General features: G+C 37.7%; 1 protein-coding gene across 1 annotated transcript; it reads right to left on the reverse strand.

Moving 5' to 3' along the window:
• Window positions 1-25,969: 25,969 nt before the first annotated feature.
• LOC103809604 (neurexin-1-beta) lies at window positions 25,970-55,041 on the reverse strand (the record flags this gene model as incomplete). Its single annotated transcript, XM_009082456.1, has 3 exons — window positions 54,864-55,041; window positions 27,713-27,802; window positions 25,970-26,289 (listed from the first exon to the last, which is right to left on the reverse strand). Coding segments are annotated over exons 1-3 (588 nt in total), but the record flags the coding sequence as incomplete, so codon positions are not given.
• Between the last annotated feature and the right edge of the window lie 17,048 nt (window positions 55,042-72,089).

Consider the following 72,089-nt stretch of genomic DNA (forward strand, 5'->3'; position numbering starts at 1 on the left):
AAAGATGCAGCTTAACTTAGTGTCTGGTTCAACAGGGAAAACTGCAAGCTAAGGTACCCAGAGAACTCTGTCAATCCAGATTTCAAAGGAAAATTAATTTAGGTGCACAGAATTTTTCATCAAGGACAAGAGCTCTGGATTACTATATAAAAATAATATTTTAATTGCCTACATTCTGTTTAATGTCTTTGTCAGCAACATGGACAGTGGGATCAAGTGCACTCTCAGCCTCAGCAAGTTTGGTGATGACACCAAGCTGTGTGGTGTGGTTAATAGGCTGGAGGGAAGGGATGCCATCCAGAGGGACCTGGACAGGCCTGAGTGGTGGGCCCATGCAAACCTCATGAAGGTCAACAAAGCCAAGTGTAAGGTCCTGCACATGGGCCGGGGCAATCCCCAGCATAAAGACAGGCTGGGCAGAGAACGGATTGAGAGCAGCTCTGAGGAGAAGAATGGGGGTGTTGGTTGATGAGAAACTCATCATGACCCAGCAACATGCATGTACAGCCCAGAAAGCCAACCAAATCCTGGGCTGCATCAAAAGAAGCCTGCCCAACAGGTCAAGGGAGGTGCCTGTCTGCTCTGCTCTGATGAGATCCCACCTGGAGTACTTTGTCCAGCTCTGGGGCTGTCATCATAAGGATATCAACCTGTTGAAGCAAGTCCAGAGAAGGGCCATGAAGATGGCCAGAGAGCTAGAGCATCTCTCCTATGAGAGAAAGCTGAAAGAATTCAGCCTGGAGAAGAGAAGGCTCCAGGAAGACCTTATTTTGCATTTCCAGTACCTAAATGGGGCCTATAAGAAAGCTTGAGAGGGACTTTTTACAAGAGCATGTAGTGCTAGGGCAAGGGGAAATGGCTTCAAATTGGAAAAGGGCAGGTTTAGATTAGCTACTAGGAAGAAATTTTTTACTATGAGGGTGGTAGGCACTGGAACAGGCTGCCCAGAAAACCTGTGGATTCCCCATCCCTGAAATGTTCAAGGCTTTGAGCAACCTGGTCTCGTGAGAGACGTCCCTGATCATGGCAATGGGTTGAAACTAGAGGATCTTTAAGGCCCTTTCCAGCTCAAACTGTTCTGTGTTTCTCTGACATTCTGTCTAAAACCCATTTTTTTGCTGCTGGAGTCCTCTATGGCTTTTGCCCTATATTCCTTAAAGTATGCTATGAGCTTGCATGGTTTTTTAAGTTTTAAGATGATCTGCATTGATTTGTCATATTTTACTGTATATGAAAGTAAATGAAATATTTTTAAAGACTCTACTTAAAAGTTTAAGCAAATACAAATAAAAATACGTAATGATGTTTCATGTAATAATAAAGCCTCTGCATTGAGGGTAGAGAGGAAGGAAGAGATTAAGAAAAGACAAACTTCTGCATAAATAACTTCTACAAATAAATCCCACCTAATACACTAGTGATATCCAAAGATTATATAAATATATTCTACCAAATTTAATTTGCAAATATTTTTGTTTTGTTTCAGTTGTGCCCCAGAAAACCCCAAGCCAGAATGCTGTATTTGTATTACATTTTACAGGATGGTTCAAAATGTATTGGAAGGTTATCTTTTTCTAGTAAATTATATAGTGACCTTTTCCTGATGTGTAAGGCTGCAATACTCAGGCTATGTATTTTTCAAATAGTGCAGTATATTTTTAATTTAGGAAAATGTATGCATAGGATTTGCAGAACAATCTAAATTATTCTGCACTTGTCAAGATTTCAGGAGTATCTATTATTGTAATATTTTTCCCACAGAGCGCTTGCTTCATGTCTACACAGAAATAGTCCCTGAAATGTCAAAGAATACAGAAGTTAGGTGGTTGCTTGTTGACTTGTAAGATTACAGGTTGCCAGACTCTCATGGCAAGAACAACTGCAAGGCCAGATGACAATCAAACTCCACTCTTAATTACTTCTGCCGCGGAGTCTAAATATATGCCCAGCTTGTGCCGAAATCATGTCGTGCTGCATCTAGCTGATATGTGTCAGGGGACTGTGTCCTTTGTTCTCTACCAATATTCAAAGGTATCAACAAGGATAAATTCAGTATGGGCATTGTAGCAGGCGCTGAGACCTCGCTTGATATATGTACATATGCATGTCAACCTAGATAATATACTTGGGGCATGGCAGGCAAAAAAGAACATAGATCACTGTCAAGACAGGCTGATGTACTCCCTGGAAGAGTCATGGTGTTTTACTGCTTTACTGAATCCAGGTGCCATTTTTTCCAAATCAGACTTTGATTAAGGATTATTATTGCGTCTCAAAGTCTTTTAACCCCAAGCCCTCACCCTTGTGACTGCCACTTCAAAACATGTGTTCTGAGTAATAAAGTAATCTCACAGAGATTACAACCACACAGGCATTAGCTAAATCCAACTTGAAATGAACACAAGAAGCCAATGGTATTTGTCAATCTAACTTTCTTAGGATGTCAGGCTACATTTTGTCTGTAAATGTAACTTTTTAATCTGTTGGTCATTTACATATTTGCTATAAAGAACAAGCATACTTTTTCTTGCATTAGGCTAAAGATTGAAAATCATCTTGAAGTAAAAATAGCATCAGACAGTAAAAACACTAAATGCTATGAGAGACCCAGTAAGTGTAACTTAGGCTGATATTATTTTTCAAACATAGAATAATAAATTTTGCCTAAGTGCCTAGTGCTGGAAGCTTAGCTTTTAAAATAGACCATTAGAAAAATAAAATGACAACTACTTCTGTGAGCTGCAGTCTTTTTCAGCATTAGTGTTCTGCCTGGTTTTGCCACCCATACACATCAATACATAACTTGCAAACAAATCAGAATCTGATGACAAAATGAGCTCTACAGTTCCAACATTTAAAATTTTACAGAACCATTACTTAACATGTCTCTCAAAACTGAAAAATGCACTGCACAACATAGACAAATCATTGAATCACTCAAAAAATGTAAGCAGGGAGAGGCTGATATGGTGGAAATCCTATACAACCATTCAAGAAAGGCAATCATATCTTCACTGTGCCTTATTTTCTGAGACCAAATGAAGCATAGCTTCTCTTCGCATCACTCAAATTGGCCATTTTCTTTCACACCTTCATGTTCTATTATTTGTGTCACTGCAGCTAGAACTGCAAGATTTATTTAGGAACAATACTTTATCAATCATGAAACACAAAGCATAGTCCAATCTCACAGCACATATGTTTTAAATACTGTTTGACACCTCAACTTACTTACAGAAATATAAGAACTGGTAGCCTGAATTAGGGTCTTTAGTGGTAGCTGTTAAACCTTACAAGCCTTTTCCTTATACAGTCTCAAAGTTTCATTTTCTGTTTCATTTTCTGTGTTATTTTATTGCATTATTTTATAATGGGAAGACAATCACAAGACATCTGTCTATGATAGATACAGTGCTCCTTCTCATCTAAACAGAAAAAAACAGGTTGAAGTGCTCCCGGACAATTTTCCCAGACTTTTACCACCTTTTCCTCTCAGACAAAAATGTGGAAAATACTGTTTTCTTTAAGCTTACTTAAAAAAACTTCCTGTTCAAATAATCCTGCTTCCACCCCATTTACTTCATATTGAGACTAAAACTGAACCTATATGGTTACAATTGAAGGGATCACAGAGAATACTAGCCCCAGGATATTTGAAAAAAAACCAAACAAACAACAATCAAACCTCAAAATTCTGAATGGATTTATTTTACACGTTCCCAAAACCTTTTAACCATCACTGACACAGAAGCATAAAAATGACATCTCTTTCCCAATTGAGGGACAGGACACTCCAAAATGAGGTCTGTGCCTTGTGGATAATTGGTAATGGAGAAGATGTGCCCTCCTGCACTGCTTGAGAGACTGCAGATCTTGTGGCCAGTGGTTCATGTGGATGGGCTACAGGGCAGCTTTGATCACCTGCTGACCCAGTCATGGCATCAACACACTGACAGCTTTATTCCCAAGAGCTCTCTTTGGTATCTCCAGAAATCACAATCTCATTACTGGTTGTAAACAAAAAAAGAAATACTCTAATTCTTGTGTTCTGTAAAGGTAACTCTTCTTATACTTGTGGGACAAAAAGAAGCTATTAGAGAAGCAGACTAAAAGACAGAGACAAGATCATTCACTAGTTAGGTTTATGCATTGGGATAAGAACTAGGACCTGGGAGAAAGACACCCCACTGTTATGAATCCAGTGGCAAGTAACCATGAAGAGCTAAAGATGCAGAGAAACGGAAAGGTGTAGCAACTGGGCACAGGAGAAAGATGGTGAGGTGAGTTGCAAGGTTCATGTTTCAGCTTTCTGCACAATTAGAACATCTCTCTGTGCACCAATTTTAATACACTTGGAGAATGTTTCTATTTTAACATTGGTTGGCAGCAATGCTCGAAAAAATTAAGGAACATGGCTTTGACCCTACACTTGAATTTCATGAGTTTAACTAGCAAAGGATATAAATTAAATGTCTGTCAAACCTCTATAACACAAGACAGGTGTTTCTAAAAGCATCTCTGAAGTCTGACACAGCTGGTTAGAAGAATAGACTTGTCAAAGAAAGGCCAGAGACAGGAGAAATGCTTGATCCTGAAGGCAGAAATATATAGTCAAAGTCAAAGAAGGGAAATACATAAAAAAATCTTCACAAGTGTCTTGTGAAGTGACTAAAATACATAAAAAGACTTTCCATGGCAAGTCTTTCTCTGTACATAACTAAGGAGACTACTTGTATTTTCCCCCTGTAGTTTTATTCCAGATGCCTACGTACACAGCTACCCAAATCTACAGCACTGTGACTCAAGAGGCAGAATCTGGCCCATGTGATCCTGAGAGTCCCTACTTTCCAGGAAACAGGAGTAGGAGGCACTGGAAATCAGGCCTGAATCACAATCTCACTTATAACTACAGACAGGACGGCTCTTTGCAACTTCTTGTATCAAAGCACTTTCAGTGTCTGCAATCATTGATATCAATATACATTAGTATACATCAAACTGAGCTAGCCACATCAAAAAAAGATGTGGATTTCCCATCTGCATTTTGTGTTGTAAACAATCTGCTCTTCAGACAAAAATGGATGACAATCCAAAACCTGTCCAAGAAAAAAAAAAAGGGAAGAAAACATGGAAACTTACTGCAATCTTGGTATGTAAACTCACTGGACTTTACTGCCATCTGCAAAAAATGTAAGGCACTACTGAAAGGGTAAAGACTAGTAGATGAAGCTGTTTAAATGCCTGGGGTTGCTAAATTCAGGTTTTACTCATTTCTCAATCTGATTATTATTCAAATGCACACTTCTTCTTTGAAAAAATAAAGGGGCTTTTTAGTCTTGTCCAAAAATGATAGCTCTGAAAAATGAAATGACATCAAATATCATCTCTTGAGTGATATGTATACTACACTGTTAGGCTTATGTAAAAAATGGAGCATCAGCAAGGTATAAACACTTGAATCCAGTACAATACAACCATAAAATATGTTGGGCAAACCTCAAGACACCAACTGGCATGCAAAGTAATTGATAGCTAATCAGATACATGAATAGAAAAATGAGAAGTATAATTTAAAGCACAGTACATGCAGAAAAACAGTTGCAAATTTTTTGCACTAAATTAGGCAACTTAAATAAATGCTGGAAATGCAATGTCAAACTGATACCAAAGTTGATGCTATGGGACTAGTTTGAAGTTCAGCCATTCAGCATGAGGTATTAGAAAGAATAAATTTAGTTCTCAACTTCAATTTACAGCTTGCAGGAGAAGCTTTCCTGCAAGGGAGTAATAGCTCTGCCATCAACAGTGGGCCATAACGAATAGAGCTGATTCCCTGGAACACCCATGACAGGAGAAAGATTACATCCAATAAAACAGAAGTCACCAGAACTCCCCAACTCACAGCAATTGATTCATAATCTATTAAATGAGGCAAATGATTTAGAAAGGTCTCTGTTCAGACAATGAAGGGAGTTAATATCTATAGACTGAACTGGCATGCACAGTTTTTCTAGATTAGCAAGGATGACATATATTATTTACCAGCTTGGGCATTATTATTCTTTTGAAGCTTACATTTATGTCCAAAGACAAGCTATAAAACAGGGGCTAGCAAAGCTGCTCAGAGTCACCGTTTGTCATTAACAAGTGACCTTCTCATAGGTCTTAAAGTGTCTTGAATATGCAAACTCCATTATACCAGAACACCTTCAGCCCCACAGGAGAGCAATAAAAAAGACCGTGAAGTCTTCTATTACAACAATTATTCTAGAGGAAAGTACCAGCCATTTCCAAAGTTTAGGTTTATTAGTGCATTAATAAAACATTATAGTGACATTCCTGTGAAACCATTGATCTCATCTTTTCTGGTACATGCAAATGTGGTCAGTTTTCATTCTAAGACCTTCAGGTCCTGTGGTACCTGGCACTATTCTCTACACTCCAATCTTTGCAAATGCATATATCATAATCTCATTTCAATTTTTACAAAGATGATTTTCTAGCTCTCCGGTCTGTAGAGTAAAATCTGAGAGCATGAACTCTGGGTTGCAAAATAAAGAAGTTATAATTATGACAATGCTAAAAGGGCTGTGCCTAGTTTTCAGTAACGTTTATCTTGAAGTACTATTATTCACGTCTTGGTTACCTCACTTAAAAACATAGGGACTTGCTGCAGAAGAATCAGAAACAAATCAATGCCTGGACTACCGATACGTGGTGAAGAGCTGACATTTGGTCATTTTCTGGAAACAACAGGAAACATCCTCACTGCTGCAACTGTGTGAGTCAGCACCAAGCTGAAGGATAACTTGTGTCTAGGCCACTGCAGAACAACAGGGAACAAGAGTTATTTTCAGCACTCAAACAGAATTTTAATCTCCACACACATCCTGCCTGCTTTTCATCTGCAGAACTCTCCTTCTGTTAGCAAAAGGATCAGGAAGAGCTACAGGGTCTGTAGCATTCTTCCCTCCCACACCCTAACTCCTCATCTCACGTGGTTTCCAAAGGTTTCCAAAGCCAAGAGCTTCAGACCTGTGCAGATGAGGACAGAAATACACAGGGAAATTATTATGCTGTGGTTCAGTGTGAACATAGCAATCATGATAGGCCATTTTTGATGCATCATAACAGCAGCTGTTGAGTACAATAAATTATGCTTAATATGAATTATAGTTTCCATTTACAGAATAAGTAAAACTAAATTCAAACCATGAGTCTGGACCTGCATAAAACATAGAAACCTATCCAAAAGGCTACTAAGACAAGGGAAAAGCACCCTCCAAAGCACACTGTGACCTTTCAGTGAGATGATATCAAGTCAATTATATGGCTGCCTCACTCTCCAGCGAGGTTGATGGCACATGACCTTAACAGCAAGGAGCCATCTGACATTAAAAACAACCTCAAACAACAAAAAAAAAACAAACCCAAACAGCTGGAGGATAGTAAAGGAAAATCATCACAGTGCATAACAGTGAAGTAAAAAAATAATTTCAAAAGTGTAATTCTTACATCAACAATGCTGACTCATAGAGGAGGATAAAGGATATAGAGGGGAAAAAAAACGTTGAAATAGTGAAAGAGACTGAAAGTCAAAGGCCATGCCAGTGTCAAAACAAAGCATAGCTTTGACATGGTTGCAATATATATAGGGAGTATAGCAATGTAAGGACCATAGTTTGAGCCTTATTTCTGGACTTGCAGCCCTTTCATGGGTTTATTTTCCCTGTTATCACACAACATCTCATCTGTGTTATCCTTAGATGTTATTCAGGAAGCTGAAGCTATGCTAGGAGGAGCTAAGGGCTGTGCTGAGCTGGATGGGAAAAGGATGTCACAGGCAATTCCAGAAGCTGCTGAGCAACCTGCATGGAGTAGGACACAAGCTGTTGTGGGGTGGCTCTTGAGGACTTAGGGGCTACACACATGCCTGAAAACCTTATTTTGGTGAACTCCACCATACTCTTTTCATAATGCCCTTTGAAAACATGCCCAAGCCAGTCACAGTATTGTAGCCACTAAACCACTTATGTGCCAGATGTTCACCATTTAACCAGTGTTCTCGTTAAGTGGTGTTCTAACAAATGAAGCTACACATCAACTCAGATGCTTACAGTGTACTTTATGTAGAAAGACCTTTAAAAGCAGCTTGTTTTCAAAATCTGTAGTCAAATGTGAACAGGCAATAATTAGAAATGTGTTTTTACAGTCCGTGGAGATCTAGATCAGGCCCTCATCTGGGAGCTGTGAATAACAGATAACGCCAGAGGGGGAAAAACAAAACTACGGGTGGATTTACTGTATGTAGCTTGATACAGTGAAAGCAGGTGCAGTGACATATCTTCATTATTACTTAATCTTTCAATCTCATAGATATGGGGATTGGGACAATGATGGGGATTGGAACTGTGGTGCAGAATACTGAACTGAGATAATCTAATTTACTTTAGAGTCTGCATCTGTATTCAAACTCAGTTGTTCATGAAACAAAACAAGAAAATACATTTTGCCCTTCTTTTAAGCCATATTTTTGGCTGTTTCAATTATTTAACTAAGCTTCTCAGTGAAAATAAATGCCAAAACAGCTTTGCGGAAACTTCCCACTGAAAAAAACAAAACCTCCACTGAGCACAAAAACATGAAGAAAGGCAGAAAGATGAAAAACTTATTTCATTCCAAGCATGGACTGACTGCATATAAATTAATCATACAACATAGGGAAGGGAAGAGCAAATCTCCCTGAGATATAATTGTGTCATGTATCACAAAAGAGATTCAGGGCACACCATGGTGGAACTGAGCATGAATGACAGCAAATGTGCAGGGCCGTGGCAAATGCTTTTATGATCTTTAAAAAAATAAATCAAGATTTGTTACTAATTACCTATGAAAAGAGAATGAAAAATAACTGCAGGATTTAGCAGCACCTGCTCTCAGCCAGTCTATGATGGAGCACTGCTACTGTCCCCCTATGAGGAGGGAGGGGATGCTCTGCTTCCTGCAGAGATCGAAGAAAAGTTGTACCATGGTACAACATGAGAAGCAATGCAAGAAGATGATCTGATAATCAGGAAGTCATAGAACAAGACAAAGATTTAAAGAAAAGTCTTCAGGTGGTTTACAGAAACCAAAATCTCTTTATTTTATAATGCCAGATTTCTATTTCTGACCATTTAAATCAGAAGATGGTGCTTTAGATTTTAGGAGTCGAACAGAACCCTTGTAATGGCACTGTAATGAATATCAAACAAAGGAGTGTCAAGACCAATAAACATTTGCCACAGAGACAGAATTGTAGACAAAGCAAGATCTCAGGGCATCTTCAGACTGTAGGACTACTTTGCCCTAAGTTACCTGGCCCACACAGGAGCCAGACAGGATTTTGCTCTCAAATGAAGGCATTATTCTCTTCCCACAGAAAAAAACCCCAAACCAACAACAAAATCCAACAAACCAAACTAAAAGCAAAAATAAAAAAATCCAAATCATCTCGTGGTAGGCAAAGCTGTTCAGCCCCAAGAGCACAAGTGCAGAGTGGCTACAATGAGTGTTAGTAAAATACGTAGTCTCTTCTCATGTTCAATGACTTTTAGGGGAGGTAGGGATCCTGAAAAAATATTACTAGATTGCAGCCTGAGGTTATCTTTTTTCCACCTACAGGTTAATGCATATGTTTGTTTCACTTTGGAGGAAACTTCATCAATACTTAATACCCAATGACTTGACATCAAGAGATTGACTTAGGGATTGCCGTTTTAAATCTTCTGAAGGTTTTGGATAGAGGAAGGATCCTCCATTAGCTTTTTGAAGTTCAATGTTTGAAAACTGAAGCTTTTGATTAATGTGTAAAGGCAATTCTAGATTTACAGCTGTGCAACTGAGGGGAAAAAACCCCACACTTCACTGAGTTTGAGTTCTCAGGATAACGCCAGAGTTCAGTAGAACTTCTGAGTTGAAAGAAACCCAAATCCACAAGACAATGGTCTCAGTTAAATGCAACTGAATGTGAAAGAAACCCAAATCCACGAGATAATGGTCTCAGTTAAATGCAACTGAATGCAGCAGTTCCTCTGTATAAAGAAAACAAGGCATGAGCACACTAGCCAGTTTGCATTCTGCATTTGCATTTCCTCAAATCTCAGAGCTACTTTTCAGCACAGCAGGCAGTTAGCTTGCCCTAATTACTGCCAGGGAGACCCAGATGCTTTTGTCAGCTCTTCAAGCACGGAAAAAGATTACAAGTAGACAAGCCAGCCATAGGATCAAGGATGGCTCCTAACAGGAGGCTTGTAAAAAATCCGCTAATACTTATGTTCTCTACTGAATGGAAGAAATCACCTTATAAATCTGAGATCAAGCTGGACTATTCCTATACAGGACTACCTTCCATGCTGAAGAAACAAATACAAATGCAGTCAATTAAAGGGAGAGTTACTGTAATGAAACCCTTTTTCATGTAATTTATTGAGATACAAAGCAGAGCCTTAAGCAGATGGGAAGACACAGCAGTGGATGTTCAGCAGATGTGCCTGCCTGCAGAAAGGAATGGCCATGACAAAAAGATCTGAGATCCAGCATCACTCGCAGCTGGGTGTGGGTTCAACATCCAGAGGCAGAGAAGGCTGGGACTCAAAGGACTGCCAGCACTTTACCTACATGGATACTCTGAATAAAGTAAAAGCAATTACTATTTTTCACATTTTGAAATTACATGGGGAGGATCCTCCATTCTCTTGCAAATTGAATTTCACAAGCCTTCAAAGCAATTTGGCTTAAGCTTGAGAAATAGACTCAGCAGCAGCTCTTTATCCAGCAGTAGTGGCAGAGGCCAGTGACTGTTATCACTGATTTCAGCAGCTGGTTGAAACCAGCACAAATTCTCTATCACCATATAAAATACAATTACCTTTTTTACCCCCTCATATGAGAGAAGAAAAAAACCTACTTGTTTGAAAACTAGGACTGCAGCTTAACCTGAAATAGTTTCTTCTGTTCAGCTATATGATTTTTTAAAAATGACAAGCCTGATTAATGCAGTTCAGGGTTGTGTGTGTTGTAAATCTGTAACCATTTACTGACTTACTACATATGGTGAAACTCACCTGGGTCAAATACAATTCTTAAATACAAAGGTGGCCTCAGAAGACCCAAGTTCTCCCATGCCCTGTCTCTGCTGACTGTTGATTTTGAACGAGTCACTTTGGCTTCTGGGTCTCTGCAAAGTAAGCAGAGCAATCCTATCTCCTTAGCAAAAGCCACAAAGACATACTGATTAGAAAGGATATGTTAAAGTCAAATATTAATATTATTGCCATTGCTTTGTTAGGAGTATGATTCTATTTTGAGAAAAGAACATTAGAAAATTTGGAGGGAGGATCCTCTTGTTGCAACAAAAGCTTCTTTAATGATTAGGGCATGGCTTCCCAGTGGCTTGCCCACGCTCAGTATCCCAGGGAGTGCCAGGTGCCCTTCATCTACCCCTCCAGAAGGGTGAAGGGCTCCTGCAAGACCCATGTCACATCTGCAACCACTGTGCCAGTCTCAGATAACCCAGGGCATCTGAAACGGCATTAGATGTCTCTGTGTAGCCAAGTCCCACATGACTTCAGGCAGTGTTCAAGTAATGACAATATGTGAGTCAGAAAAGTGGTCAGCAAATTAAATGCTCTGCCTGAAATGACAGGATAATATTCAGAGAAAGAGTCTTATACCAGCACAGATCTATTGTTCCTAATCTGTCTTGTATAAATGAACATTGACTTTGGACCTATATCTTTGTTCATTTGCAGATGCCACAGCACACAATTTTGGCATCTGCCTGAGTAACTGATGGTTAAGGTTTGACTGCAAACCCAGGTTGTTTGCTGTCACTTTGCACATTTTTCATTTGAAATTATCAGCTCAACAGCACCTGTATTCTTGTTTTTTTTCATGCACAGCAAGAGAATCAGAATTTTGGAATTCACATTCTCCTCTTGGCTACACTGATGCCTATAACTGAAGTCAATAGAGTTGTACCACTGTGTCTGAGAATTTGGCTTGATGTATAAAGCAATTATTAAACAGTTTCCTTTATTTGCCAAAGTAAATGATCTGTTACCCTTTACTTTCTGTCCATTTCTGCTGCCAGGATAATACACATTTCTGATCCAATTCTCAGAGCATATTCATTTGTAAGTAAAACAAAATTTTAAGAATTAGCTATTTGGCTGCTGTCAGTTGTACTAATAGCTTTTTGTTCTTCTTTGAGAAACACTTCCTCTTAGAGAAACAAAAATGTAGGAGCTCTGAAACTTGCCAGCAGGGCCCAGGAAATTTGCACCAGAAGTTCATCCTCTCTAGCCCACTATTTGCAGTTTCCTGTTTTTCACAGTGGCTGCAAGTTATTCCATGCAATTTCTGCTTGTTACCCTCTGTGCTTTTAATGGGTGTTTTCACTTGAGTTTTCAGAGCACTAGTGAAAAACTCGCTGCTTCCAGCATTAAATTAGAGCTTTGCTGCCAGCCCTGGCAGAATGGACTGACATCAGCAGCGCAATCAGCCACATTTATCCCAGCTCTTCCCCATCAAAGTCAGAGATGGGAACTTGGAGAGAGTCAACATTTGTACTGGGGAAAGTTATACTAAAATTTATAATATACCATAATATGCCATAATATTGGCATATCTGAAATCTGGCTTTATTTATGGTTGGATGTATTCATGTTTGATTTGCTAGCACCCAGTAACTTCTTAAGCTTCACCAGAACTGTTATAACTATGGGATATTCTAAGAGGATTAATTCATCCTATCTAACTTCTCAAAATGTCTTCATTGTCCAAACTTCATTTTTACAAAAGAGGGCCTTCGCAGCCCTTAAATACCTTCTATTCAAGATCCCACAGATCACTTCTCTCCCACAGGAAGTTAAATACAGGCTCTTGTGGCAAATACGACAGCAGAACATGTAGGAAAACAATCTGTCAATTATTCATGTATTTTTAACTGTCAGTAGTGTGGTAGAGCAAGTGGAAAAAATGGAGGAGAGCTGACAAAATAATGAGCCACCTTCTCTGCAGATCACCAGTAAATGCTCTGCTGGTCACAAAGAACCACAATTAAGAAAATGCTGGCATTGATGATTAATGAGCTATTTAAAATGAGCAAATCAGAGTGCACTTTACATGCCCTATCACCTGTGGGTGAGGTTTTGTAGAAGGTAAATCACAGATACTCTACCTGAACAGAAATAAAACCATTCATTTCAAATTTTTGTTACAGAGCAGTGGCTTACATATCAGAATCACACCTGGTGTCACATCTTAATTAGAAAAAAGAAAAAAACCAGAACTCCTCCTTCTGTAGAGAATGAATGAGAACTGATTCAGATTTTACCTTTAGTTTAGACCTAGGTTAAGATGGCACCAGAATTGGAGTTGTTATTTCTAATTTCAAGAAGACTTCATTCAAGAAAAGACTTGAAAAATACATATTTAAACCCCTTCCAATCCCAGCATTTACTTAAGCACATGTTTAAAGAAAACATGTATATTTAAATACTATCTTGAATAGGAATTCTTCTGTGTAGAGGCCTACATGTATCATCTGAGAAATCTCATATGCATTATTCATCAGCAAGAGATTTTATAAAATTTCCTTTCACCCTACTGAAAGAAAATAAAGCAATTTCACCTATTACTGCCAATACTCAGGTAATGCACCATTACAGCTCTATCTTACTGTTAGCATTTGTAAATAAAATTGTGCTCACACTGTGACTTTCAGCCATGCCACTGCATTTTTCTCTTCTTTGACTAAGGAGGAGGTAAGGGAATGCCAACTAGGAGTTTTACACTAACTTCCTATTTTCTTCCAAGGGCATATAGACTCTTCCTTGTTACCTGACTAAAATACCTGAATAAACTTTCTTTGTCAGTTTTTTCTTTTTTCCACCCTTGGCTCCATCCACCTAGGTCACATGAGTACAGCTTCTTATTGATGATCTTGCCTTGCCAAAAAGAAAACTGCCATTTGGTTTATTTTGCTAATCAGTTGAACAACATGAGCAAAGTTTGCAAATAATTCTGGAGAAACTGTGTACTTAAAACCCAACCATTAATTGAAATATAAGCATCTATATTCAGAAAAGCAGGGGGGAAGAAAACACCCCAAGCCACACTGTGTTAAAACCAGCCATACCTCGTAAGTTTAAAGATTCGTGTAGCCTAGTCTTCTTTCCTCATAATGGTTAATAGCAGATGCCTTGGGGAGAGCATAGGAATACAGCAAGCACAAGCTAATACCTTCCTAGAATATACCCTCCTAGCCTTCAACAATTCACAGCTCAGACTTCTCATCTGACAAATCCAAGACTTTACACAAGCATAAAGGGATAAACTCTACATAAGAGAAATGGTATGCTTTGATGTTGAGAGGTCTATAGTGACTGTTGATGCATAGAAATAAAGTCAAAGAAACATGCAAGCCATGCATTAGCAACCCTGCTCACTATTATCAGAAAAGAGAGTATTTAGCCCAAGAGCTTCACTAGCATTCCTTGAACAGGGCTACTGTCCTCACCACGTCCTTAAGCATCCTGAAGTGCACAGGTGGTAAAGTCCTGATAGGTGATCCAGCTCATTTTGCCATCAACCCTGGGCTACAGAGGGAAAACCACAATACACCTCTTCTTATGTTCAATACTAAGTTAAAATCAACCCTTCTTGCTTCTTCTACATTGCTGAAACTTCCACCTACAAAGACGTTGCTCAGTGTTCATCATTATCATTTTAACATTGCACTAGAAAGAAAATGAAATTGCCATATGGTGGAATTATCATGTTAGACATCTGTTACCTCCCTCTTATGGAAAAACAAAGCACTTCAATTTATTCACAGAGTAAGCAAGCTGATAGCTATTTTTAATATATAAAGATATTTATTATATTAAGATATTAAATTAAGTGTAGGATTAAATTAATTGTAGGATTTTCTTTAGAGGCTTACCTGCATAAACTAAAAACATAGATAACAGTCTCCATTTCTGTGGGGACTCATGTCACTGCAAAAACTAATGCAAAAGTTTGAATACTAAGGTCAGTTAAGACTGCAGAGGAGTCATTGCCACAACAGGTTTCTAAGGATTTTCAAACAGTTGGCTGAAAACATTGGGCTGATCTCAGCCATTTACAGATTTATGTCTAATTAGATGAATATAATACATTCAAAACATTTTTAAAACATTGTTCTTTGAATTGTAATTTTGAATTTGGATTTTTTGCAAATTTGTCTGAACTTAACAATAAATGATAGTAATTTAAAAATCAAGCAAGAATAGGGTTTGAACAAAATATTTTCTTTTGTTATTGATATGCTGCTGAGAAAAACTGAAAAAATATTTTAGTCATCAAAAATTATTCTTCAGTCAATCATTGAGGAAAAAACAATAATCACATCCTGATTCTTTCTCTCCTGCATATTGTTTTAACCATGACTATAATTTCATAAGGAAAATACTACAATTGCCTTTATTTCTCATTTAACTGTAATATGGCTGTTTGAATCACTCTAGAAAATATTTCTTAGACTATTCCTGTGTATGGTCATTCAAGCTACCACCATCTACCTCAGGGATGTGAAATGTCAATGTAATGTCATTATGCTATCCTAGTTGCAATTGGACATTGCCTCAGAAAGGTAACTAAAAATTATATTTGTACTCTCAACTGCATATGAAAATACTTCTAATTTTTAGAAGCCAACATACATCTAGCCACTGCTGCTATCCTATGCTGTGGCATGATATACAAAGTTATTAATAATGTTTTGGTATGGATTAAATCAGTTAATTAGCAAGTCCATCACATCTACAGAAAATGTATTTAGACTGTCATATTCAATACTGCTGGGAGCCTGGAATTAAGCAACTAAGTCTTAGCATTAATGTAAGGAATTATCAGCTTTACTGAACATATTCAGTCTAGATGGATATCCCTAAAGCCTTCAGTACAACTCCCAGACACTTAATTTGAGTGAATTTGTGGCTTTGCAAAACATGGAAAAGGATCATGACCTGAAATAGACAAAAGGAAGGGGGAATATTCTCTTTGGACTTTATTAATGCCAGCACATTTGTGAAAATCAAAAGAGAATCTGGATAGAAAGAGTAAAGCAAATGGTCTATTAGTCAGTGGAGTCACCTACGGCTACATGGATATCGGAATCTTGCTCTCATTGTTTCCAGCACCATCACAGTGTCTATTTGGTGCAGATACTAATGTCCTGCTTTAACAACCTGGAAATAATATGCAAGTGTCATTTAAGATATGTCTAAGGCTATTTGTTCTGACCTCATCCTTTCTTTTTAATTCATGAAAATGTCAGAATAAATGTGTTCTCTATATTTACAGTGTTATGCTGAGGGCTGAAAAAAAACCTCTTGCAAGATGATGGAATTTCAAAAGCCCTGTCAACCTCTTCAGTCTTTCATCTCAACAGAATCCACCCACAAAATCCCAAACATTTAGTATGTGACTAGATTTAAAGATGTAGCAAAATAATGAGGTACATTACACCTTCAAATTTGTTCCCCATGCGAGTCTCTTTCTTCCAGGATCTGAGGATATGTCAGCAACATGCAATCTCTTCAGTAAGGTTTCCTTCCACATCATGTCTGCTTTTTCCAGAACTACTTCTAATTTACCTGCTACACGTTCTCCTAAAACCTGGTACTGCTACCACTGTGTTTCTAGATACACACACAATCTTTAATGATGTGTCTGAACACATCGAAGCCATTAATGGATTTCATCCTCACACAATCATCATCTCACAGCAGGGAAGTACTCATTCATTAATGGAGATGAACTGAAGGAACATGCTATCCTTTCCCCTAGGTCAGAATACAAACCTATGTCTTTGATTTCTGTTTAATTCGTCAATATATCATCGCATCCTCTGGAGTGGGTTTCAAAGAAATGGTTCCTATTTCTTGGTCCATGTTTCTATGCACTTCTAGGAGAGAGTGGTGCAGTTAGATCCGTCGAACAACTTCAGTTCTTCTCTTATTGCAGATGCCCCTGCTCATCATTTACATGCACTGTTTGGAGAAACTGGCAAGTCTCACAGCTTTCTTCCTTAAGTCCCTTCAGAGACTTTACTGTTCATCTTTGCATTAAAAAATTTCCAATCTAATCACTTCATCTGGCTTTGATAAGTGTTTGTGTGTGTATATGCGTTTGCAAAAATGTACTGCAAAAAAGAGACATTTCAACAGAGAGTTATTAAGAGAAAAACTATGCAAAGAAATAATACACCACCTGCATGCAAGATTATTTGTAACAGAACTGCAGATCTTTTAGGTAAAAAGCGTGGAGACATGACTATTAGAAAGTATCTAACTCTGAAGTAATGGTGGCATATAAACAAAACGTAAGTGTCAGCTGTTCTGATCAACTGCTGAATACCAAATGGAAACAAATATTTAAAGACAAATGTAGCTAACAGATTAAACTAAATAAATCAATAAATCATAAAATAATGATTTATTTATTAACGACAGACATAGGATGTTGGTACTACCCACAAGAAAGAAAAAAGTTTTTTTGAAGAAACCTTCTGTACTAATTTATTAACTGAACACAGTCACAAGAATTGTTTGATTAAAGAAAATGATCTGCAGTCTATGAAGCAGGTGTGCCTATGAATGAATCTTTGGTCTTAACAGCAAGTGAGCAGAAAGGTTTCACACATTACTGTCACTGTCATGTTTAGAGGAAACATCCAGTACATAATACAGTCATATCACCTAAATGTTGCAGAGTTCTGAATCATGTTTGATATTCAACAGAACATCAAACAACAGACTGTTGCACATGGGTCCTTGACAGCCGTACATAAAAGCAGGTTGAGCACTGCAACCTGTAGCAATTAAGTTGATTAATTACATACAGAAAGAAAATTCATCTACCACCAGCTCCATGCACCACATGAACTCTCACAATCATGATTGTCTGCAGCAGGACTGATGCTCTTCTGCAGGACACTGCAGGTGCTTCAAGTGTAGCAGCACATTGAAGCTGTGCTCTGTCAGAGAGGGGTGCTTGCTTTGGGCTCCTATCCCTGGGAGAAGAGAGTCACACCCCAAATCAGTCTGCTTTTCTTTCCCTCAGCTCTGAGGAATCACACACAAATGAAATAGAATGTATTATTTAGTCCTATCTGAAAAGAAATTATGTGAGCCAAGTTTGTAAAACACACAGTACTTCAATCGTAGAAATACTCCAAAGGAAACAGTCAACGAGATCTTCAGGCTTAGCACAGCTCCAGTGAGTGATAAGGAGACTGAATGGCTATCACTTTCTTTTCACAGGAGAACAGCAGCTCTCAGACACAATACAAGGCTTTCTATCCTGCAAGGCTACTGAGAATCAGTAGTGGCTGTAACACCCAGCCCTTTTCAGCCGAACCAAATGCAGAAAGGTGCATTACAGCTATGTGACTGTAGTCATGGGTCACCACCTCAGCAACAGCCAGTTGTTCCAGCTGGGTGAAACAATCCCATTTCCATATAATCCTGATGGTTTTTTTAGTGTGCTGGCAGGCACTGTGGGGGAACGGTGGCCAGAGACAGAGTATGAGAGAGAAGCAAGTACCACTTCATTAGGAGAGGAGCCTTCCTAAGAAAGAAGTTGGAAGAAGGAGCTGAGAATGTGAGGGAAATATTTCTCCAACAACAAACCATTGGCTAAATATAGGTGTGACCTTGCTCAGCAACCATTAGATACCATGTCCCATGATATGCAAAGGGATGTTTAGGAAATACTACAGGTCTAACATAACATGAGCAACACATTAAGAACATGGAAAGGCAGCAGGCTATGAAAAAATGGTGGTATCAAGATGAGGTTGCCTCTACTTGAAAATTAAAATTCACCACATTTAAAAACTGTAATGTGTCAGAACTTGAGACTGGGTAAAACTAATCAGGGTTAAAAAACTCACCTAATAAAGCAAATTGTAATGAGTGAGCTTGGCCATTTGAACATGAAAGAACAACAAAACTGAAGCTGCACGTGGCCTCAGGTCCTTTTCTCCCAAAAAACGGACTTTAAAAGAAACTTTTATTTGTAACTAATTAATCAACAGTTTCTGCAAGCGTCTTGCCATTCTTTGTATACTAACACTGCTGTGATTTCATTTACAAGCATATTTTTTCCCTGTGAGTATACACTGTAGTGGGTAGTTTTAAAGTAGTGCTTAAGGTTTTAGACATAGCCCACTGGCTTAATGGAAATCGCGTGGCTTGGCCTTCTTTTTGAGGGGCTAGTAACCTATCTCACCTGGACGGTGCCTCTTGAAGCTAATCCACAGTAGAGCCAAAGATAAAGCAGAAGCCAGTCTTCTCTGGATTGCATAGTGCAGTAGACATGAAGTACCATTGCTGATCAGGTCCAGTTATTTTTGTGCCTGTAGTTTTTCAAGCAACTGGTTAAGATTTGGCTTTGGTGATCCAGTGTGTCTGTATGAACCATTCCTCTCCAGTAAATACTAACAACAGCTAAGAGCGAGTCTTAATCCTCTCATCTTGGCGAAAGCACTGGTTCCAGAGGTGAATTTCTTGTAGACTACAGAGCTAATGACAATCACTGTTACTTAGGAGCTCAATGGCAAGGCTACATGGCTGAAAGCCTGTATTTCTTAAGGAGCTAACTTACACATTAGGGACACTGTTCTAGGATCTCTCTCTATATGTGTACTAGGATCAGATTTTCAAAAACATTGATTTAATATAGAAACATTAATGAGTCTGAGGAACTTTTGAAAACCTCATCCTAAGCACATATATTTTGTTTTTCTTTTTAATCTTTTCTTTTCAAACACAAACCAGGGGAAAACTTGGCTCTGCAATATGCAACTGGAGATCAGGATGGGCACCTGAACTGACACAATTTGGCTTCTCTGAGAGATTTAGGTCCTTGAAATATTTATGCCAAAGACTGAATTGGTCAGGGGATTCAACATTTTTAAAGAGGGACAGACAGACAACCATGTGATCACATAAGTCAGGTTTGAAAACAACAAACCAATGAGGCAATTCAACAGGCAAGTGTGCTGAATGCAGCTTTTCTAAAGCAGTGTTTTAGCTGAAGAGCCAATATTCAATATGCAAAGATTTTGTAGGAGAATGAGAAAGTCAGATGTGATCAGGTAGCAAATATTAAAATAAAGAAAGAGAATTCTCATGTTCACTGTTTCCTATTTCAATCCTTTAGAGATCTTGAGTGTCAGCATTAACAAATATGTTTTAAAATAATTGATCAAATTATCAAAAGTCACTAGAAGACACTAAAAATTTATAGCGAATATTTTAAACAAAAAAAGGGCATGGGTTTCATACACCTAGCCATTTTTCCATCTACCTGCAAATAAAGCATGAGCACTTCCACAATGACCATATTTGCACAGAGATCCTACTCCAGATGAGATTTGTTCTTAACACTCGAATTCCCCAGGATCTGTCATCTAGTGAACATGTACAGCGCTGAGCACTGTGATGCTGGAAGCTGTGTGAATCACTTTACACTAGTGAGCGTCCGTTGAGTCAAATCCTTGTGATCTACCAGACCCCTGGAGAAGAGCTTTGCCTCTAGGGTTGATGAACTGTGGACTAGTTGGTGTGACTGTCCAGAGGAAGAAGTGGCAGCAATGCACACACAGGGAAAGAACACAATACCTGTGCACAGAAATAGACATTGCAAACCATGCAGTACATAATTTTAAATCAAAATGGGTGGAAAATACTCATCTTCCCGTTAATATTAACTGCATTGATTTAACGATTAGTGTGTCTTCATAAAATACATTCACATTTGCTATCATGTGTAGAGGTCATGTATTCTTAAAACTGAACTCTTTCCATGGAAAACACCCCTGTTTTTATAAATGCTTGTTTTTATTTGGGAGGTGAAGGTGCTGACTAAGCCTTTCATTGTCCCTGCTACAATGAATATCATTTAAATCTGCTGCTTCAATACATGTAAAGAAACATACCCTTCACCTGACATATACCCTTCAAGGCAACCGACCAAATTTCAGTTCATTGACTTAGTTCTGCTTGACCAAAAATCAGTGCCTATTGTTTCAAAACATGTCATCATCTCACAGTATATTGCAATTGCTGGTTAAGTGGCTTAGTTTTATTGATAAGAACCCACTCTGATGAGAACAAAGAGGACTGCCAGAATCCCTTATAGAAAATGAAAAAAGCTATTTTGCACACAATTTTCAGAAACAGTTTCCAATGCATAAGAGCAGAGCTTTTTGGATGGGCTGTCATAATCAAATCCTTAAAAAGGCATGAGAAATGAGCGTATTATTCTTGATTTACTATCACTTCATTTACGATTTCCAGTTAATATAGATTCACAAAGCTGTGCCAAAGAGATACTAAATGCCTGATTGTGCTTTCCTAATTCAAGCAAAACCCATTCTCTAAGTCCTTTTGAAGCCTCTCAGGCTTCTGCCAACTCTTGCAATTTTTATTGCAAGCCTTGCAGTACTCAATGTTTTGCTTAACATTCCAGCTCTTGGAGTTCTACAACATGTGAATCTTTATTTTCGGTTTTAAAAGATATTTATCACCTTCATGAGTGAATAGAAAAAATTGCAAATGAGACTTTTAAAAAGTGTTAAAAGAGAAAAAGAAGGAAAAACTTAACTGTATCATTTTTCTGAAAAGCTTCATAAATAAGGTGATATTTTTAGAACAAATTCATTATTTCTGAGCCCCAGTGAATAGTTATGGCTCACCAAAAGTTAGCAACACATAGCTGCATGTTTTCACTTAACAGAAATCCTGCTCTTGCAACACTTTGGGGATTTCTTTGCATGCTCATAATGGTATATAAATTTTTGAGTGTACTCCCATGCAGTGTTGGGTGATGAAAGGACCTCTCCCACAATCATCAGCTCCCATACCAGTGGCCATGGCTTCCACCAAGTGTCAATGGCAAAGTGAGAAGCAAAGCAGATAAAACCTCTCATGGACTACCCAACTGGTGCCAATTTTGCACCAACTGTCTGACCAGGCTGCCCAGTCCTTAAATTGCCTGCTCCAGAGTCTACTGTAAGCTATGTGGTGATCCTTCAGGACAGCTATAGATCAGTGGCTGCTACCTGAAGTACTTGGATAAAATAATCACAGGCCTCCCACAATGGCTGCAAAACTGCACATCACTTGTTAACACTGAAACAACACAATGCTTTCTTCATTTCCCTCTTCCTCCCACCTCCTGATCTCCTCTTTTTTTCTTCCCCCTCCTTACCTGATATCTTTTGTTTATTCTGCAAGATACTGGAGGCAGGGACTTTCACTTCCTATGTGTTTATGCAATACCTTTCATGAAGGCTGACAGCTCAAGATGCCATTATAATCGATGGGGTAGTAGGGGAGAGGATTTTAAGGCAGAGAAAAAATGAGGCATTCACCAGCCATTGACATTCAACAGGCTTTTGACTACCTCTCCCCTTTGAAAAATCTGTATTTCCAAGGGCAATAATTAAGATGTCTGTCATCACCAAAACACCCATTGTTAAAATATGACACAGATTCCAAGTAAGGAAAACCTTCATTTAGAGTGGAGTCATTAACAGAAAGCATTTTTTTCCCCCCGAAGCACTAAGACTTCATCTACCTAAAATAATGCACAACAATATTCAACATACTTTCTGGAAGTCCTATGTCTTTTGGCATATATTGCATTTGTTAGATATCTGTGGAGAAGCATGCACTGCAGCAGTTAAAGCACTAACGTTGTAGGTTTTTTGAAAGAACATTTCCTATAAATAGAGATTTAAATGATCTTCTTTAAGTATTGTAATCTTTAATTGAATTCAATACCTCTGCAAATGGAGCAAACAATCTCTGACTGATTAGATCATTTGCTTCTATTCTATTTCAGACATGCACTGGTTTGCAGTAATGTAAGGTTTTTTCATTAGCAATTGCTGTTCAGCTGCATATTTTCTTCAGTAACCTAATTAATGCAAGAAAGGTAACTTTTCTTCTCGTGCACTACAGTATGTCAATGTAGCTGACACTCTTGCAGAGGTTATATGTAAATAAAAATTAAAAAAAATGTAAAGGACAAAAATGAAAGGGAATGAAGAAATTAAAAGCAGATTTTTCATGAGATGGTGAGTGCCTTCATCTCCTGTGACATCAAGATGGAAACTGGTTATTCAGCACCCTGCAGGACAGACCCATGGGAGTCCTATGGGTCAGTAGCTCAGAAATTATTACATGCAGGTAGAATAAGAAAACGGGTATTAATGAAGAGAAGAAATAATGTCCTTAATCTGATTCAGTAGCTTCCTAGGTCTGTTGCATGAATAGCATAGCATCCTGCAGTCAAATTTCAGCTTTGACTTTGGGATGTTATCAATCTTTTTTAATCAAATCATAAGCCTGATTGTGAACTGTGTTTCAGTGCAGTCCCTGACTAATTAAGTGTACAGTTGTAATGACAACAGAGGTCCTACAGGCAAGACATTTAGACACAGCTGAAGTAAACCACTGTGTATTATTAATGGCAAGAAGGCCTCAGTTACACACTCAGGATGCCATGTGCTGTAATGATGTTACCATTGGATGCTTCCCTCAGAAATGTTGCTTTGGGGCTCTCAGATACAGTTTCCCATGCGCTTCGTCAATTACTTTTGCCAGCCAGGCTAACAGGTGAGAGAAGCTGATTGAAACCTTCATCCTCAGAATGTGCCTCGGTGAGATGCTGTGCACCTCTGGATGCTCCTGGAGCCTGCTGGAAGCTTGTGTTGGTGGGATATCAAAGAGCAAGCACTTATAGTATTTTGGCATAGCCACTTCAGCCAGAAAGGGATGAGGAAATAGCACAACTGCATCGAGGCCACCCAGCTCCAGTGGCAGCGAGGTGCTCTATAAAATTGAGTAAATGCTCTGATAGAGTTGATAATGGTCACATCTTATTTCAGGCACCACACTCTAGAAACAGATCATCTTTGGAAGATCATTTTGCCCACCTGTCTGTTTTGCCTTTTCAGCAAAATTTACACCTCGTCATAGTTGTTAGCATGGAAAATTTTCTTCAAAAATTATACCACTGAAACATCTCAAAAATTAGTATTTTAGTGGCTAAACATGCAAACAGTGTGCAAACCATACTGGGGAATATTCACAGAAACTGAGGAAGGCTGGAAAAGCAACTACACCAGTAAACCCCCACTGCCTACAGGTCATGAAGGTGCCAAATGGGAATGGTCCCTCCTCCCAATTTGTGCCTAGGAGTTACCTGAGAGAGTGGCAGAGGCCAAAGGTATGCTGCAATCTGATAGAACAGTTTAACTTAGTTTAATTTTAATTTAGTTACATTAACTTAGCCCAAATTCTTCCAGACTGCGAGGGTGTCCTGCACTTTTAGATGCAGATCTTCGTCTGGGTAAATTTGAGGGAGTCTTACACTTTGTTACTGCAAAATATCGAGACTAGTTGGATAATAAAGTGGGAGATACAATTTAAAACAGAATTAATAAGAAAGAAAACTTTTTGCCTATTTAATAAAAACACTGTAGTTTACTCCAATAATCATTAAAAAATGCAATCTGCAAGTAAAAATGTTTTAAGTTCACTTTTAACTTAAATGTACTGCTTCAGTTTGTAAAGTAACAATTTTTACTTTTACTGCACTGTAGTTTTTGGTCCATTGTATAAAGCATACATAGATACTGGAGCTGAAGCATTGAGTTTGATGCCCCAACCAAATTCAGTCTGTGAGCTGAGTTTTTACCCAGAAAACAGGCAGCTTGACCTCAGCTTCCCAATCTAATCAGCATGTTCTCCTCCATTCTTGAAAAAATTAACCGCATTCATCACATTGTACTCCTGCTCCTCTCTACAGCTCATGATGCTTTCTGTGTTCCTTGTCCTACTTCTGGACCTCAGGATCATAACTGCCATGGCTTGATGACACAGTGGGCACACAAGCAAGCATGTGAACCAAATGAACCTAAGAAAAGCTTTTAGCAGTATACCTTTTTCTTGGTTTGTTAGGGGGGTTGGTTTGTTTGTTGTGTGGTGGGTTTTTTTTTTAAGGCAGAATAAATATACAAGAATCTTCCCTGACACAGAAAAGTCCTGAGAAGTTTTAGGTTTTTAAAGCACAATGTCTGAATCCTGTTACTCAGAGTACCCACAAGATGAAGGTACTTAATTCACTCACCTGTTTTTCCCCCTCCTTTTTCCCAATAATTAAATCCCCCCACATATTATACAAAGATCCTGACAAAACCTGAAAGCAACTAAATATATCACTAAATTCATGAGATGCAAATAACCTCAATAAAGAGTAAACAGCAGCCTCTGACTTGGAGCCTGAGTTTCCCAGGGTGCAGAGTGCTCTTAATTCCCTCTGATGCCACTGCCTCTTAGGAGGAATTCTGCCAGAGATGATGATCAATCGTGAGACTAGAAAAAGTGCTAATTCCCTATTTTCTAGCCTCTTACAACTTTTTGTCTTCACACCTCCTTCCTGTTCCCTCTTAAAACTGTGTCTCTTTTCTCTATCTCATGGATAAAGTCACCACTTCATTTCATTATCTCTAATTCCAGACATCCTGCATTCCTACACTGGAAACAATCAATATAAGGCATCAAAGAAGAAAAAGTATTTAAAAATATGCACCACTATGAAGAAGGATGACAGGGCAATAAAAATCAGCACAAGAACAATCTGAACTGCTAAATTCGCCTAATTTAGGAGAACAGCTAAGTCCTTACTTTCCCTCTAAATGTGAATCAACATCACATCCATGAGCCATGTATGGTACAGAACTTTGAACTGTAATTCATGCATTTCTTCAACATGAACAATTTCATCTGCTGAGTGAATGCAATATAGGAAGCCACACTCAAAGATGGAAAAATATTTGTGAAAAGTGAGGAAGCCAACTAACCTGACCAATAGGTTCTTTTGTCGGGGCCTTTCCTCTTCTAGCAGTGCTCGTGGCCAAAGTGGTGGTTGTTTCCATGACTGACGTGGACATCTCAGACTGCATCGCTGTGGCTGTGGACTCAGTTGTCATAGAGGAAGGCACTTCACCAACAAGTCTCACATTTCCTTCTATCACGATGTTGGCATCATTTTCTGCTGCCATATTCAGAACTTTCAAGCCATTGTAGTAAAGACCAGAGAGCTGGCCTTGGAAAGGGTGGCCACGTTCCTTGCCTCCAATTTTTATGGTTGCTTGGCTATTGAAGATTGTGAGCTGACGCCCTGTGAAGATAATATTATATACATGCAAAAATGTTGACTGTGAACGCTATACTCTATACGAGTGATAACAGATTGTCATGGGGTGAAAAATGAGAGCAATAAACTATAAGAAAAGGATTTGACTCATAATTCATTGCTTTTTAATGAGGTGTCCATGAAATGCATAAATTTTGAGAGTATTTACATTTTTCTTAATTTACAAATTTTTGGGTTTTATATGGGTTTTTTTGCTAAAAGGCCAATCACATATATTTGGAAATGTGTTTAGCACTACAAGTCATACCCCTCTCCCTTTTACCTGAAAGTACTGTTAACCTTTTGGTGTGTTTCAAAAACAGGTTTCTAATTCCCTAAGATAACTTTTTCTTCAAGTCTGCCAACATTTAAAAGATTTTTTTTTCCACGAAATGCAGTATAGAGCCTATAGCTTTATGTACATGTGAGTTTATGTATGTATAGACATATACAAATATGTATACACACACAAAGTTTATACATATGCCAACAAGCCACTAGGTCAAGTGAATTTTAAAGAATGTTATGTAGTAATTTGTCACATCATTATATAAGTGAATATTTACATTTTTAAATTAAATGTTTCCTTTTCGTATTTAAATGTTTATTTTCCTTCAACATACACACTGAAAAGAAACACATGGTTCACACTGAGTATCTCAGAGGCAGATTCAAAAATAGATGTCTGATTGGCTTTCAGCAAGGCTATCAATTAAAATAAAAAGATTTTAGATGCAAAAGCGGCTTCAGAAATGATACACATACCGATGGAGAAATCATGGCACATTTCCATTAAACAGAGAAATCCTCAGCAACAGTACCACTCTTAGTAAATAGAATAGTCACTTTAGCAGATTGGTTTCTGCTCACAAAAAGCATGCACACAACTTTAAGTTCTGTTTTAATTAGTGTTTGTTCCAAAATCCCCTTAGAAGGTTGCAAACGTTAAAGGGACTTCATTTTGATTGGCAATTCATATTGCCCACTATTTAAGATACCTACAGTTTAGACAAATTTTTTTTCAGGACCATAATGAAGATATCATAACTACACATATTTTTAGTTAATAATTTAGATGCTGGAACATGTAATATAATCTATGAATGATTTATAATTTTTGGTTAATGTTTGCTATGAGTACCTTCATAGATTGAGTTAGTGGATTATATTTAACAGTCCCTTTAACCTTAAGTTAACAGGGTAAGATTATTAAACAGCTGGTACTTCTAGAAATGTATAGAAATTATTATACAAGGTATGCAAATATTACTCTATATTTTACTTTTTAAAATTTGTTTTAATTTAGTTTTACTGAAATTTATTTTTTATGTTTATTAGTGTTACAATGAATACTACTTGGTTATGTTCAAATTATTTTTTTATTTGAAGTTTTAATCAATGTTTTTACCTTTGTCGAGTAGCCATTCATCAACTACTCGACCAAGTCGATATGGAATTCGCTGTCTAGCAATCGCCAGGCGCTCGTTATCATTGTTTCCTTTAAAGTTTAAAGAGACATTTCATTGGTTAAAATCTGTAAGGTCAAAGGTTAAAAGTTAATACTTAAAGCTTGAGCTATACAGTTGCCACATGATTTTTTGAAATTTGGAATTTTAAAAAGTGCTACCTAGAACATTTCATGGTTCAGACTTTTCATTCATTCATTTATTTTATTTTAGCAAACAAAATTATTCCTATGTTAATTGAAAATTAGAAATCTGCATTTGAGCTAGGTTATTAAACTTATGTTATAGACAGACCCAAAAAACAAATTTAAACATCATCGAATGGCTTTACAAAAAAATGATAGTTGACCTCAGGGTTTTGTCTTTTTTGATGTTTCTTATTAACTAGTTAAACATGTTCATGTGAAACAGGTTTAAGTTTTCAAAAGACATCCAACCTCTCACTCCAAGTTAGTCATTTAAAGAAGAAGAACACAGCTCCATCTAAGGCACACTTACTTCTGCTGTCTACTAATAGTCCTGCTGTAACTTATTTCCTAAGCAGAAAAAAAATAAATACGTATTTCTTCGCTTCATTTAAATAAAATCCAGAGATTCAAATATATATGGTACAGAACAGACCAGGGTATTCACAGTTTGTACATTTTCTTAGGACTCGTTGACAATGTCTTGAAGGAACACCAAGGCTTTGACAAAAGTGACTTGCTGAAAGGTAGCCTGGTTCTGAAACATGGAAGTGCTTTAAAATTTAGCAAGAGGCCATCTGTAGTGGAATTTCATATATTAAGAACTAACCAGAACTCAGCAATGCAAAGGACAAACTTGTCATAGTTGCAAACCCTATCTATTGTCAGTCTGTGCAGAGATCTTGGACTTCTTTTACTAAAACAGTGAGCTAAAATAAGGCTGGCACAGTCAGAAAAACAGCAGATAAGGAATAATTAGCAAAACACTTCAAATATTTATTTCTAATTAGAGGGTTTTTTTTGTCTTTGAGCGGTATAGATGCGATCCCTCTGAAAACCATGTCTTCTGCTTCAGAGAATGGCACACCTAAATATTTCTTTCAATGTATAAGCTTTAGGTGGCAGTAGAATTTTAGAACAACAGTATCTTTTTCTTTTATTGTATTAGTTCATATTAGTAAAGAACCTGAGAGATAAGAAGAGCCAGATGAGTAAAAAGTAGTAATTCATAATTCAAATCCAAATCCAAAGTCAGACCGATTGGCTCAAATGTGCATACTGCCTTTGACTTCAAAACCCACTATTGAACCAAGTCCTGTATCTGCAGTGGAAATTTTCAGTACACAATGCAGTAAGTCCACATACTGCTCAGAAAGACATGTTCTTGAACTAGAAGAATTCTACTGCTAATTATGAAATGAAAGTATAATCCAAATGCAGGAGATCAATGTTCCAGTTTGTCAGAAAATTACAAGTCATTACAGCCTTGCAGGGAAGAATCAGTACAATAGCCCCCAAAATTTGCAAAAGCAACAGCTTCTGTACCAAAACACAGGGTGGTTTTATGCAGGTACTTGTTCTGCAGTGACATGAACTGCTTTTCTATGTTTCATGTATCCCTCATTAGGTTTAGCATGGACAAGCTGACCTATTTTCTTTTGAGAGGATGGTCTTTTCCTATTCACTTTCCTATATAGAATTGTAAAATGGTGTGGGTTAGAATGGACATTTGAAAATCATCTAGTGCAGCCCCTCCACTATGGGTAAAGACATCTATCACTAGATCAAGTTGCTAAAAGTCCATGCAACCTGGCCTTGAACCCATCCAATGACAGGGTATCCACAACTTCTTTGGACAACCACAGAAACAGGTTCCACACACAACTTCTCTGGGTAAATATACTATGAGAATTTCTATATGTATGTCAATATTAAAAAGTACATGGACATAAATATAAAATATATACATTTTACTCATAGAACATTTTCCTCTGTTCTCAAATTTCTGAAACATTTTCTGTAAAAGAGTATTTTACTGAAACTTTCCCTTTACTACTTATCCAAGAAAGTGAAAATTTAGAATAAAACACTTCAGAACACAAATCCTGTGATGATGTGAGAATACACAAAGTGTTAATTTATTTTTTCCTGTTACGATCTTTAAAATTACTTCTCTCCATCCCAGGCTCCTTCTCTTACAACAAGGTTCCTGGGACTAAATGGAAATTTGAGAAATACTAGAAAAACGTTATATAAGAAATGTCATGTGACCAACACAGGAACAACAATAAATAGTATGATATTCCCTGTTTCTCTTTTGGATTTGTATCCAACAAATATGTGTGTGTGTGTGTATATATGTATATTTAAACCAGTGAGTTCATAATTTATAGTCTCTGACATATTTTAACATATTTAGCTTTTCACTAAGACATTTCTACAGTTTTTTATTGAGGCATTATCGGTTGAGTCACTGAATAAGTAAGAGAACATCCTATTTCCAGAAGGTTTCCTTAACTTAAGACAAATGAATCATGAGGTTTAGTTGCTGTTGAGTACATTCATTTTTTTTTGTTATCTATAATTTTAAAAAATTGGGGGAGTGGGTGAGATTCTTCAGTGTCATTTACAAGAAAAAGGCTAAGTTGTTCCGAAAAGGTTTGCATGCATAAGGAATCCAGTAACACAATGGAAGCAAGTCTCATGGATATAGATCATCATTCATGCATCAATTTCACACCGGGTTACTCACTGGGTGCCTTTCATGAACAAATGCTCCCTAGACCTCAGAAGAACCACACAGTTATGTCGAAGTGAAACAGTGTTCAGAACTGCATATACTAGGAAGGTATGAAACTATGTTATTCAACCAGGAGGTGTAAATCAGGAGTATTTGGTAGAAAGACCCTCTGCAGTTACCAGTCTGGATCCTTAACACTATTGCATCTCTTTATTGTAATTCCATTACTAACATGGGACTTATCCTGGACAACTTTTATTGCTTCCTCCACTCTCACTACTTGGCAGCTGCTCTAGAACATCTCTATAGTGATTGTGGAAACTCCTCTGTGAATTAACAGTATAAATTTAGTCTTGGCCAGCTTATACATTTCTTTGAATTATTTCATTAAAAGGCCATACAGTATGTATGTTTTTTGAGAATATTGCACCCTATTATAATGTGATTCTCTCAATAAATTGTATTTTATACTAACTGCAGCAGTCTTGCACCACTGGGAACAAAATTCTAATGAAAAGCAAGGAAATAACAATTTGATTTGCAAAGGTCACACAAAAAATAATTGCTGATTACATTAGCCCATTCCTCATCAGAGGAAAAGTGCATTGTCAAATGCATCTCAATTTGACACTATTACATTAGCTTAAATTCTTCTAGTGTATAATATAAATGGAAAGTCTGGAGGGAAATGGTGTGGAACTTGTCCAGATTTAGTTTCAAGGAGAACATATAGGCTTAGTAATGGTGAAACTAGTAGACACATAAGTAAGCTAACAACTACATTAAAAGATTTTATACATAGCGCTGAAAATAATGGAAACAACATTAAAAGCAACAAACATCCTATTACTACATCATGAGAACACAAAACTTTTCAGTAACTGCTTCTTCCCAAATGGCTGGTTTGGGTCATACTCTCAGCTACAAAGAATCTGTACAGCCCCACTGAATTCAGTAAAACTGTGTGCATTTCCTTCATCTTATAATCTCATCCTCAGTAGGGAAATCATAAACACCACAGATTGCTTTTCTCAGGAGTATGCAGTGCACGTTTTTCTACCTTCCTTTATTTATGCTTGTTTTTACCTGTCTGGTGAACCTTTGGGAACTTCTTCAGTAAGAACACTTCCAAGAAGTTTAATAATTATTTTCATACCCTAAATAAACCTGCAGCTTTGAGATTTTATTTCTGTTACCCATGTGAAAGATTAAGTGCTCTGGCAGGCATTCTTTCAACTGTAATTCATAAAAAACAACCAATATGACTGAACTTTAATTGTAGACAGCTCTGTGACTATCCAGCATTACTCTTCCTGGTTACATGGCCAAGATTTTTTTGATTAAAAAACCTGAATGATTCACTCAGAATGTGCACCATGACATTGTCTAACCTGATTGAATTCTAGATGGCTTCATTCTTCTGCCAAATAGATAATATTTTGTCACAACAGAGTGTTAATTCTGTATGGGCAGAAAGGCTTCAAGGGAATAACAATAATTCCAAAGAATCAAGGTAAGCAGAGAAGAGCAGCAAAGGTCAAATCTTTGAGTAAGAGCTAAATCTTGTGTCACGATTGAGAAGAAGCAGTCCAAAAAACTTTAATCATACCTTTATATCTATAGGTCAGCTGGGACAAACCAACTATGCGAACTTCACTAATATGTATTTTATCCCTCCTGATTTATTATATTGTCAGGGCTAGAGTGTAATTCTATTTTGTGCTCTGAAATAAAGGTGTCAGTTATTGATGTGAAATAGCAGCATCCTTGAAAGAGAATAAGTAAGAAGGTTGAAAACTGAGAGTCTGTGAAGAACAACCTACACTGGAGAATATTTTCTTTGAAACAAACCCTTTAACAGAATACAAATTCACATTGTTAGTCCTAGTGATCCGTTAGAGAAATAAATAATGAAGTGAAGAAGCCAAGGTCTATCTCCATTTATAAAGATCTTTCTCTCCCTAGTTTTGCTCATCATGATCTTGACACTGCTGTTTCTGAATCATGACTCCCCTGACATCTGCAAGGGGAATACAGAGACCTATACCATTCCTTCATTTTCAATTACGGTTGAAACCTGACTGCATGGCATGAGAGGGAGCCACAGCAGCTCTGTGATACAGGGGCAAACAGTCCACATACTGTCTCATGCGGCCAGACTAGGAAATGAAATCATAATCTCAGTAACGGCCCTAAAGTTCTTTTGAATCATCTATTACTATTACTGTGCACGCACTCTTGAGGGGTAGGGGAGAAGAGGTCCAGGTTCAGCTCAGGAATTCACTGTGTTTGTGGGGGACCCAATATACGTGCTCTGATGTATATTTTTGATGAGTGCTTACAGATTTGTCTATCCAGCATTCGATCCAGGAATGAGCTCTAGATGGATCAGATGAAACTGTCTTTTTCTGTTGCCAAGAGATGTCAACTCTACCTGTTACAATGTATACAATGATGAGCTGGGAGAGATGGGGAAAGATACAGTGGTCAGTGTCAAAGACTATTGTACCAGGACTTACATACCCAGAAGGCTGATTTGGGCCTCCTCCAGTGTTCAAACGGAAGGAACACACAGTTGGGCATTTTGGGCATTTTGAGAGAACCTTACCATCAGCTTGGTGAGAAGATAAAAGTGCAAAGAAACTCTTAAGTTAGAGAAAGAACCTGTAGCAAATGAGTGCAGCTGTTCAACACCTTACCTTTATTAAGAAAAGTCAGCCTATAAAGAGAGAAACCACCATGACGAATAATTTCTCCAAACTTTGAAGTGTCAAGCCTGGCAAGTTCATATTAAAAGACATAATATAATATGAACATTTTCACCCTACAGGAACTCCCAAATTCCTTATAATGAATATTAAGCATCCAAAGAGACTATTTCCTCACAGAAGGACTGATAGATGTCTTCATAGCAGAGTAAAATCTCTCATTAGTGGTTCATAACACTGCTAAAACCAAAGCAAATCTTAGGTGGCCTTAAAAAAGAATATTATTACCATGTTTATTGAAGGATGAATGTGTAAGTTAGTCCCCATTCCACTGATCCTACAGACTGTGCCAAAACATCTTATATTCACCTGTAAGCTCCTTATTTCATGCTTGCATATTAAACAAACTAATAATTTTACAGCTTTCTAGAGGATAAAACTAAGAACTCTCTCTGACCTCTCAGCGAGATCTGAACCTTCACTTCAAATCAACTACCTTCTGCCCTGTTTTGTTTTTGATTGTTTTTCACTGGATTAATTAGTAATTTAATGAAGAGTAAACTCTTCCTGCCTCTCACTTCCTCACTATAATGCAGTATCTGTCTCAGCTGGTGCAGTGTCAGATTGCTTACTTTGAGAGATTGGTGTATTCTATCAAAAACAAGCAAGAGAAGATGAAAAGCAACAAGACGGAGATAAGAAAATATAAGACTTGTCTGATAAATTAAAGGTCATATTTTGTTATCAGGAATTTTTAAAAGATCCTTTGTACTGCCTGTGCAGTATTTAAGGAGCTAATATTGTATGTCTGCTGCTAAAATAGGCAGGAAAATTGATAGGAATCGTTAAAGAGGAAGATCAAAGTACAAAAAAATGAATTGTATAAGTACAGTACCATGCCCCACATCACTCTAAGGGTGACATTTTACAGTTCTCCAAGGTAAAAGGACTCTGAACTCTTTCTAAATCATAATGTCACAGTATTTAAGGTTACTTTTACCATAGAAATTTAACCAGAAATTGACTGTAAGCACTTTCCTATTCAATAGATTTTCAACAGCTGGAAAATGGAGAATATTTCAACCCTATTGCATCTAAAATTAGCTAGATCTGAGATAGCAACTACTGAATGCACTCTACTGACTTTCACCCAGGTAGCAATCTGGATGATCTTCATTCCATGTTAGCAGAGAGCTGCTATGTAGAATGTCTCTTGAGAGAAATAATTCTCACATTATATAAATGAACAATGGCAAATGGGTAACACCGTGCTCAGCTCTTATTTTAAATTCCTATTGGGCTGTAACCCCATGAGTACCCAGTATTCAGGTAGAAGCTATCAATAAGAAAAGTCTGATTAACTGTGTGGCAAGCCTCCTAATTAAGTTTAATCACCCTGGAAGTTCCAAGGAAGGAATAGGACTAATTGTCAAAAGGTCATTGCTCATATCATTGCATTTTATTGTAGTCAGGGAAAGGCTTTGTAAAAATCTATTTTTCCCATATGTTATTTGTGGACATCTTGCAACACAAAAAGTTATCTGAAACAATTTTTTTAAAAAGTCTTCTGTGGTTAAATTCTGCTCTTGGTTATGTGATGGATAAGAGAAAATAGAGGATTGGCCTTCATTTGTGGTCACCAAAGCTACTGCAATTGGACTGCCCTAGCAGGCTGTTCAGAGGCAATGCAGGGTGCAGTGAAGGTACTGTAATAACAGACATAACAAACATAAGAAATCCAAAGCAATCAGCATCAACTCTCATCTACAGCACACAAACTAACTTGACTGCAACTGTAAATTTTAAAAATGTTGGTTTCTTGTTCTTTCATGAAGCATGAAAGAGCTAGAGTTAACCCCCCACCATGTCCCAAAGTCCTGGACCATGCAAGTGCTTTTTCACACTCGTTGCATCTGCACAGGCTGTGTCAGCTCATTCTCCTGGGGATAAGAATGATGGCACACGAGTCAACGGAAACAAAAGTGAGGTCATTATTTGGACAAGCCTTTGCCAGGCAGAAGAAACCAAATGCACCCATACAGATAGAAAATGGCATTTAAGAGATAAAAATCTGTTCTGTGTCAGCAGTGCAGCCAAAAAAAACCCCAACACAAACAAAACAAGTAGCCCTTGGCCAAAGCAAGATCCAGACTTTCAGTTCTGTCTAAAAGTGGCATTTCAATTTGTGTATTTAAGCCTTGCAGACATTTTACTATAAAAGAATAATCTATTTCAAATGGAAAGGTTTAAACTTGTACATATAGGGGTTTTTAATGCTTTTGGCAAGACATAGAAACAGAAACTGTAAATAATAGAAACAGATGCTCACTGAGATAAAAGCAGAGGAGTGCTTTAGGACTGCAGAACTAAAACAAGCAGTCCACCATGCAATAGGATAATGGTCACGGGTAGACTCCCAGCAGTGATTTAATTTTATTTGTTAAAAGTAAAATAATCCCATTTTCTATTTATAAATTTTTAAAAAAAGTTTCACTAACATTTCCATTTTAAATTATTCTGTTATGCAGCATATCACTATAACTTTTTATGAAATACAGCTAATTTTTAAAAATTATTCCATTTAAAGCTCATTTCCAATTAGCTAAGAATTCTCTTGTGATTCTGTTTTACCTCTTTTTTTGCGTAGTATAACTTAGAATACTGAGAATTATTGTGAAACATTTGATTTTGTTTTGACATTACATTTTTTAAGAGAACTGAAAACTGCATTGCTCAAATGCTCTGGATCTCTATGTTTAAAACTCTTCTATAGTTTCCTTCTATGATTTAGGAAGTTCTCAAGGAAGGGAAAATATGGTTACCATGACACACTTGTAACTTTCCTGAAATCTGTGCTTCATGACTTCTTGTATTCTCTTTGTAAAAATGGGAGAAAGACCTGAGTAAGAGCCTGTGTGTGGGAACAAGTGGGAGAAAGGCTGTCAGTGTTGTCACAAACCACTGTCATGGAAAGTCCATTTCAGTGCACCCTATTCTGCAAAAATCCTTAAAGACACACTAAGCATCGACCACAGAAGTAATTCTTAAGTGCCTTGCTAAATCATGGTTGGGAAATGTCTTAGAAGCCACAGATCTCTTCTTGGATGTTTTCAGATGATAGATGGTGTCAAGATAGCCTTGAGCCACTAGAAGAGAAAGCCACTGACTCCAATGCCAAACCTAACACATATGGATCTGACCTGCACCAGCTAAATCAAGATATCCCAATTCTTTAAGCTCTTGCCTGGAACACACTTTCATATGAGGACCTGCTCAGTTTTAAAGTTAACAAGCCCACATTTTGGATGTACAATGCAAAGCTGGCAGCTAACTTTCACATAGGTCTAAATTCATTGGCTTGATTTTCAGAGTAAATCTGAGTTGAAACACCAGAATGAAGAAACAATCAATATTGTACTATTTAAGCATATATGAATTTGCAAGGAAATAGGTAATCACAGGTCAACTGTCAATATGTTTAATTTTTCATTTCATTGTACAAAATTCCATTTGCTGATACAATATACAAACAGTAGATTTGACTTCTATTTTGAAACATTTATGAAATGTTAAATGGGAAAAAGAATAACTTTTGAAAGAAAATAGCTCTGCTAGCACAATTTACACATCTACTTTTTCTCAGGAAACCACTTGACCTTTTAAAACCATACTGAAACCCACTATGTTGAAATTAAATAAGGATATTAACATCTTTCCAGCTTTATGAACTCTTGTAGCTTCTCTAACATGCAGCACTAATGCATTATTAAAATATAATGTAATATGCTGTTTAAATTATTTTTATTTCTAAGTGATGGTACTGAGAAAGGTGAAGTATTAAATAAGAATCTCATTCTAAGCAGATAATAACACTAACAGCTAAAATGTGCAGATGACTTACTAATAAAATATTAATGCATTCCAGTTTAGTAAGCATCTTTCAAGACAAAATTCAGGACTTAAGCAGGAAGCACTTCATCTGTCCATCAACTTACTGTCCATCATCACACATGAAAGTACTCACATGGACTCAACAGATTAGATGGGAAAAGCAAACTGCCTTCCATCTTTGCTATTATTAATATGTGCACAGATTTGCCACTGCTTATAAAGGAGAACACTAAAACTTATAAACAAACTTTCATGGCCGAGGCTGATGTACATTCAATTAATACTCAAATATGTCTAACTGCCAGGCTGGATTGTTACCCTCAGTGCAGCACAGGGCTAAAACACGATTCTGACAAAGATTGGAGCAACATCCCATTTTGTTTTCTGCACAGAACACCCATGATGCTCACATCCACAGAGCAATGACAGACAAGGGAGGTGCACAGGCAGTAGATTATTTTTAACCTACTCTTGCAACATGGCTCATCTCTCCAGCTCAGCTGGAAAAGCTGTATGCAGGCTTACTTCATAGAATGCTCTTTAATTAATGTCAGCCTCTGGAAAAATTACATGTAACAAACTGTGAGCTATCAGATAGAATGGATAAGCAAGCAGCTAACTAAGAATCATTTTCCTAGCTACCAGGATTTATGGATGTATAAATATACGAAGTTGAGAAAGATAAATGCTACATTAGGATTGGCATAATATTTTCAATATTCTCTCTCTGCTCTTTTGGAAGCACTTTCTCAGTTTAATGCAATAGAACTGGCATGTTTAAGGCATTGTATAGCTGCTGTTTAGCATAGCAATGTTTTTGGATATAGAGATTATACCTTGAAACATTTTTTTATCTGGTCTGACTTTGTTAATTCCTGGAAATTTAAAGTTATATCTACATTGCTACCATAACATTATTCTTATATTGATAATGCATTCATAATGAAATGCATAGGTGTAATCTAAGCTGCACATCACAGGATATGACTATTGACCCACTTGATCCTGTATTCAGCCATAAAACTATTCTTTGGTTAATTAATAACGTGCAGTGGTCTCAAACAGGACTTCCAGGAAAATATCTTCTCCTAATGTGATGACACATCATAGAGGAAAATCTCCCAGCAGTGAATTCCACTGCTGCACTATTGAAATCATGTGCTCTATTTCTTCAATGAATTTCTTAGTTCTGGTTACAGCTTTCCAGGAACACCTAAAGAGCACTAGTGTTTTCCCCTCCTGAAAGCACTTATACTGTAATCAAATCACAGCATACTTTTCTTTTTGACACTATAAATCACTTGCAATAGTGCCTCTTTGGGGATCTTGTTACACAGGCACCAATTTGCTTTTTTTCCACAGAACGACAGACCCCAGGTACAGACTTTGATACCCGTTCCAGAGCTGGTTTCGAAGTGCTGTAAAAGGTGGCAAAATCCTCCCCAGTTGTTAATGTTTTAGCCTTTTGTGCTCACAAAGAGACTTCCATAAACCCCTTTGTCGCAGCATCACATTATGTTTCATACAGAGCAAACTGGAAGATGAGAGCCCCACAAGTGTCTTCTCAGAATTATATTTTTCCAGGACATTGTTTACATTGCCATAACCTTCCCTCCCTCACCTTAGACCCCCACCTTGGCATTCAGCACTGCTGCAATGCTTTCTGCAACCTCCTTTACAACCTCCTGGCTTTCCAACCAGTCATATCCACACACTGCATTTGCCCTGCCCTCACTATTATTTACCACTTTTCTTCTCTTTGTAACAGTCACACATCATCATCAATGGCTTTATGCAGACTTCCAGACCACTTCTAAAAGTGTTAGACATTGTAGAAAACTCCAGTTTCCAGTCAATGAATGCTTCTCACTGAGAACCATCAGTTCTATGTAATACTGAGTTTATTAGCTCAAGCTGAATAATGAAGAATTAACTACATTCACTGCTCTTCACTTTTATGAAGAGCATCCATATCCATCAGCTTTGGGACTAACAATGAGATGTGTGGCTGTGATGTGCAGTCTCCCCAGTCACTGAGACACACTGCAGTGCTGCTCCTCTATGGATTGTCATATGGCTCTTAAAGGATGATTAATACACACACATACCAATGAGCACCAGAGAAGTTAAAAAGGGGAGGAGGAATCCTGAAACTGAACTTGAAACTTCTCTGTCCAAATCCTTCACGTGTATCATATCCTGTCACAGCTTTCTGGAATTGATAGTGCATCCATAACACTGTCTTCAGTTGGAATTTGTATTTTAGTTCAGATGAAATCACACATGAATTTGCATGAGAGGGAACTATAGGATTAGGAACCTAAAGAGAGATGCTCAAGAATTCTTTGGTTGAAAATTGCTGAGAGGCAATTGCTGTGCTCTGAAAATGAGAGCATGCTTTCAAGATTCAGCCCTATATATATAGTTACATTTTTAGTACCATTTGTCCTTTTGAAAAGGGCATATTTATTCTTCTCACCCTACTGTGCAACCATAAATTTAAAACCAGAGCTCTATTAATGCCCATCAGTTCTGTAAAACAGGAAAATCAAAATTGTCTTTATATATACTTAACCCTCATAATACTGTATTTCATTCCTTTTTTAATGTCTACTAAACCCAACACTGCACCAGAAAAGCCATTTAACTCCTTAGAAATAGTCCACTGAGGAAAATAAACCATTTGCGTCTCAATTAAACCAATTTGTAAAAGCATAATTTCACTGCCTTTAATTCAGTTAACTTTTGAATGTAAGGGCTGGAAATCAGGATGCCCTTTACAATGTTTCATGCTTCTGACTGAAGGATATTTAATTTCAGCTTCAAATTTATTTGAAATGGTGTATACTACAGAATCTGACTGTGAAGCTCATAAGGGTTCTAGATTATATAAATCATACAAGCATTTTTTTCTGACAGGTAGGATAGACTGAAAAAAAAATATATCCCCTGGGCTAGCTTTCCATCCCAGGGTCAAGGTAGCTCTTGTAACACTCCTAGAACATGGATCTTAATTTTAAATACAAAATATAATGCAACAGTCCTATAGAACTGGTTGCAACCAAGGTGCCATTAATCCAAGTGTATTTGACTAAATCCAAAATATTAAAGAAAGAGTTATTTTGACAGTATGGATGCTGCAGTTGCAAGATGTTTTCATTTTTTATCCAACAGGGCTTAAAACTGCAGGAAGCTAATCACACCACAGATTTCTCTCCTGTGTTCATGTCGCACAAAGGGGAGAAAGAGAGTCTAAAGAATGTACATACTCATACGTTCCAGACAGCAATGATTTGTATCCTTCTGGATACCTGCTTAATGCAGTTTGGTCTCTGGAAAATATAGCTAGGACAGAGCTTGCTGTTTTCCCTGCTGCAGTATGAATTATAGTGACTGCTTCTGAATTAGTTAGCTTAATGGAAGTTCTTATCCTGAAGACATAAAGTGCTATTCTGCTGTCACACCTCATGACACCAGTAAAATATATTGGGGACACATGCAAAAATGTGCCTCAAATAAAAATATACCTCATCTTCCAAGAGCACCTAAAACACAATAGCACTGCAGAGAAATTAATTTTGGTTTCCATATGATAGATTGTCTGGTTGGAAGGCTCAACACCGCATTGATTTGTTCTGTCCCAAAAAAGGCTCCCATTTCAGACTGACTTCAGGGTTGCCCCAGAAGCTAATGGAAACAAACTGCATCACAGAAGGAGCACACGGCAGAATACACTATCACACTCTGGTCTTGCATGCTCTACCAGTCACTGGGAGCTTTAATATCAGCCTGAGAGCAAACATTAGTGTATGCCCATTAAATAAGGCATCTCAAGTGTAGGGCAACATCACAAACATACCAACCTAAGTGTTACACAAAAGCCATTTTACTGAGGTAAGTGAATATTGGTTTGGATTAACAAGTGACATGTTACATAAAGTCCTGTGTAATCTTGAACAAGACAGCTAAGAACCCACTAGATGCTGAAAGGAGAGAGAAATAAAGTAATCTGGTATTCAAAGCTCTGCATTGCCAGCAAGGTCCTGCCACTAGGAAAGAAGAGAAGAATGAGAAGTAAGTCATTGATCCTATCAGAGATACCAGCATAATATTGTTAAGGAAACTTCGAGTAGCTAAAGTAGCTAAAAGTAAGTTAAGTAGCTAAAATTCCTTGGTAAAGAAATTGATCGAATAGTTCTCTTCTTAATCAACAACATGTCAATCCTCCATTCCTAACTTATCCTACTAGATGCTGCAAGTTACACAAGAAACCAATGTCAAGACAAATACAAGTGCATAAAAGAATTTCTAAGAATTGGCAATATTTCATCTTTTGTGATCTGACTTTTGGGGATTGTTAATAGATAATGGCCCTCCTGGAGAGGTGAAAGGGAGAGATTTACCATGCCTCATTCTGAGATGGGTTTTCATTCCCACTTTCTTTCACTAACTTGAATCCTCAGAGCTTGTTGTCTTTTTCAGCAATTCCATTCCCATATCACCCTGTGTCTAATTATGGTAAGCAGGTATAGGCCCATCCTCTGCCACACGACACAAAAAGAGCAGATATCTGTTTCTTTCAGTATTTTAGAACACCTTTTTCTGAATCACTGCTCATTTGACATTTTCTTTCTCGTTCTATTGTGCCACCTTGCCATATATAACTGAAAAGTGTTACACCTTCTGTGATCAAGTAATGACAACCATGCCACACATTTTATGAAGATCTGAATTTAATTACAGGATCTATCAAGTCTAACAAGGGATGTGCCTTTGTATTTCACCAGGATATCCAAGATGAAAAATAAAGGTAAAAAAAAAATAAAATCTGCCTGCAGACTTAGAGAAGCATTATTATATAGCATTATCTGACAAAAAGACCTGATACGTTGTCAAATTAAAAAGCTGATTTGAGAAACTTTATTGAAACCACTTTTTGAAGAGAGACTTACTGTAGTGTCTTGTTTGGGTATCACCTAGGCTTTTTATTTAAAGACAACAGCAGGATAGAACAATTCCATAATCTCTCAAAGGTTTGAGTTTTTTTGTGTGAAAGCAGTGCTTTCTTAAAAAAAATTTTAAAAAATCATTGACTTTGGTTAAGCTGCAACAGAGGCCTACTCAAAGAGAATGGAAAAAGAAATCGCCATTTTTATTAGCATCAATCTTTCACATGAACAATAAAGTCATATGGAAAGTGAGACCCGGATACATGCTGAAAAATACATTTAATCACAACCAAACAGCAGTCAGAGCCGTATGAATCAGATAAACATGCAAGAAATCAGTAGTGCAACTACACGTCAGCAAAGGTATAAGGTAGCACGGTGGCCTAGATACATCCATCACCTTACTGCTGGTTTGTGTCTCAGTAACTTAGATTAATTTTTCATGTATTTTGATTTCTGCTTCTTCCAGGATAGTTTCTTCCATCTTGCTATACTCTGGAGAACTTGCTGAATTGCGCTTCAAATATTTCCTTGTCTTATTTTTAATTCTCCATGCCATTATTTTACACACAGGCGTAACGCCTTCTTTTATTCATATTGTAACTGAACATAATAATACGAATACAGGCAGCTATCAGCTTCCTAGAATACTCATTGACAATTTTGTCCAGAGGAAACTAACAAAAAATAGCACTATTTTAGCATTACTTTGAAGACGTGATGAAAATACTATAGAAAAGTTAATTTTAGGAAACGTTTTTTGATTGAGTGATCATGAGTTGACTCAAATTAATACAAGGACAACTAAAAATCAGCCTGTAAATCAGATTTTTGATTTCAAAAGAACAAAATTTGATCAGGTGAAGGAAATCAGATTGTGTAATCAGTACGAGGGGCTGGATTCAGCCAAGAACAACACTTGGAAATTCTATAAGGTGAAGTATTAAAATAATAATATAGATAGATAGATATAAAAATATGTATTTTTGAACTTGCACCTGCAAGAATAAAAATATCAAGGGGGGACCTACTATATTGAATAACTAGACTATATTATAGGATGTTTAAATCCCAGACTTGCTCAGCAAAGAAAGCAGTGACTTTCAAAATTAGAAATAAATAATTACACTTGTGGGGTCAGAAAGTGAGGAAGATAATCTCTATCCCATAACTTAAAAAGAACAGGCCAAGATTTTTGAAATACAGCTGTCCAATGGGGCATGTTACTTCCTCTAGCAGAAAACAGAAAACGTAATAGCTTTACAAGAGAAGAATTAAAAAGCCACCCAGTCAAACTATTTAGTCTGACCTTAGCCATGCATGGTGCTTTAGAACAAATTTGAAAAGAAAAAATTAAAGACATGGAAGTGATTGGAAAATGAGATAAAATGCAAAACTTTACCAAATCATGTTAGACTAATCTAATAGCGGTATTTGATAAGTTAACTGATTTTCTAGATGAAGGAAATGGAGTATATCTAATTTATCTGGATTTCAGAAAGCATTCAATACGATGCCATGAGGCGAATCATTGATTAACTGTGGAAAAATTGTATGGTAAAGAGCTGAATAAAAAATTCAACAAGAGATAGCATTGAAAAAGAAATTTTTCTCTCCCCCTCCCTCTCTCTCATGAAGAGAGCACAGCCTGATATCCTAGTTCTGTAGCTATTGACAGGCTTCTGAATACAAGGGCTGCTTATTTTAGGTCACATACCAGGTGCCTATCATCCCAGGATGCAAGCTCCTTCCAGGAACTCATTAGTGCATTGGAGTCTTCTTCTCCCTAATACTCTCACTTCATGACAGTGTCTTCTGCAGCTTCTTGGTGAATCATTCACACAGATGATAAACAGCTATTGCTTGTCACATTCAGACCTGCCAATGTGTCAACTATACCATATTCTGGCCCACATGTTCCCCACTATATTACCTATATTTGAAAAATAAAAATCCTCAATAAATAGTGAGTTAGTCAGATCTACCGAAGCTCTCCAAATATTCTGGAGAGCTGATGCCATCTAGCTGAATGAGTGGAAGGTCTACATGTGCTTAAGTCAAGCAAACATGAATGCTCAGTTCTACATTAAGTTATCAAGATGAATATGATGATGAATTCTGAAACTCCATTAGATTGTGCCATAGAAGCTACCACAAAGGCCACTGCAAATATATATATATGTAAGGAAAACCAGTGGTTTTCTCACAGGAGAACTACCAGGGTGGAATTCCTATGAAAGTATCCAAGAATAGCTCCAGGATCAATCATCTTTGGTATTTTCTTCACTGATCTGAGTATAGAATATCAACCATACCATGAAATCTGCAGATGATATAAAAGTAGATGCATTGGTAACGCTGAAGAGGCTGCAGGTACCAGTCAAGAGGAACGGAGCCCTTCTGAGTTAATAGAAGTGACACTGAAACTTACAGTATGAAATGCAGGTCACACACTTAAGATACAGGACCAGTCACACCACATCTTGCGATAAATTGGGATACTATGAGAGAGAACTCATGAGGAAAGATGTTCAAGAGGTAGTAAGATGCAGAATGATATTGGGCTTTCCAGTTCTGAGCTATGAAAAAAAGAAAATTAAGATCTTAGAATGCATCAGCAGACATGACTGTCAGCATTAATGTCTTCATATGTCTTTCCATGAGGCCAAAACAAAAAAAAGCATCAAAAGAAATGCTATTATGATGAGAAATGAGAAAACCATTTTGTGAAAAGTCATACAAGAACAAAGTGGGATGAACTGGAAAGTGTTTGGACTGAAAACAGAAGGAAATTTCTTAAAAGCAGGACTTTTCTCCTAAGTTACCCTCTAAGAGAAACAATTTATGCACACTTGACCCAGTACATTTTTCTTTCTCCTTTGTTAAGCTCTTCTATCACTAACATAACTTTTAAATACATATGGGAAAAAAAAGGAAATGGAAATGAAGACAAAAACCAACATCCAAACTACTAATCTTTTAGAGGGGAAGAGGGCCATTGATTTAAGCACAGTTCCATTAATGTTATCTTTAGCATTCTAAACATTTTCAGAACTTACTTGGGTTTTGAATGATAATGAAAATAATACATGAGCTGTCTACAGAATTAAACCTTTCTTGAGCCAGTGCAATCAATTAAAAATATTTTCCATGAAAATTCAAATGATCTCATCCATGTGCATTATCTTTCCTAGAACAACTTTGCTTTTACTGTTATGATGCACATCCAAGAGTAAGTTCTTTTTTAACTTCAGGATAAGGATGAAAAATTCTTTTATAAATGAAAATGTTTAAGCTAATGAAGATTTTACAAAATCTCTCATTCTAGAAAAAATACAAATAAATTGCACAAAAATTTTTGCATTTCAGAAATGTAAAATTTAGGGCGTTTAAATGCTCGTATTTTAAACTGCATTTCAGGGGGGTTTTATACCTTTTATTTTTCCATTTTGTTTCTTTTTTCACTGCCTGTCAAAGGAAGTATGTATTGCCTTTTTAATTCTGCAATCATCAATATTTGTTTTCCCAAGTAATCTTGAAATAATCTCTAGTCAGCCTGTATGTATGGTTTCTAACTCTTATAAAAAATAAAATCTATGTTATTCAATATAAAACAAGGTTTAAATGACCATACTTCCATTGACAATCAATTGATTTTGTCCTTTGATTTTCATTAGGTGTGAATCTGTGTCTCTCTTCTCCCTAAGCCAGAGTCTGATCCATCAAAGAACATGGCCCTTACTACCAGAGTTGTGTAAATTCTTCCTGTATATTTTCACATATGAAACTTTGTTAAAGACATTTTGCAAGTCAAAAACCCAAGTATGTTAGCTCATTCATATTTATGCCCCAATATCTCCAATCACATCAGAGTAGGTTTAACTATAGTAGTTACCAGCAGACCTTCCCAGATGGAGACCTCAACAGAAACAGAACCCCAGGGAAATGAGACTCCATGGACCCATGAAATGCCATACAGTCATGAGTTTCGTTTTCCAAATCAGGGAGGATGAGATCTTACAAGGTAACAAAGGAACTACTGACTTAGCTGTTATTTTTCATATCCTCGTCTTACTAATTCCATAGCCTAAATATTTTAGACCCACATCTAAAGTCTGATTTTATACATATCACTTAAATTCATACATAAAGTGTTCGCTTGCACTGTATAATTCATCTTCTCCATACTCCCAGATGGAGAGTTCCTGAGAAATCCTCCTGTTCTTACCAAACACTGTTATCTCCAAGAAAAGTAAAGTATTATGAGATGTTCTTGTTTCACTGGCACTGCTAGTTTCTCACAGCAGGAAAATGGCATACAAAACAGGAGACATTGGGAAGTATTTGTTTCATAGAACCTTAACTGCTGTGACCAGAACTTCAGTATTTTCCACTGCATTTCCCTCCTGGGTAGAAAGGTAGCTTTTGTCTTCGGGAGCATTGTCCCCACCAAGCAATGACAGACCTCTCCAAGTCTGCAAGCTTTTCAGCTTATCAGATGAGGGTGTTCTTCATATCCTCTATGTCCACCATTGGGATTGATTTATCAAGATGACAGATCTGACTGTAGAGTCAAAACTCTCACCATAGCAAAGGAAAGCATATGAGAGAACCAAGATGTCATTTTTTATGCAAAGAAGGAACCAAGTGAGGAAAAAAAAAGGTATAGGCAATAAAGGCAATGTGTTGCTGGACAAATAAATAGCAGTCGGAAGGTTTATACTATTTCAACCTGGAAAACACCCTCAAAGTACCATGTCCTAATAGCAATGGCCAGAGAGGTTTGAAAAATTACCCTATGGCAAATGCAAGGCAAGGCAAATACTGAGTGACCATTCACTGGTTATGTTCCTGCCTTACCTTGATCATTATAATTTCACATGGATGTGACAATAACAGCCTATATGTCCATTTTAATAGAATATTCCAAAATATGTTTGTGAAAGTGTTTGAGATCTCTTCTGGCCACCTCACTAACATCTGAGAAACAGATCTTTCATTCTCTTCAGAAATGGGTGTAAGGGCTTGAATTTGGAAGATATTTTTAAGCCAATATTATGCAAGTTAGACAAGTACACTAAGTGGGAAACACTAATCCATTCCTGGAGAAACAAGTGTACTAATACAAATGTCTTCTGTTAATTTCATAGTCAATCTGAATCCACACAAAATGAAGCCCAATGGATAGCACTTACCATAAATAAGATACATGGTAATAGTTGACTCTCATCAATTATCTTAAAGGCAGGTGAATCCTATGAAAAGACAGTAGATGCTTTTTCTATTTTTCAAAATACAGAGACCAAGAGAGGCATTTAGATGACATGCCCCCTTCCTCTAGCCCTTAGATGTCCTGCAATAACAACCTTTAGCCCACAGATCCAGAGAAAGTCCCTAAAGACAACATGTGTCCTCTCAGATGTTTAAGGCAAAAAAAGCCCAAACCCAACCAATCAAAGAAACAGAATTATGTTTATTCTGTATTACACCAAAGCCCTGAGAGCTTCAGCTGGCAATTGCCATAATGCAGAGGTCCTTGGCACTAAGCATAATGTCAGCCTGCAGTTTGATCTTCTGCCAACACACATGGACTCTCACACAGGTTATTTCTTGGTGTGTACGCTTGATTGTAATTCATACTCCCCAATCACAGTGATACATCTGTTCCAGTAGTCTGGCAGTGTTTCGGACAGTATCTTTTGTGCAAACAGTGTGAGAGAGATGCTCATGCTGTCAGATCTAGGCCTGTCAGACACATGCCCGACAATGTCTCCTGAGCCATGAGGCACATGAGGACAGCTGTAACAAAGTTATGCTTTTCTAAGGCTGACCAGAGATCCAGGGATGACTGGGAAGGCTTTGTTTTAGGTATTTGCCTACATCAGACTGGATCTTCCAGACTGCTGTAGGATCTCAGGAATTGCTGAACATTTCCTGGAGATTGAACAGCTTTGAAACCATACACCAGTTGGCCAATACCTAATAGATCATTTTCTATCCAGAAAATTCTGCATCAGTCTGATTTATGATGGAAGTCCTGAAGAGTAAGTTCTCACTGGTAAAATGATTACTTGTGCTGTGTGTTTTAAAAGAATCAGCATTGCCAAATTGCCTTTGACCACAGAAAACGTATAGTTTCAGAAAAGTGATTCTGAGAATCATTCCCAATAAATGATGGTTATTGTGGCTTTAAAAAGTCCTCTAGCTTGTTTTGATGTACTTTCCCAGGATAGTAAAATGTACACACTTCACTAGTATGGAATAAAAATCAGGAAATTGAGAAAACTGTTTTTCATGTTAAATAGATAATGCCTATAAGCACTGATGTGAGAAAGATTTGGAGTTTTTTCTTCATCCCATTTAATTTGATTTTAAAGAGATTTTATTTCAGGTAAGGAACAAGAGGTTGTTTCAAATTAAATAAAATGATTTGTTCTCAAATTACCTAAATCCCTTGTAAACACTGGGAAATCTTGACATGAAAAGTCATAACATTTTATTTAGAAAATACTGAAATAAGTATTTTGACATTACTAAAACAAATTTCAGGTTTTTTCCCTTTGGCCATAATTGTTAGTTCAGTTTGACCTAAATTAACAATCCCTTTGGTTTATGCATCCTTAGGAAATCTACATTTGCATGTAGAATTATTACCTAACTGAAGTTACAAGGGCAACTCCTTCACAGAAGCAGCTGGTGTTGCTACTATGGTACAGTCCCATTGCCACAACATTAGACAGTTGGGAAGGCAAATTAAAACTCAGCTGTGAAGCAGACAAGATAAGCCATAAAGAGTAGAGAGGATCTGCATGGAAAATGGGGATAGTCTATTGATTAGGAACTCTGACTGCACAGTCAGCAGTTTTCTCATTCCTGTTTAATATGATCGGAAATTAGGCTGCATCCAGATAAGTTAATGGGAATTCACTATCTGAAAAGGAGGCCAAGGTGAAATATTCAAGTGCAGAGGGAAGGTGCAGAGGGATGATGATAATTCAGTAAAGAGACATAACACTGAACATAATTAAGAAAGCTGGAATATATAAGTAAAGTACAGATATAGGCATCTTAGCTATTGAAAAACTACAGTGTGCAATTCACAATCATAGGGCTACCCACCAACCACAAACACAATGAGAAAGTGGGAAAACAGGACAAACATTTAATAAAGGGCAGAAATTGAAGCATACATCCTCAGAATTCTAGCATTGTACTCAGAGAAATGTCAAGAGAGGAGCTTTGGAGTAAAATATTACTTTGATGATAGTCTTGAAGAGGATACTTACGTAAATCAAAACCTCTGTTTCTGAAAATCATCCAGCCATTTCAGGACACTGAAATCTTAACATTTGTCTCTGACTGAAACACATTTTCCCCCTCTATATTCCATAAACCAATCATCTGTCTTTATTCAGATAACTATCCCCTACCACTGACCACACCCACCTTTTTTCGTTGTCCATTTCACACCTACTCGGATATAAATTGAAGGTGCATTGGCCCAGAGAAAACTCAAGTCTAGTGGGATCGAGAATGATGTTAACAAGAGAGGGGTACTAGACTCTATTCATCCTACATGGTCACTTCTGCATTTTGTGCAGCTCTAGGATAAAACACACGAAACCACCACGGAAGCTCTGTGAAGCATTGCCATATGATACTTTTTGAAAGGTGTCTACCTCTCTGACTGCTCATAAAGCTATAGTGGATGATCATGTGTGCTACATCAGCTAGAAAACCCTTTGCAAGAACACTGAACTTTGGGTAACTCCTGACACTCAAAACTGACTTCAGACTCCCTAGAAACCCCACACAGACTTGGGCAATCAGAGCCACAGCTCTTTTTCTAAAGATGATTGTTTTGAGTATCAACAGGGGTGACCTCAGCATACTTCCCAGCAAGTGATGCAACATCAATGGGTTTTGGGCCTTGGGTGCCCTTATCTGCAGCAGTTAGATAGGGCCATATGGAGGATACACAGGCAATGAAACTGCAAACTCCTGAGCCCCTGATCAGAAACTTCTCTCAGAATATCTGCACCCAATGTCTGATGACATCGAACACAAACAAGCAATGTCATGCAATCAGACACTCCAACCAGAAGTGTAATTCAGAGAAAAATCTTTTGTGGTAAAAAAAGACTCAATTAGTTGGTAAGCTTTAGGCAACTAACTCATTTTATCAATATTATTTTGTTTTTGAAAAAAGTAAATACAGGATACTTAAGAATAGCAAATTTACTAATTAAGCTGCTAATTTTGTTTCTATTCTTAATTTTTTTAAAAAACCCAACAGAGCAGTAGAAGAGATAAATCTGTGCTTATGTACAGTGGTGCAGCACATTAAGAAATCATGCAGAAAGAAACAGTTCAAAAGACAGGAACAAAGCAAAATGAGAATATTCTTTCTAGCATAGAAATGAAATCTAATGAAACCTCACTCAAACAAACAGGATCAAGTTCTGTTCATACTGTACAACCGCAACATATCCTTCATCCAAAACATGAGCCAAGAGCAAGGTAACTGGTTAACCCGTACTGCTAAGTCTGTCTCTCCCTAAAACAGCAAAAGCAGAAGCAGGTCTAAACTGGATGCAGCAGCAGTTGCCAAACTCCGTTGTCTGATATCTTTAAGATGTCACTTTTAGTAATATTACTTTTAGAACTGGAATGACAGTGGTACCTTTGAACATGAGTCATTAATATCTTCAGTATCAACCTTGCTCAAAGGCAGCATAGTCTTCAGGATAAGCCTACTTCCTTTTTAAAACATACATCAATATCAGTCTGCAAAGAAACTAGTGTTCAAAAAGGTTTCAAATGAAGACTACCAAACCTAATGGAGCAGCACGGAAACAGAAGAGAAAGGTGCTCTCATGCTGGGAAGGGAGAAGAGATGGAAGGTGAAAATAAAGAGGATAGAAATCAAAAGTGTTGATATGGTATACAGGAGACATAAAATACTGCTCTGGGAAAGAGAAAGAAAATTAAAGGCCAATAGCAGTCTTGGAAGATCCAGCAATAAAGCAAGCCAAGGGGTGCTGTACCCCAGCTGATGAAGCAACTGAAAATGCCTCAAAATGCAGCTTGTGCATATATTGCTAATGGAAGCTCAAGAAGCCCTAAATTTTTGCTTTTCTTTATCAAAGAAAACATCCAACCCTCTTCCACTCCACTAATCTCATCCCAAGGAAATCACTGTTTTCGAAATTGACCTATGTTCAGTATAAACAAATTCTGTGTGCTATTATCTTCATGACTCAACTGCATTTTGTCCTTCTTGTAGCCACTTCATATTTTCATGGAGAAACAGAACACAGAAAAAAAAAGTATTTTTCACAGAATGGGTTGTGTTGGAAGGAATCTTAAAGATCACTTATTTATAACATCTCTGTCATGAGCTGGGACACCTTCCACTAGACCAGACTGCTCCAAGCCCCATCCAATCTGGCCTTGAGCGCTTCTAGGGATGGGGCATTCACAGTTTCTCTGAGCAACCTGTTCCAGTGCCTTACCACCTTCACAGTAAAGAATTTCTTTCTCATGCCTAATCTAAATTTACCCTTCATCTTCAGGCCATTCCCCATTGTCCTGTCACTACATGCCCTTGTCAAAAGTCCCTCTCCAGCTCTCTTGTAGGCCCCCTTTAGGTACTGGAAGGTGCTAGAAGGTCCCCCCGAGTCTTCTCCATGCTCAACAACCCCAACTTTCTCAGCCTGTCTTCACAGGAGAGGTGCTCAAGCCCTTTCATCATCTTCATGGCCCTCTGGACTTGCAGCAACAGGTCCAGGTCTTTACATTAGAGACCCCAGAGCTATATGCATTACTCTACGAGTGGTCTTACCACAGCGAAGTAGAGGGGCACATCACCTCCCTGGACCTGCTGGCCATGCTCCTTTTGATGCAGCCCAGGATATGGTTGGCTTTCTGGGCTATGAGTGAACATTGACAGCTCATGCTGAACTTCTCATCAAGCAACACCCCCAAGTCTTTTTAGGCCAGGCTGTTCTCAATATATTCTTCACCCAGACTGCATTTGTGCTTGGGATCGTCCTGACACATGTGCATGATCTTGCACTTGGCCTTGCACAAACCTTCATGAGGTTTGCACCAACCCACCTCTAAAATCTGTCAAGATTCTTCTATAGATGGCATCCTTTCCCTCCAAAGTGACAACTGCCCCACAGTTAGGTATCAGGCAAAATCAGCAAAAATGCTGAGGTTGCACTCAATCCCACTGTCCATGTCAGCAACAAAGATGTAAAGCAGCATCTGTCCCAATACCGGCCTCCAAGGAATGCCACTCATCACTAGTCTCCACTCAGACATTGAGCCACTGACTGCAACTATTTGAATGTGACCATCCAGACAACTCCTTATCCACAAAGTGGTCCACTCATCAAATCCATGTCTCTCCAGTTTAGAGACAAGGGTGTGGTACAGGACAGTGTAAAATGCCTTGCACAAGCCCCGGTAGATGACATCAATCACTCTTCCCTCATCCACCAACACCACAACCCCATTGTAGGAGGCCACCAAACTTGACAGGCATGGTTTCCCCTTAATGAAGCCATGTTGGCTGTCATCAATCACCTCCTCAGTTTCCGTGTGCCTTAGCATGGTTTCCAGGAGGATGTGGTCCATGATCCTGCCAGGCACTGAGGTGACACTGACTGGCCTGTAGTTCCATGGGTCTCCCTTATATCCCTTTTCCAAAATGGAAGCTATGTTTCCCCTTTTCCAGTCAGTCTACGACAACCTCACAAATATGATAGATAGTTGCTTAGCCATTTTCTCATTCAGTTCCTCAGGACTAGATGTATCTTTTCTGGTCCCATGGACTTGTGCGCCTTCAGGCTCCTTAAACGGTCTTAAACCAGGTCTTCTACAGCAGGTGGTTCTTCATTCTCTCAGTTCTTTGCCTTCTCTGACTTCAGTGTTGTGCCTGGAACATGTGCTGGTGAAGACTGAGGCACAAAAGTCCTGGTAACCAATTCTCCTGTTTCCTTCCAAGAAAGCTCACATTTTCCCCGGTCTTACTTTTATCATTGACATACCTATAGAAGCTTTTCTCATTGCCCTTAACATCCCTGGCTTTAATACTCTGAGGGCTTTGGCTTTCCTAACCTGATCCCTGACTGCTTAGACAACTTCTCAATATTCCTCTCAGACAACTTGTTCCTGCTTCCAACCTCTGTAGGCTTCATTCTGTGTTTGAGTTTGTCCAGGAGCTCCTTGACCATCCACACAGGTCTCCTGACTTTTTTGCCTGCCTTATTCTCTGTTGGGATGCATCACTCCTGAGCATGGAGGAGGCGAATTCATGTTCATCATTTAGGTAAAACAAACCAAACAAAAAACCTGCCCCAAAACTTTTCCTTTATGCTACAAGGTTTTGAACACAAACTAAGACACAGTCCTCCCCAGCTTCCACTTTGTTGTTTCAGCTACCATTTACCAAATATTGCAAAAGCTAGAAAACAAGAGGGATATGGGATAATCAGGAATATCTGAAAGACCACAGGACATATTTCATTCAGTAACCCCCTTTTCCCTCAAGAGTTTATCAACTCTCAGAGATGTGTCTAACTTAGAAACAATTAATGGCTTTAACTACCAGAGCTGTCATTCATTCATAGCACATTAGCTCGTAGGTGTCTTTTTTAACAACTCCTGCTATACACCAATTTCTATCACAATCCATACGTTCATTTTTATTTTAAATTTTAAATTATTTCCAAGAAATGATCTGGAGGGTTATATTTCACCTATGGATTTTTAAATTTTTTTTAAAGTGAGGTGAATAGCTAGACTACAACTCAAACAGCAACAATAATTTAAAAAAAAATCCCACTCTAAATAACTAGTATGAGGAATGGTTTATGCATTCCTTACTAGTGAAGCTTATATTCCTGTCCCACTCCACCTCCAAAAATGAAGAATTTTCTAATTTTAAACAGATACATCAGAACAGTCATTTATGTAACAGAAAATATGCAAACCAGAATGCCTTTCACTGGATATTCTGCCTTTTTTTTAAAGAGTATGAACACATACAGAAACTGTTAACAGATAACATGCAGATTTATAGGTTACCATTAATGGCTCAGTAGTCCTATTCAATAAGAAAGGGACTGCGTATCTGAAAAACCTGTTGCCTTTAAAAATGAATAAAATTAGGAACACAGTAATCTTCAGTGCATGGCATTTGCATAAAATTAAATATGGGCCTGCTCAAGGGAACCCTGTATTCATACGAGTCATCCTGTTCAAGTAACCAGCATCATTTGCATAAATAATGTCCTGTAGTTTGCATTCTAAGTTAAGGCATCTCAATTTGGTTGTTCTACAATTGATAACTGCTACACCATTTGGTTTATGTCTGCTGGAAGACTTCTGCTAAATTCATAAAGCTTCAGACCACTTTAATAACAACTTGTAAGCAAAAGAACACAGACAGCCTTTTCCTCAGTAAATGTTTTACCCCATCACTTGTAAACAGATTTCGGAGTCACTTTACTGTGTAGCTTTTGTCAAAGCCTTTTTTTCCCCCTAAAACAATCATTCAATAAAAACAAATTAAAACAAGAAGCAAAACTACTATTTCAAGTCTTGATAACTGCATTTTTCCACTTTCAGTAATAACTTGAATTTGTGCTTTTAAACTCACTTAGGAAATGCCATCATCATAAACTGCACATTGCTCAGGACTCTTTAACTACTTCAAATTAGCTACTAAAACACTGCAAAGGAGCTGATGTATTAGAAGAGAAGCAAAATGAGCCAAACTCCACACGTCCCCCACCCTCTTACTGGGAAGTGTTTGTATAAGCCCTTACCTGCTGGGTAACGTTCGATAACGGGCCAGTTGTCCACCTGTAATGTGGCATTGCCACCACTCCTTGTGAAGCGTACTACATGGTATTTTCCATCATTAATGATTGCATTCATCTCTTCAATAGCGATGTCATCAGTTCCAACATTAAATTTAACTCCAATTTTTCCCTGGTGCTGCATATTTTTAAAAAAAAAAAAAAAAAAGAGGAAGAAGAAGAAGAAGACCTAATTAAGAGTTGTTTTAGCAAGAATTTGAGACAGCATTTCATACAAGGAAAAATTTCTAACAACATCGTCCCTCCTCAGATGTAACTTCTGAAGACTTGCATGTGGCAGTGACAAGACTTCTGACAGCTCAGTAAGTCCAGGATGTCTCTTTGATGGATAATTGATATTCCAAATGAGTTGTTTCACCAAACAGAGATATCTCCTTTTCCAGGAGATTCAGACCAAGATCAGAAGAGGGGAAGGAGGAGGAAATCTCAAGCTCAAGCTTTCTTTCTTTGTCATCTCCCTCACCTCCATGCAGATTAAACACAATTTTTGCCTTCTAGACTTTCTAAATGGAAAGACTTGCAGTGCCACTTGGAAGAGATACAAGAGTTTTCTGGCTATAAAATCCAAGGCCCAGATCTGCATGTCCTTTTTCCAAATCTCATTCATACTCAGAGTCTTCACAAATGATAACAAAGGAGGACATTTTTTTTTCGAATGGAGAGATTTTTGGCATCATGTTGTAGTAACTCTGAATCATTAAGCCAAGAACAGACTAACTAACAAGGACTTTCCTGTTCAGAGCCAGAAAGCAATGAAAGGCATTTGCTGACACAGGGATGTGTATTTCTCCCACTAAGGGCAGAGATTCATTCTTTTGCTGGCATTTACCTATAAACCCCTGTGCCTGAGTGCACTTAGGGCTAAAGGGACTTCCCATGCACATTCATACCTGGGACCAAGGCTGTAGATTTTCTGGGTGACTGTGCTATTGGCATGCTTTCATTTTTATTGACTTTTAATTATTAAAATGTTCATTCTAATCGGACATCTATATTTTAATATAGTCTTTGAATGTCTATTAAATTTTAACATAAGGGCTTTGTGATATTTGTTTTTCTCATGTAAAATCAATTTTATTCCTCAATAAAGATATTTATTATACTGAGATGAAAAAAAGAAAAGCACTGCAAAGTATGAGATTAGGGACTTGTGCATAATAAGTGGCAATTCTACTTGAAATGCTATGTCCTTGGCACTGAATTTACACTACTAGAGGAAACACAATTAAATATTTCACTTTGTACATCTTGGCCATTCATGCCAATTTTTAAACTCCCTATACTAAGTGTACTCTGCTCTCATCTCTGAAAGTCTCCCAAGCAAAGAAATCAGGAGTTCTTTCACATGATTTTATTGTCTTTTTTGAATTCCTGGTTTGTTTTCCAATAGTGCTTGCATATTCCAGTTACTCAGTTGAGCAGCTGCTGAACATCTCTGGTGTACCTCAACATTTTGGAACTATGCTATCACCTCTTGCTATGATCCATTTTTAAAACAACAAAAGGACCATTCCCTGATGAGATTTGCAGAATGACTTTGAAAAAATATTTTCATTTGCTCTGTTGCTTAAACAATGTTCTAAACATTCCTCTTTTTTCCCTTGGGGATCGTTATAACACTTCTCTATTGGCTGGTCCTACTTTTCCATGCCTATAGGGTGTCAGTAAGGGATCCACTTCATGCAATACATGCTCATCTATTGCATCCTGTGTGAATTGCATAGCAATTTCCCAGTTACTTTGGGAAAGTAACTGTAGCTCTTCTTTATTTCAACTGTTTCAGCTATGACTCAGAATAGACTTCACCCGTTTTCTCTCCATGGATGCAGTAGCTAATTTTTTCACCAGTTTCACTCATATGCTTACTCTCTTTACACAGAAATATATACAAAGAAATATAATATTGTCCTGGCTCTAGAACAATCTCTTCTTTTACTAATTTATGAAATGCAGAAAACCAACATGTAATGATAATGGCATATGTACCTTTTCATAGTACTTTCAAGATATCAAAAGCTTTGAGAATAAAAAAAGACTAATTTTACAGTGATTCATAATTACACTATTCATAATATTAATACTATCCACTTAACATACCTGCTTTCATATTTGCTGTACAGATATATATATATATATTTATTATTTAAGATTAAAAAAAAAAACCAACCCTAAAACAACCCACAAAAAACCCAAGGAAAATGAAACATCTTTAAAGTGAATAGAATAGGTGCAGGTAAAAAGAAGTGGCATACAAGGCAAATGTATCAGTGGCTTTTCAAGAATTAGAGAGTGTGGTTCTGCAATGGTCACCAAGCTACTATTTGCAAATGGCCACGTATTGGCAAGTGAAATGAATGCTTTATAGAGCTGGAGGAGACCTTTAGCCTCCCTTTATAAAGGTATACTTTCTAATAAAAAAATCAGTTTGGTTAAAACCATGTGCACATACCATTTTTGTGGATCAGCTGATATACAGTGATCTGTTGAGATAACCTGATCTCAGCCCTCAGTCACCATATGCTTAGTCTGATGGACCTGTAACCCATTAGAAAGAACTGGCTTTTATTTTTCCTCCTTTTGGAGTAATATGGTAGTGTAGAAAGAGTCTGATAAAACTGAAGCATACTAAATTACTAGTTTCATTTTGCCAGCCTCAGTTGCATAGTACAGTAGTATAAATTTTCCTTTGTCAGTTGTTCATTCATAATAATCTTAAAGTTGCTCTTCCTATTAGAAACAGCCTCAAACAAATGCTGAATAAGAAGTTCCTTCTTCAGTACCCTGATGATGGGCACTATAGAAATGTCTGTGCATCACTAACTAAGTACAGCAACAAGTAAACATTACTGTTGAATGATGCTATCCCTGTCAGTGACCCAAAATAGTACAGGTTCATATTCCTAGAAGGTTATGTTTTTCCATAAGCAAAGATGACCATTTCAGTGTTCCCCTGGTAAAAATCAGCTCTGCACACAGGGCCTGTAGAAATCCACTGCACTACTTATGGTTCTCAGCCTGTGTTTTATTTTCTCAGTCTCACCTGGTTGTGAGAGAACATAGTGATGAAATTAATACCTTTTCCTACTGTGCCTTTATCTGTTCTGAACTGTTAATGCCACAATTACAGAGTGGAGACATGTAGGAGATCGGAGAGTCTCCAAAACTATTTCCAAACAAGGGCAAAAGAGAGGACACACCTTCAGTGGAAGAGGAAAGCATTTCAAAAAGAGGCTTAAACATTGTTCTGTATCTCTGGAAATTATTTTCAAATTCAAAGGCACTATGAATAATGCTACAAATATCACATCACCACCACCACCACCACTCTGTGGGACAATGCAGCACAGGGACCTTCAGTTCATCTACATACAAGCTATATGACACACTGAGCACCAACCTGCAGCTCTCCAGAAATGCTAAAGTTTTGGTTTGGAGGCACTTTGGCCATGTAGCTCTCCTGTTTCTGAGGCCAGGGTAACTTTCCTCTCTGCAGTACCCACACAGGCAGGTCAGTTAATTTGGTGTTACATAAAGCACCCCTGCATGTTACTGCAACATGCAATGTAGGCTTTGTCTATAGCTTAAATTCTGCTGTCCAGCCACTTGTAGATGAGACCAAGCTCACAAGGGTAAAGACATTAATGGCTTCAAGGCAGTTAGACAAAACCATGAGATATACCTATTTAGCTCCCCTACACTCCTAATGTGCTATGAAACACTGTGAGCTTTGATTGCTGAGATAGTACAGGATTCTATGTGTACATACCAATCACTTCAAAACATTTTGTTTCCAAAAGCACTGGCAGTCACTACTGTAATCTAGCAACAGTGGAATATCTTCAAGCTTTTTTTTAAGAATTGTGCATTCTAAATACTTCTACCTTGGCTTTAACAGTCATCTTAGGAAGCACAAAGAATGCTGATGACCCTGAGGACCAAGCAAAAAGGGTGAAATGCTAATCAAGCCTGCAGCTGACAGTGCAATTTGTTCCCTGTTGGACTCTAGTTCCATGCTACCGATCTGCCAACTCCAAACACAGTAAAACCAATGCTAGTATAAAATATAGGTATATATCTAGAGAATAATGAAAAAATAGAGAAGAAAAAAATTCAAGTGTGCCAGCTTGCGTCTTAAAGCGTCAGTCCCTGAGGCATCACTTTCTGGAGAATGCGATAACAAAGTCTTAGAACTAACTGAAGGTTTACTTTGATTTTATTGAAGAGCAAGTTTCTTGAGTTTTATTAAAAAGAGTGAGATTATTTTCACTCAAAATGTAATCAGAGGCTAATATTCTATATTATAGAAATCTCTGCAAAATAATTAAAATAACTTCTGATTTTCTGAATCCTGAAAGGAAATGCATATTTAAAAGCAGTACTGTTTGCTTCAGAAAGTGAGGGGAGGGATATACAATAGACAGAAGATACATTTGAACCTCAAGACTAATAGATTAACTACACATATTGTAGTCCATCATTATTTCTTCTTACTGTCTAGTATCTTCTGGAGGAAATGCTTCCTGGAAAAGACACAGAAAATATAAAGCGTCTGGGAAGAGGTCTTTGAATGAATACATATTTTGTATTCCAGTGAACATACTTAACTTTCTGATACAGGGTTTTAATTCATGCTCTAAGATTTTATGTCATTAACCTAATCTAACTTTTTTTCTTTGTTATTACTTTTCTCAGTGAGAAGTGATAAAATATGCAACCTAATTTTTACCAAGAGTAGTCTTTTTTTTTTTTTTTTTCCTTTTTAGTCAACTGCAAGACAGCATGCTACAAGAATAGGCATTCTCCTGCCATCCCTCATCTTGAGTACTTACAGTCAGGTCCTGTGCCTCTTCATGAATTCAGAAAGGTAACCATTTTCAGGGATGGATTATAGCTTTCAGTATATCATCACTTGACATACTGCAGAAAATGTAGGAGGGGCTTGAAACCTCTATCAGATTGCTAGCAGGCAAAGTTATCATTCACAGGTAGACACTTCAAGCAAGGAAGCAAAGACTTCTGCTGATCTCTGATAGGATGTATCCACATGGTATTCAGTCTTTTGGCATCTGACAAGTGTGAAACTGTTTGTTTTCTCTTTCTTTTCCCAAAAGCTGGTAATACCTAACTAGTGTGGAAAACAAAAGGAAAGAAAACCCCACAACAGAGCTAACTTTCCCCTTTCCTGGTTTCCTACTGAGGACACTGAGCTATTCCCAGTGTTTCTTCTTGACAATTCTCACCATTTATTTTATATTTGTTTATTTCTGAAATCCATATCTTTATAAAGCTTAGGTTATAAGAAAATCCCACTTTGTTTTAAGCCCAGGTCCTGGTTCTGATAATTGTGCAGAAAAGCTTAAAACCCAAAGCCTTGCAAGAAACTATATTGGCAGACTAATAGAAAGGACTGGAAATCAGGTTAAATCCCATGATTTTAAACTAAACACTCAATTATTTTTTTTTCAGCTGGAGGTGTGATACTCCGCAAGTGATACCGATTTCATTACTCTCATATCAAATCTGAGCAACGTGCAGCAAAGTGGGCTTCCTCTCAATCCAGTCTCCTAACCAATGCTTCTCCTTCATCATTGGACTTCCAGAAAGATTTGTTCTCCTTTACTTGATTCTTAGCCTCCTGATCACCATGACAGTGGGACTGGAGGGATGGAACTGACAATCCTTACTTCCAAAATGCTCTGTAAGACTTTATCTGCAGCTGACTAGTCTTTTAGAGCTCCCAGCACACAGCACACTTGCATTCAGAAAGCTTTTTTATAACTTGAAGGATATCATCACTTGTCTTGAGTAGTGGCTGAAACCCAAACATGTCCTTTGGATTCCTGTGAGAAGAGCAGTCAGATCTAAGGTACCCATTTGCACACACCAATTTTAAATGCAATCCTGGCAACAAAATGCTGTCTAACACTATGCTATGCCATTATTCACGTTATTCAGAATGCAAAAATGTCTGCAGAGCCAGAAATGTTACCAGTATTTCCTGCAGCACCTCTGCACACTCACCTAAGCGCAAACACAAACACCTTTTGCATCTACACCTAGATCCTTCCAGAGACAGTACAAGGCACTTGAAAAACATCTATAATCATAAATATACATAAACAAACCTTTTTTTCTTCACCTAATTTTGGGATCCTCAAGTAGTTGTGTCATGACACATGAATTTGTAACATATTTCCCTCTCCGATTTTACTCAGCAGTTCTACAAGACCCTTTCATAAACCCTTACATGACCCCAATTTCATGCCATTAAGTTATCTAGGTTTTCTAAATCAATACAGAAATAATAAAAATTCATTGTTCACCAGATGCCCCTGGTTGACATATAAGAAATAGCACTGTCACTGTAACAACATTATGTATGCAAATATATACAGATGTTACCAGAGCTCTTAAATGCTGCTCAATAAAAATTAAGCAGCTTCTAGCCTTAAACTAATGACCCTTGATGTGCTCAGCATCATACTAATTTAAAAATGAGGCATACCTGGAAAAACAGCCACCTAAGTGGCTCACTAAGTGGAAGAAGTAACACATGACTTAGCACAACCTTTGTGTTCAAAAATGCTATCTATGTGACCACAGAACAAAAATTCTGGAAAGAAGGTATCATGAGAGCTATCATTCACTGACCCAGCATTTCAGGGCAGGAAGCAACTACTCTTTACTATTATGAAATAACGACTTTCTGCTTTAAAATAACTGTCCTCACAGTCTGCTTTAAGTGTTGTTATAGCAATTCGATTTATACATAAAGCTCAGCAAGCAGAAAATACACAAATATTTATAAATCTACAGTTCTGACACTTCAGTTCTCAGTCTGCAGTTTTCCTGTTTAGTTTTAAACACTGATTCTCACTGCTATATATCATAGATGTATTATTTCAGGTTACTCTGATGATAAATTCCTTAGACAATACAATTACCCTAACAATCAGCCCCCCAAAATGCAATAGTTATGGAAGACATATGTTGCAGAGCCTGCAGCAGCAGCATACTGCATATTATTATCCACTCAGCACCATTACTGCAGTACACAAAATTAAATTTTTCTGAGAAAATATGCAGTAAAGAACCATTCATGTAGTCAGTCCTTAATGTGGTATTTCTGTCAAAATAGCACGTTGCACAGAAGACTATAGACCTTGCTAGTGTCTCACCCAGTTATGGACAGATGCTATGGATTGGTTGAAGAGACTACAGATACTGTTACATCAAAAAGAGTTTCATTTGAAGGAAATTGAAGTCATTTAACTACTGGCTAAGGTAACTTACACGCCTTGAGTTTGTTTGCTCTTTCACATAGAGGAAGTCATTTAACTACTGGCTATGGTAACTTACACACCTTGAGTTTGTTTGCTCTTTCACATAGGCAGAAACCTCTGAGTTTATGTGCTTGAAATATAGTATGTCCAGGCTGAGGAATGGCATACTCATTGGGAGGTCCAGCTACTCAAAACCAGAAAACACTATTCCTTCCCACACATACATCAACACACATTTCCAATCAGACATAGTGAGATTTGAAAGTTAGGTTTGCTTTCCACTTTTTTATAATAGTTTTACACAGAAATTATTAAAATAGTGTTCCTGGAACTCAGTACAGTCATCCAAAGGGGTTAAACAAATGAGCAGTGCCTTAATATCAGTACAATCTAATCCACATTGGAAGCTGTCCCGATTTAAGGGCACTGATTTCTGTGCTTAGAAAGGTTTCACAAAACTCTTCTGATAATTTGTGTGTCTGAAACAAATCCAAACTCAGAGTCAGCAGGAGGTATAACTGGGACCAGAAGTGAGGAATCAGCAAATTCTCAAGCAGGCTTTCATGCTAAATGATTAATAGCCATATGATTAACACACATGCTCATGAAAACACAAGTAATTAATTTTTGAGAATCTGGGCCACAGGACTTTTCATATTAAAAACCTTTAGGGAATTATTAAAAACCAAAAAATGGCATTAGACACCCAAGTCCTATTGAGCTTTAATGAAAAATGAACACCTACCTGCCAGTCACACCTTTGATAAGCTTCCCTGTAATATTAGCCACAATCTTCAATATTTCCAGATGCCTATCACAAACACTGGGACAAAGTACTTTAAGACTGTTTAAATGCAGACTTTGTATTCCTTTATTGTTCTGAATCCCTGCACACGAATATATTTCCAGAAATGTTTCCTAACCCTTCTTCTTCTCTTGCTTTGGGATTGCCAATTGGAAACAACCTGTTCCTAATTCATCTTGGCTGCTATATGCACATTATTGACATGGGCTCACACGAAAGAAAACTGAAATAATAAACCAAATAATCCAGTCCACAAAAAGCTGGGCAGCTGAATAGTGGGCCTAGATGAATACTCTTTGCCTACTATCTGTATAATTTCACTTCAGAAACTTGTTTATCTGAAATTATTCATAACTGCAAAATAGTTAAGCAAAAGTAAAACGAACAAAAAATAAATCCCCCTAAAAATCGACTCCTGGCCTGAGACAAATGTACAACAGCAGTGAAAAGACCTCACATAAGGACACATAACTACTCTATTAGCAGAAAGCAGAGGTACAACATGCCACAGATTGGACTTGGCTCCCTGCCGAAAGGCAAGTCCTGGTTGTTGTCCTGTTTTCTAAGCAGTCTTATAATTTCTGTGTCCAGCTTTATTTCCTGTATCATCAAGTGTAGAGTCATTCTATGAAAGCTTTAATACCACGTATATTTTCCTCAATGACACTAGTTTTCTTTATCTTACCTTTCTTCATCTTGAAGATCTTTCAGACTCAAAACCAATTTGACAATTTTCCTGTGTGCTGTGCTATGGAGTGTGGAGTAGCCTATTATCGATGCTACAACAGAGGATCTCACTTCTTTTGATCACTTAATGCTACAGAGCATGTAAAAATTCTTACACTGAATACATGTAGCACATGAAGTGATCAAACAGTGTTCATTGACTGGACTGTGAAATCCCTCGGGAGCTGGAAGGGGAAATCAAAATCTGATAGCTACCTCTACATTCTCTGCTACTGCTACTAACAACCCCCAAGGTTTGAAAGACATTGTTTTGGCATCTTAAAAATACAAAACACCACCCTGTGGAAGAGAAGTGCCACAAAGCAATGAAAGGGCTGTGTACAAGAAATCATTAGTGTTTGTGAACAGCTCCTACAACAAAGAAGTCCCTGGAGGAAGCGTTGCAAAATAGCACGAGCACCTTCAACAATGCAAGAAGCTTGCAAATACACTTAATTGTATTTAAGTAGAAAAGTGCCATATATTTGAAAGACTAACCTCAATAAAATCAGAACAATTAAAACAGAATTTAACCAACAGCAAGGGAGCTTTGAATATAACAGTTCAGTACTGTCAGGTTCTGAATGCCTCTCCAAAAGCAAGGAACAGTCATGGATGTTGCAGCCTTTACTGGAATTATCAGTACCAGGTTTGAAAGATGTCCAACTATATTTGTGTTAATGAACACAATAGTATTTAAGAACATCACTAATAGTATATAAATACTTGCTTTACAATAGGTAACACAACAGCTATTAACAGCCAAAATGGCAAAATGCATCATTATCTTCAAACTGAACACAGGAAGAGAACAGTGTCATCTTTTTAGTTAAAAATTCTTTACTTCTCATGTACTTTATAATAGATTTTTACTACTGTTTGAAAATACTACTTTGCAAACTGGGTATGTTAGGCAGCCAGCAATCAATTTTTTAGGGCATCATTCTCCCCTCACTGGTAGTGTCCTCCTGATTTCTGCCCTTGGTGCATCCACTTTCTTCTCTTTGTGTTTTTATTACACCTGGCAGATATTTAACACTGAAAGTTAAAAGTCAGACTTCAGTGACTCCACTGAAGGCCACTTTAGAAATAGTAACATGCTAAAACCAGGGCATCTCTCATGAGAGTTACTTGACACTTTTTCAGAGCTTCTCCCTTTTCCTGCTATTCTCACACATTTCAGCGTGGAAGAGATGTGATGGTCAAATATTTGAAAAGACAGGTGATGCAAATTATGTGCATTAGGTTTTGGTATTGTTTTGTTTGATTTTATTTGTTTGTTTGTTTGTTTTAGATTCTGGCTTTATGATCAAGGTTTTTTCCTAGAAACCAGACATACCAGTATTTTCATACTCCTACAGCTTTAATGTTAGTGGGGGACTATTTGAAAAAGAAAAAAAAGATGTGAATAACTTTGCTGATACTTGGTCAGGTAAGCCTTTACAAATACATCAGGGTGACAGGGAAGAGAATGCACACCCCTGAAAGCAAAAGGGAGAAAAAAAAAACCCCACACAGAAGCATTGGAAAGGGGATTCATGGACCTGTTGAATCAAAGCCTACTCTCTAGATTTCCTAAAAACATAACAGAGGAAAAAAACTGCATCTTAAATAGCCTTCTGGGTAGCTTATGTTTGAAATGGCTTGTGCTCTGCAGCGGATAACCCAATGTCTTGCTGACTTTGCTGGCATCACAGAGGTGAGGTTTCCACATGGGTGAACTAACCACTCTTGAGCAATTTATTCAAGAGCATTAGACTCAAAATGGCTTTAGTGCAGCACCGGGCAAGGTGGGTGTGTGTGCATGGCTGTGCACACATACAGCCTTTCCAACATCTTCTGTGCAAATGCAATAACTTTAGGGCTATATAAAGTGAACCCTATTTCCTTTCCTTCTCTTATTTTTCTAAATTGTTCTCTGCCCACAAATAGACACATTAAGCAGTAGGACCATTAGAGGACATCATGCACAATTTTTTTCACCTGAACTGAAGCTAGCTTTTTGCCACTTCTGCTTTGCCTGTGCAATTGCTAACAGATTTCTTCGCTCTTTCGCCATTGCAAAGGGCATTTGTGATTGATGGATCTTCCCAATAAGCATTCTCCTATTTCCTCTTTCAGCTCTGCACATCCTGGGGACTGCTCAGGCAGAGCACTGTGCAAGTACTGTACCCATCCAGCTGTGAAGAAACTCCACAAACTCCAGCATACAGAACATACCACAAACAAGGAATCCATTGGGGCTGCTCTTCCACTAAGCTCTGCTTCTTATATTACAGAAGGACTTACTTTGTCTTGTAGGTAATTATTTTCTGTGCTGCATTCCACAGTCAGAAACTAAACTTGAAACAGACAGGTGCTGATGATCAAAACTTTTTCCACCTTCTTTCACCAATATAAATGCATCATGATATACAGATGTATGCAGATACCTCTATGTGTGCATATGTACTAATGTGAATGATGAGGTGAAACAGAACATCCTACTGCACAATTTCATATAGAGGGATAAGAATACAAACAACATAATGAATACATATCATTACTGCCTTGTGAAGGGTGTCAGATATTAAGATGATGAACAGAGCAGGATAACCATGGTAAACTGGATTCTATGGGAATGATAATATTAAAAAATTATGTTTGCAATCACCTCAGAGCACAGATAGGTGATGTGGTTTTTTTTCATTATAAGCAACAAACTACAGAAGAGTGAGGTTTGCAGAAGATGTACATTCTTAAGCTTTGCAGTTTTGTTCTTTGGCTAATTTAACTAACGCTGCACTAATTTAAAATGTCTTCAGTGTATCAGTTTCAGTGCTGATGGATGTTTGCCTCCTGCAGAAAACTATCAATTAAAAGACTTACTCTAACCATAAAAGTAAAATAATGCTCTGTTTATTGTTATCAGAGAGACTAAACTATAATAAGTATTCCTGATTAATTACTTATCAAGGAGAATTGACCATAATTAGGGTCAAATTCCATGGCAGACAGCTAAATTTATTCTTTAATTTCTTTCCACAGAACAATTGACTCGCAGCTCATTCACACTATTCAATTGTATTTTTATTTTTAAAGGAAAAATAAATTAAAATGGTATCTTTTGAAACGAGTATATCTGTTGGAAGTAAGACCTAACTGTCGTAAGCAATTCAAATTAACATTTCCTGCTTTTTACTCCTGTTATACTGCTGAAACAATTCTTGCAGAGATTGAACTGCTAGTTCAATTTGGGCAGTTCTCAGATGCTCCAGTATCCTTAAACTGCCTAGTTCAGGTGCTGATACCAGTGGAAGAACAGGGTGCATTCCCAGACAGGTAGCTATTCAGACCATTGGCCTATGCTCCACTATCCCTTCAGTGCCATTCTCCCACTCTTCGTGGGGAACAATTTTCAGCTAGTTTGGGTATGTTGACACAGCTAATTGTTGTGCCTTTGCTGAAGCACAGACAACTCTTTGTTCTCTGCAGATGTAAGAAGTAAGAAGCAGCAAACTAAAATACTGCATAAAATGTGCCTACTTAATAAAAGAAGGGATGGGCATGTTCCACAGCCATTATTAAGACTGATATATAGCACAGACCATACCAGGCATGCACATATGAAGAACAGCTGTGGCATCACGGAAAAATCAGGCTGCCAAACCTATTGAAGAAGCTGGGTAAACACACAGAAAATCTTGTGCTGATGTGTGCTGTCACAGCTACGTGTCTATCTCCCTGTACCCCAAGGGAGGGTAGCTGGCTTCTGTTCCTTCTCATTATCCTCAGAACAATTATTTCAAAAGATTAATTTCCTAACGAAACAAAACAAAACAAAAAAGAAATTCTCCCTCAGGCGTACACTTAATATTATTGCATTTGGGAAGGTATCATGGATTCACTGTTTTAAACTACAAAACTGTCCCTGCTTACTATATTTACCTTTATGTAATTACCAGTATCGATACCAAGTAAGAAAAGGTTGTAACTTGATGCGTAGTAATTGAGATAGATAAAAATAGGAAAGAAATAGATGTGTTTTCCTTGTGAACAATTATTTAGTGCTAGAAATTAATAAAACACAACATGAACCCTCAGAATGCAATTCATGTGGTGATGGCCTGTGAACCACTCGAGAGGCTTGCTTTGGAAAAAATCCATAACAAGTTATAAAGCACTTAATACTTTCAAGGTTTTCTAATAAAGGAATGTACTGAGAACCTAAGACATGGGGGTAAACCTTCCATATCCGGTGTCCACCTTCTTTGTCATTGTTTTCCCTGTTGGACAATGGATTTAAGGTTTGTTGGAATCAGAAGCAAACAGAAAGCTTAGGAAGTAGTGTAGTAGGAGTGGTCTTTAACCTTCAAGATGCAATTTATGATTTGTAATCTTACAATTTTTTTTCTGACAATTTATAATTTGTTGATTATAAATCTACCATATGATCTAGATTCCAATGACTAGTCAAATCCTTTGACATCATGCTTACTGCCTAAAAAACCCACTAAAACGAACAGAAAAACCTCACTGGGCAGCTCCCAACTCAGAGAGAGATTTAGACCTGGTTTAGGAAACACTATACTCTTATTCCAAAGTGTGTCATTGCAGACTGCAGTACTTTCCACTCCAGTGGGTCCAGGCATTCCCACAGGGCAGTTCCTACCACCATCCTCTACAAACATTCCAAAAGCAGAAATAGATCTGCTTAATAGATGTTTCTATTCAGCCTCCAGCTTCCTCCCCACCTCCCTCTCCAGATCTCCTGGAAAAGATAAAGTTTTCAGGTTGCCTCAGTTCCCCTTTCTGGGGCACAGCCTGACAAAATAGTGACCCCACTGCACATCTGCCTTGTTCCTAGAGAAAAAAAGTCATATAAAAGAAAACTGCAATATCAAGGGTCAGGTCAGCAGAGCATGACAGGTGCTTCAGGGATCTTTGAAAATACATTAATGATTACAATATCAACACACTACAGTGTTATAAGACCTTCCACAAAGCCTGGTTCTAAAGAGGTATCCTATGAAGCAGTTGCAATAGATTGTGAAATTGTCTCTCCTTGCCCTCCTTTCTCCTTATAATAGATCTTGTAGCCCACATACTGCCCTCCCCCCCCAACAGCTCCAAACATATTTTCCAAGTAGACTATGGCAAAACATGCGAATATAAAAAGTATTGTGTGCAGACACTACTTTTCTGCCCCCCCTGGGCAATCTTTTTAGGGATATTGTTGTTGGTAATAATTTGCTTTGCTTTAAAAAACGAGTAAGTGCAAAATAACAAATGCAAACATGGTGAAAATAATGCAGAAATACATACTGAGTGATTGTAGAGGCTGCAAAATATCATTTTATTTTATGCAGACTTTAGAAAAACAATTCAATGTAGATATTGGCTTCAAAAAAGTATTTCATACCTTCTTGCTACCACTAGAATAGCTTCAGCAAACAGTTCAAACCAACCCAGTGAGGCAAATCATAAAGCTTCAGGCAGTCATGAAAAACTATTGATTTTTTATTTTTTATTTTCTTTGAAACCTTTCTTCAGCTGTAAATTCCTATTGATATGTGACAAAAATGTCCAAGTGGCATTTGCTAGTATAGCCATTGTGGGAAAAGACAAGATTGCAACTTCTCTGGTTAGGTTGCTCAGAAGTTTAATGTGGTCAGCCTCAAACTGCTCCATCTGATCTTGGATCAAATAAAACACAGCATGTATGCTTCCCAATAGCAATAATCAAAACTGAAGTTTTCAGATTTTGTTGTGAACAAAATTACAGAAAGAAGAAATTGGCTGGATATTTCTTTTTATTGCTGGGAAACAGACTCCTAACAAAAAAACCATGAGGATTTATTTTATTTTTTGAAGTCAGCTCTTCTACGCCACTCATACTTCCTTTCTCTCCCCAACCAGCATTCGGGGCTAAGGAGATGGGATCCCTGCTCACCTTGATCAGTGTACATCTCCATTCCCTACAAACAATGACATTCCAAAAGCCAGGGCTAGGCCATTCCAAGAAAGGATGACACAAGGGTGAGCTGTGTGTTACTGCTTCCTTCCCTAAACATCATCTTGTTCCTTTTCCCTTCTCCTAACAGAGGAAAAAAAGAGCTCGTTCCCATCGGAGCCTGGGCCCTGTATTCACCATGAGGTGTGCCAACTCATCATTTAGCCTCTGCCTGTGCCTTTGGGCTGATGCCAACCTTTTCAGGTTGGAAGTATGTCTGAAGAACAGGTTGAGCCACCTTCTCCTGCAAACAGAAGCTATAAAGATGGGATAATAAACTTTCAGCAGTGACTGAGGTAGTCAAATGCAAAGCTGCCAGTAGCTGGTGCTGCATAAAACACTGCAACCCAACTTTTTTACTGCTTTTACTCATATGACCTAGAATGGTTTGATTGCATCTACCCATAATATATTACCATTTCTGGCTGGCTGGCTATACTGTGGCTTGAGCTCAGTCTCTCACCTTAAATATGCTATTCAGAAAACAAGACTTGCAGAGGTCCCAGGAGTGCAAACTGATCATATTTTTTTTAATTGTGCAGTGAGAGACACAGCTAAATATTTCTTTTGCTTCGTATGTAACAAAATGACCTACTGAAATTGTATTATCAGAATTTCCAACCAAATGCAGCAAAATATGAAAGGACTGTACACTTGACCAGCGCCTGATAATTCAGACACTCCACACATGAGAGTAAATCAAGTCTGGATAGAGCCACACCGCAGTTAAAAGGATAAAAACCATTCACTGCAATTCAAACATTGGACAATTTCCTTCTGGACCTTCATTTTAGAGCACAGCACCTAAAACAGACTAGAGATGGGAAGCTCCAAAGATTTCTGAAGCTTTGTACTGCTCTCCCCAACCCCTGGAGAAGCTGCGTATTGCTCAATTTTCCAGCTGCTTCTCACACTGCTTTTTAAGGGTGGAATGGACTAAATCTCATGTTTAATTTAATATTGCAATTCTTGGAAACAATCGTAGCACTGTTTCCACCTTCTGGAGTCATTCACTGGAGAGTTTCTCCAGGTTTTTTACCAGCAGCAAAGCAGTGTAACACTGCAGTGATGGGGACTAAGAGAGGAAAATGCACTGCCATCACTTGTCCCCTAATGCTGACCTCACTGCTTCATATTACAAAAACAAATACATAATGACATTGTGTATTTTTTAAAAACAGCTTTCACAATCTTCAGCAGTATTATTGCCAACATCCCATTGCAGATTCTGTAGACCAGCAAACGGCTGGTATTTATTATTAAATAAGACTGAACCTCAAACCCTTATGGAATAAACACAGATAGGATCTATTTGAAGTACTTGCCTGTACCTGCCAGCGCCTGTCTCACTGTTGCAGAGGATACAGAAAAAAAGCAAGAGATTTCAGGGTTCAGAGACTCCCAGCTTAATACATTTTAGTGCTGTAGACAACTAGAGTAATTTCAGTATCTCCATTTCGGTTCATCTTTCGTACAACAGGAATAACATCTACGATGCCAGGGAAGATGCAAGGACATGGTACTGCTCCCAAAAATATTATAACAAAACCCACAGAGATTGGCAAGAACATGAAGATCTTTCAATCACACATCTCGGTCTGCAAAGTGCAAGTCAGGACACTTAGATTTTTGTGTGCCTTTGCACTTCTTCCTTTCATGCAGCAAAATCCTAAGTCTTTTCCAAAGGAAATTTAAGCCAAGGGAAACCATATATATTGATTAATCATGTGCATATTATGTCTGAAAACCATTTCTGCCATCTCCCCTTTGAGATGTTATTTTTGGAGTTGGGGTGGAATCATATTTAGATGGAAGGGAAAATACACAGAAGAAACTGCATCTGCAATCATATTTACTGATTAGATCTTACCAGAGTGCTGCCTGTCTCAATGCCACCTGTAAACATGGGGCAGTAAATGCCTTCAGTACTAACTCATTCTCATGCTCTCTATCCTGGTATTCTTCACATTAATAATAGTTAATAACAGGGTTCATAGGTATGAATTGGTTTTGGTTGGGGTTTTTTGTTTGTTGGTTTGTTTTATCCCTTAGCTAAAAGTATAGGCTACAATTCCAGGCACAACATTGCCTATTGGGCAAGGGGAAAAATTAAATCAAAAATTCATTTTTTTATAAGAACCACCTTAATAATCTCTTGAACAAGTGTATGACTTCAGGGAGAAACATAAAACAGTGAACACAAAGATGCAGAAAAATGCATTTGATGCCTTTCCTCTTGTTTATATTGAAGAGAAGGTAAAATTGTCTCTATCAAGAAGACATGGAGGTTATAAGAGGAAAGTATCATGAAAATCTGCAGTAATCCAAGCTTAAAAATACCTTGTTAGTAGAAATGGGATTGAAAA

This window comes from Acanthisitta chloris, unplaced genomic scaffold, assembly GCF_000695815.1.
Source record: "Acanthisitta chloris isolate BGI_N310 unplaced genomic scaffold, ASM69581v1 scaffold9119, whole genome shotgun sequence".
Classification (NCBI taxonomy): domain Eukaryota; kingdom Metazoa; phylum Chordata; class Aves; order Passeriformes; family Acanthisittidae; genus Acanthisitta; species Acanthisitta chloris.